We start from the raw sequence: 70,039 nt of genomic DNA, 5'->3' as shown, positions 1-70,039 counted from the left end.
CCCGGCGCTGTCGGCCTCGCGGGAGAGCACTTCCCAGGGGGCCCGCCGTGGCCGCCGCCGGCCACGACCCGGCCCCCTCCCGCGGCCGCCGCCGGCCGTCGGCCCCGGCTCGGCCCCCTCCCGCGGCCGCGGCGGCCTGGCCCCCTTCCGGTGCCGCCGGCCGCGCGGGAGGAGAAGAAAGGAGAACGGGGGAGAGGAAGGAAGGAGAAGAAGAGAAGAAAAAAAAAAGAAAAGGAAAAGAAAAGGAAAAAGAAAAAAAAGAAAAGAAAATTTAAAAAATAAAATAAATAAATAAATAAATATTTATATAAATGAATGAATGAATAAATAAGATAATAAATAAATATATTTCAACATTATTAATTATTTACACTAATAATTATAATATTTTATACCTTTATTATTGTATTATACTATAAATATTATATTATATTATATTACATTATAATACATTAATATGTTATTTTAAATAATTTAATATTATATTATATTATGAGAAATTAATTTATACTAATAATTATAATATTTTATGTCTTTATTATTGTATTATACTATAAATATAATATATATTACATTATATCATAATACATTAATATGTTATGTTAAATAATTTAATATTATGTTATATTACTAAATATTAATTTATTCTAATAATTATATTACTATTATGCTATATTATAATAATATTATTTTATATTACAAAAATATTATACTATATCGTATATTTATGTATTAATATATGTTATGTTTTATTATATTCTGTTGTACAATACTATGCAATGTCCTTTATGGTAATTTTGTCATACAAAAGTACTTTCCTAGTTTGTTTACCAAACACAAAACAAAGTACCACAGCACTTTACGAATGTAGTTACCAAACAGCAAACAGCTTTTTATAACAGCTCTACTTCAGACAGCTCTACTTCCAACAGCTCTACTGCCAACAGCTCCCCCAAACAGGGCCTAAGGCCCTGCTTGGGGGAGCTTTTGGAGGGCCAAAAAGCACTTTCTGGCTCTCCAAAAGTACTTTTAGCTAAAAAATGGTGTTTGGTAAATTTTCTGAAAAGCTGTTTCAGCTTTTGCGGGAAGCTGAAAACAGCTTTTGGGGGGAAGCTCCAATTTGGAGCTTTCCGAAAATGCTGTTTTTAGCTTTTTCGGAAAGCTGTATTTTTGACCAAAATACCCCCATTTAAAAAAAAAATTTCCTCCCAAAAACCTCTCTCTCACATTCTCACGGTCTCTTCCTCTCCCACCCAACCCCATTCCCTCTCCCCCGCCGCCGCACCCTCTCCCTCTGTCCCGTCGTCGCACCCCCTCCCTCTCCCCCGCCCCCATGGTGGGGAGGTGCCGAAGAAGAGGAAGACAGGTGGTCTTCCCCTTCCCGCGGCCGCCGCCGGCGATGATATCCCCGTCACGGAAAGGGACGGTGCCGAAGAAGAAGGAGGTCCCACGGCCCCCCTCCCGCGTCTGCGAGGCCCCGCCGTCGCACCCCCTCCCTCTCCCCCGCCCCCATGGTGGGGAGGTGCCGAAGAAGAGAAAGACAGGTGGTCTTTCCCTTCCCGCGGCCGCCGCCGGCGATGATGTCCCCGTCACGGAAAGGGACGGTTCCGAAGAAGAAGGAGGTCCCACGGCCCCCCTCCCGCGTCTGCGAGGCCCCGCCGTCGCACCCCCTCCCTCTCCCCCTTCCTGCGGCCGCCGGTGGTCACGACCCGCCCTCCTCTCGCGTCCGCCACGGCCCGGCCCGGCGCTGTCGGCCTCGCGGGAGAGCACTTCCCAGGGGGCCCGCCGTGGCCGCCGCCGGCCACGACCCGGCCCCCTCCCGAGGAAGGAGAAGAAGAGAAGAAAAAAAAAGAAAAGGAAAAGAAAAGGAAAAAGAAAAGAAAAGAAAATTTAAAAAATAAAATAAATAAATAAATAAATATTTATATAAATGAATGAATGAATAAATAAGATAATAAATAAATATATTTCAACATTATTAATTATTTACACTAATAATTATAATATTTTATACCTTTATTATTGTATTATACTATAAATATTATATTATATTACATTACATTATAATACATTAATATGTTATTTAAATAATTTAATATTATATTATATTATGAGAAATTAATTTATACTAATAATTATAATATTTTATGTCTTTATTATTGTATTATACTATAAATATAATATATATTACATTATATCATAATACATTAATATGTTATGTTAAATAATTTAATATTATGTTATATTACCAAATATTAATTTACTCTAATAATTATATTACTATTATGCTATATTATAATAATATTATTTTATATTACAAAAATATTATACTATATCGTATATTTATGTATTAATATATGTTATGTTTTATTATATTCTGTTGTATAATACTATGCAATGTCCTTTATGGTAATTTTGTCATACAAAAGTACTTTCCTAGTTTGTTTACCAAACACAAAACAAAGTACCACAGCACTTTACGAATGTAGTTACCAAACAGCAAACAGCTTTTTACAACAGCTCTACTTCAGACAGCTCTACTTCCAACAGCTCTACTGCCAACAGCTCCCCCAAACAGGGCCTAAATAACTTCTGCTGAGTGTCTGATTATGGGGAGGGGAGTGGGAGAAAGAAACGCAGACCAGACGTTGGTCTTCCCTCCGGCCACCTGCTTCACCAGCTCTCCATTTTTTTTTTTGGATTGGACCGAGTTATACAGGGATCCAACTCGACCAAATGACCCATCAGGTTTGCTGTGGACCCGATCCGAATTTTTATTGGATCAATCGGTCGGGGTTACTCAAGATTCGGTCTGATCCGGCCTATTTGCACTTCTAATAAAAAGGATTTGGACCAAACATGTCACTTAGGTCACGCGAGGTCTAATAGAGTCAGGGTCGAAAATGACCTGGACCCAACTAAAACGTTTGAGATCAGGCCAAAATTGTATCTAGTATTTTATAGACACAATTATTAAAAATTTAAATAAAGGCTAAAAAAAAATATGTCTAGTATTTTGCATGAAATTGCAAATATTCTCGCACATTTCAAATTGCTGTAATGTTATCCCATTATTTGGCACATCGGTCAAATGTTCCAAAATTCATCCAATTCTAATCATGAATAGTTTTGCACTTAGATTTAATCAGCTCTATATTGGGTGATAGAAGTCTTATATTATTAATTTGAGCTATTGAATGTAATTTACTGCTTCTAAACTACTTATATTTCAAAAATTATATGGTTTGAAGATTTATAGTTTATACATCATGTTAAAAAATTGAACAATCCAAATAACATGAAATTATATATTTTTGATTACTTCATGCATAAGTTAGAGATCAAATTATATAATTTTTGGTATATCAATTTAGAGATAGTAGATGACATCTAACACCTTAAATCATCAATATAGAACTCTAATTATGTAATGTAGACAACTAGAATTGAGTAGAGATCTACTAGGGTCTAGCCAAATTCAATTCTCTTTCTCTCTGTATGTATGACTATATTGCCTTCAAGTTGTACCCGGTGTAATCTTTATAGAGTTACACCTTTTTCGAATTAGATGATAGGGGTTCAACATCGATGATCCCAAGTCATAGAAGTAGCCTCTAAACTAGTTACATACCCAAGATCATATGATTTGGTGTTCCTTAGCCATGTATCAAGTGGTTAAAAATTGGTTCAAGTTATACATGGTATAACTTTTATAGAGTTCCACCTTTTTTTGAATTGGACAATTCTTTTGTCGATGATCCACATTGTTGGATGTGATTTACTACCTCTAAACTGATTACACGCCAAAAATATATGATAATGATCTTTAACTTATACATCAAGTGGTCAAAAATTGAACGGTTTAAGTAACATGAAAAAAAAATTAGCCACTTGATGTATAGGTTGAAGATTTCTACATTTTTGATATGTAAGTAGTATAGAGATAATAGATCACATCTATTGACTCGGATCATAGATGCAAGAGCGCCATCATTCAATTCAAAATAAAGTGCAACTATAAAAAGTTACACCAATTGTAACTTGAACTTGACCTTATATACATTCATACATGCATGCATCCATCTATCCATCCATTTATCCATACGTACATAAAATTACTAATTACACAACATTTTTTAATAAAATAATAATTTTAAATGAAAAATTGCTATCGTCATTGTTGTGGTTCAAATTTGGCCTGAGGGTAACCACACCAGAGGAGTCGAGGGAGCCGTTGGTTGTTGGAAGAAGAAGACGGGGGTCACCTCCTACGTGACTGCCGTGGACCTGCACAAAGCCTCACGGTGTTTCCGGTGAGGGCCCTCCGACGATCAAGTTAGAGTAGGATAAATTTAGCCCAGCCAAAAGTCCCTTAGAAGTTACCTGACCGGGCTATTTATAGTCTCAGTAGAGAGGCCCAGGTGGCAGAGGCACTGTCAGCCCTCATCATGAGGGAGCATGGCTCTGAGCCGAATGGTGCACAACTTAGGCTGGTTGGTGGCGTGTGGTGCTGTCCGTTCTTGAGAACGGTAAGGTATTGACAGTCGCAGCAGGGTATGGCTGGAGTAGTCATAGTGTCGTCCTCGGATAGGCTAGCGGAGACGGCAATTCTCTTTTGCAACTGGGATGGAGGCCGCAACTGAAGCCAATATGGAAGTCGTCCACGTCGATTGATTTTTTTTTTTTTTTGGGTGAAGTTGGCCGTTTGGGCCCTTTGTAGCTAACTCGACCTCAAGGTCAGGCACCCTTGTATTTGGCCTTCGGGCTTCATTATCAATTAAGTTCATTTTTTTTTCAATATGTTTTGTCTTAGATCAAGTATTTGAGCTCATCCCGCTTCATGCTCGGATATCGAGATCCGAACTGCGTAACTTAGGATCGTACCTATCTCATATAGCAGGAGCCGCATTTGGCATTTGCAAAAGTCTTCAGGCTTGGTATATACCTCCGATTCGAAGATACACCTCATATAGGGTGAGCTCGTAGCTCTTTATCTAGTAGTGCGGGCCGCTTTAATGCCTGCCCAGGAGGGCGAAATCGGAGGAGGAAGAAACTGACTGCAGATTAGCATAAGAAAAGAAGCCCGCTCGAGGGCCAACGCCGACTCGGGAACACAGATGAGCTCGAGGATAAGCACCTACCCGAGGGTAAAAATCCGCTCGAGGGCTAATGCCAACTCGAGGTTAGAAACCCGCCCAAGGGACAACGCCAAGTCGGACATAATAATAGCTCGGGGATAAGCATCTACCAGAGAGTAGAAATTTGCTCGAGGGCTAATGCCAACTCGAGATTAGAAATCCGTCCGATGGACAACGCCAGCTCGGGAATAATAATAAACTCGGGGATAAGCATATATCCGAGAGTAGAAATTCGCTCGAAGGCTAATGCCAACTTGAGATTAGAAATCCACCCGAGGGACAACACCAGCTCGAAAATAATAATAAGCTCGGGGATAAGCATCTACCTGAGAGTAGAAATCCTTCGAGGGCTAATGCCAACTCGAGATTAGAAATCCGCCCGAGGGACAACGTCAGCTCGGGAATAATAATGAGCTCGGGGATAAGCATCTACCCGAGAGTAAAATCCGCTCGAGGGCTAATGCCAACTCGAGAATAGAAATCTGCCCGAGGGACAATGCCAGCTCGGGAATAATAATAAGCTCGGGGATAAGTATCTACCCGAGAGTAGAAATCCTCTCGAGGGATAATGCCAACTCGAAATTAGAAATTTGCCCGTGGGATAACGCCAGCTCGGGAATAATAATGAGTTCGGGGATAAGCATCTACCCAAGATTTAAATGAACCCTATAGTTGCCCCCTTACTCAGATCAGGAGCGTACTTGTAGAATCCTGCGGACATGGGTGCTCTTCCTCGGCTCCCCGTTGACGCCGCAGGGCATCCCGAGCCGAGCTCGAGAGATGATTTTGTAGATGCCCCCCACTCAGATAGTGGCGTACTAGTAGAATCCTGCGGATGGGGGTGCTCTTCCTCGGCTCCCCGCTGACGTCGCAGGACATCCCGAGCCGAACTCGAGGGATGACTTTGTGAATGCTTCCCACTCAGATCAGGGGCGTACTTGTTGAATCCTGCGGACGGGGGTGTTCTTCCTCGGCTCTCCGTTGACGTTGCAAGGCATTCCGAGTCGAGCTCGAGGGATGACTTTATAGATGGAATCTCTAGTTGCGAGGCCCTTGGGCTCTCGCTAAATCCTGCAGGGTGCTCTGAGGCGAACTCCAGGGACGACTTTATAGATAGAACCTGCAATTGCGAGGCCCTCGGGCTCTCGCTAAGTCCGGCAGGGCGCCCCGAGGTGAGCTCTAGGGGTGACTTTATAGATAGAACCTGCAGTTATGAGGCCCTCGAGCTCTCGCTAAGTCCTGCAGGGCGCCCCGAGGCGAGCTTCAGGGGCGACTTTAGATAGAACCTGCAGTTGCGAGGCTCTCGGGCTCTTACTAAATCTTGTAGGGCACCCCGAGGCGAGCTCCAAGGGCAACTTTATAGATAGAACTTGCAGTTGCGAGGCCATCAGGCTCTCGCTAAGTCCTACAGAGCGCCCCGAGGTGAGCTTCAGGGGCGACTTTATAGATAGAACTTGCAGTTGCGAGGCCCTCAGGCTCTCGCTAAGTCGTGCAGGGCACCCCGAGGCGAGCTCCAGGGGTAACTTTATAGATAGAACCTGCAGTTGCGAGGCCCTCAAGCTCTCGCTAAGTCCTGCAGGGCACCCCGAGGCGAGCTCCAGGGGCGACTTTATAGATAGAACCTGTAGTTGCCAGGCCTTCGGGCTCTCGCTAAGTCCTGCAGGGCACCCCGAGGTGAGCTCCAGGGGCAACTTTATAGATAGAAGCTGCAGTTGCGAGACCCTCGGGCTCTCGCTAAGTCTTGCAGGGCGCCCCGAGATGAGCTCCAGGGGCGACTTTATAGATTTATCGGCATATAACTCGTGTCACCAGGGCATCCAGAGTGCACCGAGCCCACTAGGGCACTTCAGAGATGCCTTGGAAAAATTCCTGAGGATAACTTCATTAAATTACATAGTCTGGAGGAAGAAAGCCCGGACCTAAAGGGGGCTAAGGTCCTTTCTTGCAGGAGTAATTTACATCTTGGGTCGCCAGCCCTGGGTCGATGAATGTGGCCTCTTCTCGGCCCCTTGGGGCCAAGGTGGTGCTAACGCATAAGACGCGTAGATGGGACGTTGATAATACCCACGCCGAGGCATCCATCGTCGGGCCAGTCAGATGGTCCCGAAGTCTGTCCATCGAGCTCCACTCTGTCGGTCGATCCATCGACGAACCGGCTCAGGAGGCCTTAGCTGATGATCACTTCGATCTTATCACGGAGCTGGTAATAATCCTCTATGTCATGACCGTGATCCCTATGAAAGCGGCAGTATTTGCCCAAACGCTTCCGTGACTTGGATGGTCGCATCTTCGGAGGAGATTGGAGGTAGCTGCAACCCTCAATTTCTGTAAGGATCTCGGTCCGGAAGGACGTGAGAGGAGTGTACTCCTCAAAACTTCGGTGGGAGACATGTCTTCCGAACCTTCGAGGGGACCTGCTCTTTGATCGATAGCGCTCCTCGCGGAGTTCCGCAACCTGATCCCAAAGCATCTGAATTTGTCACCCCGCTTCCTCGACTTTCCTGTCGAGTTCAACGATTGATGAAGCTCCGGCCGGATGAAGAGTTTGAATAACCACAATCAGAGTTTGGACTTATTGGGCGAGCAAATAAAACTGTTCCGGCTGGATTTGAGAAGTTTGGTCTACCAGCACATAGGTGTAGGGGGTGGACTTTGGAGAGAGCAGTCGGGCGCTGATTCCCGGCTACTCGACACGTTTGGGGCTCCCTGGCTCATTATCCTCGTGGTCACGGCTCAGTCCCTTCCTCTAGCACCAGAAATGTTGCGGTTCAAATTTGGCCCGAGGGTAACCACGCCGGAGGAGTCAAGGGAGCTGCTGGTTATTCGAAGAAGAAGATGGAGGCCACCTCCTGCGCAATAGCGACGGACCTGCATAAAGCCTCATCGGTGTTTCCGGTGAGGGCCCTCCGACGATCAAGTTACAGTGGGGTAAATTTGGTCCAGCCAAAAGTCCCTTAGAAGTTACCTAACCGGGCTATTTATAGTTCCGGTTGGGAGGCCCAGTGGCAAAGGCACAGTCAGCCCTCATCATAAAGGGGCGTGGCTCTGAGCCGAATGGCGCGCAACTTAGGCTGGTTGGTGGCATGTGGAGCTGTTCGTTCTTGAGAACGGTAAGGTGTTGACAGTCGCAGCAGAGTATGGTTGGAGTAGTCATGGTGTCGTCTTTTGATTGTTGAGGGCCGGCTATGGAGGCGTGGCACAATGGTGTTGTAACGTACGGCCACGTAGGAGGGCGTAGGCATGCACATGGATGCAGTTGTTGGCGAGGCCGAGCTTGTTGAGAGGTTGAATTGTGCGTTTGGCGAGGTCGACTAGACGGGTGCTAAGGGTAACTCGGCTTTCCGGGTTCTGAGGTGTGCTCGGTAGAGCGCTCTGAGCTAGAGGGTCGGGGCGTGCTATTGAAGTAGGTGCCTGAGCAAGCTCGGGGCAGGTCGGCGAGTATTGGAGGTGCCCCGAACTTGGTCGGAGGAGTCGGCGAATATCCGAGGCCGATGGAGCTTTTGGCGAAGTCCGAGGTCGAGCTGATTCTACGCCGAAGTAAGGATTCAAACAGTTGGTGTTAGCATTTACTGGGCCGAAACTGGACGGCCTTTTAGCTATAGGCTGGACGATCCATTTTGCCCCCCAATCAGTCATCATATTGCGATAAAGAATGTTATAAACCAACAATCGTGATGTAATTATTAAAAACCATCCTCAATAGTTCTGATTCATGTTCATTACTTATGAAATCAAAAAATACAGAAATCTCATCTATTGTTTCATAAAAACATTAAAAAAAATATTATACACTATTTTGCTGAATGATTAACAAGATGGGAAGCAAGAGATCCCTATATGGAAAGTATGGAAAGCTTTAGTGTTCATAGGTTACAAATAAATTAGATGACTGTGGTTTAGACGTTATGAGTTATCTAAATAAATGATCCATACCATTCACCATGATCTACAATATAATAAATGTTTAAAACAAAATTTCAAGCACCTAATCCATTTTCAAAAACTGTTAAAATCTCTTGATTTTTAGCGTACACATATCTGGTTACACTTATAAGGGGGGGAAAGTGGATCATGGCCTTGGATGACCGAGTTATGCTCTATGAATTCAATCCATGGAAAAAGAGCAGCAGGGCAGTACCGCTTGGGTTCCTAAATATGTGATTGCATCAAGGGTTGAAAGCAAGAATTGCTCTTTGAAGGAAACTCTAGTAATAATCACTTAAGCAAACAAAAACAGCAATATCTCAGCAGCATCCAACTAGTCAAGGTCCGCATGAAAATGCACGAAGCATAGCCAAGCAAGAAACATATTGCCAGCCATCACAGTGGAATACTGTTCTCCAAATATTTGATGAGAACCAATGCTTGAAAATGGAAGAATTGTGGAGTCTACAGTGTTCACCTTTTGCTTCTCATGGACCACTTTGATCAAAATAACCACCATGATGCCGTATAATTTATGTTGTACAACAGTGAAATCCTGGTAACTATAATTAAATACACAGCAATACAGAACTCAAGAATCTTTCAACTTTCATCTTGTAAAATCTGTAGAAACAGGAAATGCAATATTCTGTGGATAACGTTCCACATTTGGCTGCTTGGTTAAAATGCCAATTTGTTTTGACTTTTGAGCATGGTCAAAGCATCACATTTTTCTTTTGGTGCCATAGAGACAGGTCCAGCCTTCCATCTCGGATACTGATATATTATCTAGGTACAAGGAGTAGATCTCTTTGATTTGCTGTACCTGCATCAGGATACAAGAGAAATAAGATATTTATTTCTGAAGGCATGTGAAAGCATAATATAGCAACTGCCAGGACAAATGTCTTCTCCATTTTCAAGAACAAGAAGGGACTGGAAATGAATGAGAAGTGGCATGTCTTGTTGACAGCAAGAAGGAAATTACTAGATAATTTTAGAGCATTCTATTGTCATGTGAGATAAGCTTCTTGTTCATCGATGTCAGTTAGATTCTTGGCAAATTTCTCTCGTTGGTCTCCAAGATTATGCTGATCATTTTAAACTACTGAACCATGCAAATATACAAGATAAGGCAAAAGCTAAATCTCAAGCTAGATCACAATTACAGCGGGACTGCATGAGGACGCAAGTTCAAGATAATTCAGATCTGCCATGAAAGAATGAACAAACACATGGACACTATAAAACGCCATTCGTACATCTACAAACATTACCGGCACAAGCAAATAGAGGATGTATGAGAATATAGATAACAAAGTTTTTGCCGCGAGGTGATTTAACGGGGAAACCTGCTCAGATAGAACTCCTGAGAGACCAATTATTGCATCAGGTTTCCCGTAAGCAACAATATCTTCTGCCAGTTCCATTAAAGGATTCAGAAGTATGTTTGCTATGACAATGTCAAATTTTTCCTTTGCAGCTCCCAATTCATGGTCATACAAGGCTTTCTCTTCTGGATTCTCCTGGGTTCGAGAATTGGAGTATAGCGAGCTGGCCTTGCTACGAACCAAGTAGACCAACATTCTTTTGGAATCTATATTATTCAAGGCAATATTTTGACGAGCAGAAGCCACTGCCTGGGGGTCTATATCTATGCCAACAGATAAGGTAGCTCCCATCTGCATTTAAAACCATAGTTTTTAGCTGATATTGCACCTAAGATAAAAAATGCTAGCTGGTACGAATGCAAAACCTTGCAATATCAGGAGAAAAGTTGCTGAGACAGTAAGAAAAAGCTAGATCAGTGGAGGTGCTTGCATATAGAAGTACTGAGACTTGTTTCAAATTTGGTATTGCAGTGACAATGTGAATACAGATGTCAAAAAAGTTACAACTATAATGTGCACTTTACTATTATTGTTAGAGCTAAGTAGCATGGAGGCCATGCTAAGTACATAAACAAAGTATGCTATCAATGATGCATTCATTGCATTCATTTATCCATGCAAGTCTGTGCATGTGCATTTGTATGTTTACCTTTCGTTTAAGCCCATATAAGTTATAGACAGCTAAATTTATGCCCTTTTGGATAATGTTTTTTTCCCCCAAGGCATGCTCCTCTAGTTTTATGGTATTAGAACTTGCATTTAAATCTTAGAACTTTGCAAAAGGGGTATGGGTTGCATCTTTCGTGCGAAAGAATAATTGATCTTCTTTCGTGACATCAATGGTTGGATCGCGTGTTGCACAGATCTCAAAACACTCCAACCTCTTTCTTCCATCAGCTTGAACAGATCTCAAAGAAGGCGAATCATTCTTTTGCGCGAAAGATACAACTGGAACCCTTGTAAAAAAACATGTATGATAAAAAAAATAGATAAACATTAAGAATTCCCCATTAGATTGGAACCTGACAAGGTGACTTGATCTCTTTTAGCCACCAAAATTTTTTTTAAAAATGGCAGAATGTTATAAACACAAGGGTCTTAAGGCTCATGCTGTTCTGGTTCAAAAAATGTAGTTAAATCATTGAATAATTACTATAAAAAGTTAATTCAATTCATTTTACCAGAATGTTATAAACATAGGGTGCCCTTGCCAGCAAGTTAAGGTGGATTTTTTTTAGAACAACATCACTTAATCTCTTTTAGCCACCAAAAAACAAAAAAAAAATGCCAGAATGTAATAAACACAAGGGTTTTAAGGCTCATGCTGTTCTGGTTCAAAAAATGTAGTTAAATCATTGAATAATTACGATAAAAAATTAATTCAATTCTTTTTCCTGCAGTGAATAATTAAGCAGGCGACTATATTTGGTTGTCCTTTCTTGACCTCAATTCACCAACTTCTACTACCACAAAAGGTCTATCTAGACCTTCCCCACAATCCCCCAGCTGTTCTCAAGGCTTTTCAGGTTCCTTTTCTTGCAGTGTGTGCTATTTTTTTCCAGGAGACCTGTTTTTGACATGATAATTCTGGATCAACATTCAAGTACTCGTAGCATGGTTAGGCATCTCTGAAGCTTTCCCTTTCCTATATCCGATTTGAGACATGTTTAAGCTCCAAGCCATTATGGCTGATTTTACTGTTAAACAAGAGGCACTTATCATGGACAGGAAAAACCTCTTGAAACCATATATTCCCTCTGTAAGCTCTAATTGACCTTCTTTGGACTTAATTTCCATACCCCAAATTCAATCCCTTTTTTGCTGCATGGCTTAAAACTTTTTCAGTGATTGGGAGCTTAACTCAGGACCTGCTATCTTCCAACTTTTGCCATGGTTTTTTTCCTAATTATCACCAAAGTCTGGCCAATTCGTGAACCACTTTTTGTGGCTTCTAACATTGACCTACATGTTAGGATCAACGTGCAGGAGGCTACCTTGCTAATACCTAGGTCACAATTCAATGCCCATTGCTGGCTCATATTGCCACTAGAAACCTCTTGCTTTATTGGTTTCCCAAATGTGACCTCTGATTTGCTAGAGTTATATATTCTCATGGATCTCAGGGATATCTCAACTCTCAAGGACCAACTATCGTTTCACTAATCCTGATACCATTCTTGTGAGCTTGCATCATCCAACTTGCCAGCAATTTGCCTTGCTCCAGTAACCACTCACCACATCTTGATCGTCAATTTGAACCCCCCACAGTTATCTACCTTGCTTGTAGCTTATGAATAGGAAGTAAGTATGTTATTTCATGTTGTTTTCCTTATCTTGGTTTACTTCTTGGCAGCGAAGCTGGTACAAGTAGTAGTGTTCTGCTCTGTATTGGTACAACTCCATGGAAATGTTCAGTCCTCCACACCATTACTGATGCATGCATATTTTTAAAGATAATGCTTTGTCTTGATTAAAAAAAGCATTAAGCCTGTCAAATTAAAAAGAAATTTACAACATCCTCTCTATGAATTAAAAATTGATGATGAATCTTCTCTCCAATTCATCATGCTTGGTCTTTTATTATCACAAATGTGTAGCTAGAAAGAGATTGATATGTTTTAATCTTAGTAGCTTCTACCTAGGGTAGCGCATCTTCTTTGGAATCTTCCTAGAATCCCAAACCTATATGTGCTTTCTAAGCGCTTCCTCACTTAAAATGTTTATAAAATACTTGCTTCCTTGCACCTGTTCCCGCACCTACTCCAAATTTGGAAACTAAGGTTTTAATCCCTTCATATAGAAGTATCATGAACCATAACCATCAAGTTTTGTTCCAACTATTTAGGTTTGGCTCAATGAATCATTCTTTACCAAGCATTCATACTATTTATTTATTGGGAGTGCAAGGAGCATGGATGACTAATCCTAGTTGCTTAAACAACAGATATTTGATTCAGTCTACTAAAACCAACTCCAAACAATTCAACAAGCCTAAGATGAAGAAGAATTCTAATTTTCTTGATTTTCTAGCCTAGCTTTCATAATTTAGCCCCAAATCTGATCAACTATTGTCTTTCTTAGTTATTGATAGCAAAAATTTGGTGGAACAAAACGTGATAAAGGAGCCTCCTCCATGTTGCCTTCTATTGAATTACCAAGATTTGCAAGAAAACTTTTATCCAATCTCATAAACTACTTAGTCATGCAAATTTTTTTATTCTATCATCGTCCTCAACCACCAGATTACAAATATCCACCATGTTCCTTGAAGAAACCAAAAAATGGGAAGCGAAATCACCATTGATTTGAACTAGATTTGACCCTTACCCTTTACCATTTAGCACACGATCGACACTCGAAATAAGAAAGAATTTTCTCATGTTCTTGTGAAAACATATTCTCACTGTTATCTACCATGTAGAGTATCCTTGGATTGTTACAAGTCATTGTGGATAAATGTAAGATGTTCTTTCTGATTTTGCAAAGAAATGAACGCAGTACCATCCCAAACTGCCCGATTAAGGGCGTACCAAACTGTACGGGGGGTAGACCAGGACGGTTCCTCCCCTCGGTTCAAGAAATCCGGCAAGGGAGGGCGAGAGGGAGAAGGAGAGAGAGGAAGAGAGAGAGGAAGGGAGGGGGAGGCCGAGAGAGGCAGAGGGAGGGCCTGAAGCCCTTGGCTCCCCTGTTTCGAATGAAATAGGGGCCTAGGGCCTTTTTTTATTTTAGTGTTTTCAAATGAAGTTGGCAAGTTTCGAAACAGGGGAGCGAGGGCTTTTGGTCCTCCCTCCGCCTCTCTCGGACTCCCCTTCCCTCTCCCTCCCTCCCTTCCTCCCTCTTCCTCTCTCTTTTGTCCTCTCTCCCTGTTTTCTTCTCTCTTCTTCTCCCTCTCCCCCTCCTCTAGTTCCATCTTGTCAATATGCTGTGGAACGGCACGGTACCATACCGTCAGGCAACCGGTATGGGTCCTAGTATCGGTACAACCATCCTTGTTCCAAAGCTTTCCCTTCTAATAGCACATCATCTACTTTCAGCGCACGAAGTAGAAGAACAAGCATGCATTGAAACTTGATGAGGGTGCTCTCGAACAATCTTTATCCATTCCACGAAGCCAATGGCCACTCTGATTAGAATCCTTCAACTTTGGGAAATTGTTGTCCAACCCCTTTAGATTTGTCTTATAGTGGATTTCTCCATCTCACCACCAACCACTGGCCTCCAAATACCTTATCCCCCTTCTCCTTAGCAGCATCTTCACATCCACCAACTCAAGATTGGACTGCTTTATTGGGAGTACCAGCACCTTTTCCGCTTTCATCACCACCCACTATCAAAACAATATTCGCAGCATCAAATCTACAACCCTCCATCCTCCTTTTCCTTATTCACCAACTTCTACCCCAAGTTTCATAGGCTTAAAAAGACCCAATTCGACACAAAAAAGTAAAAGAACACCTACTGGCTACTGCTATAGTGATATCTTCATGGCCAAGGGTCTCCCAATATATGTTGCCACCTCGAGCAAGATGTATCTCTTCTTGAACACTAAAGAAAAAAAATTACCAAAACAAAAACAGCGTTAAATATACTTTAGTTTGAAGTCTAAAATTATTCATCATCTTTTCACGGAAAGCATGTGGTACTACCATTTTGGTTCCCATGATAAAAATGCTTGCATGTTTATTTCTAGTCTTTATCACAAAAGGCTCTTAAAACCTCCAGTATCCTCACATAGCATCTCTTCTTTTGAATTTATAGAGTTTGGGAAAACAAAAAATGAAGCTTTTCAAGATAAAAGTTTGAACTTCATACATGTCACTTACCTTTGCTATCTTGGTACTAGATTTCATACTGTTACCATATTGGTTCAATGTCAGTATGCTTAATACAGGAGTCAGTTTGATGTACTAACACTTGGAACATCTCCTATATCATGTATCGATTCAGCATCAGCATGGTATGATGCCTGATATGGGGCGATATTCACTAGTACTATGAACCTTACATGTTAGCTGGGTCTTTTGCGCCATGCTTGACCCTCTGGTAAAACAAGAGCAGCTCTCCTCCTCACCTTTGAGGTTCTCTTCAGCCACATTGCACATGCCCAATAGCTCAATCTCCTCACTCCTCAGTGGAGCAACTCCTATAATTCCTTTAATGTATTGATTCCGTACCCTATCCTCCCCTCTACAATACATCCATCTCAACGTTTATCTGTACCACATTATCAACTTATCTAGGTGCAGGGTATTGATTTGTCAATTTCACAAGATAGTATCTTCAGCATAAAGGAAATAACAGATACAATGCCAATGCACCCATGTATAAGCAAAGTTAAACCATGCATAAACATCAAACAAGTCTATCAAAGTATTTATCCAGATTCAAAAGAAAGACATTTTCAGTAAACCTCTTTAGGGGATAGCATGCAGTAAGCCATATTCTTAAATTAATAATGACATTCATAGCATGTTTCAAGTGCCAGGCTAGCCAAATACTAGCCCCCGAGATGGGTCAACACCTATTAACCTTTTTTAAATATTTTAATTTTAATGATTCTTTATAACCTTTTTTTGGGTGCAATCTAACACATTTGCTAGCATCGCATGGCACAACACATACATTGCCAACAGGTGGACCAGCAAGCCCACCAGTTACAAAATGAAAGGAGACAATCCACTGAAAAACAAATGCTTGTTTTATAAGAAATATAAATCAAACAAGAGTAAGCAAGATTAGTGAATAAAACCTCCACTTGCAAAATATAGAGATACTGAAAACAAAACCTTCACTGCTGCAATTCCTAGTACTCCAGAACCCGTTCCATAGTCCAAGAAGTGTTCTCCTCCTTTTATCAGCCTACGCAGCAATAATAAACACAACTTAGTTGTTGGGTGCTCGCCTGTCCCAAAAGCCAGACCTGGATCGAGGATTATATTTGTTGCTTGTAAATCCTGGTAGGTGTCATACAGAACCTTTAGTCAAATTTTTTAATTCATGAATCTCAAAGTTTCAGATTTATATCCTTAAATCCTCATTCATCATCAGGATCTAAATCAGCTAAACTGACCTGGTATGTCTAAAATCGTAATAGGATAACGGTGCAACAAAAAGTAGGCATTACGTGATGCAGGAAAAGAAGTGAGACACTCTCCAAACTAAAAGCTCAGAAAAAGCCCAGCACTATAATGATTGATGTACCAAGGAAACAATATCCAGACTGCATCAACAGTCAATGTGACCTCCCCAAATGTGTATGACATGCCAGGACTGCAAAATCTTAAACATTCAGCTATTTCTACAAAACAACATCACAAAACTGAAACAACTAATATGAAATTAGCTCGAATAGTTGACCTGTAAAAGTCATGCAGCACAGCCATTCATAATCCAGGTTAACTATAAAAATGTTACTGAATATCATAAATAATTAAATACCTAATCTAGAGCTGCATAGAGTTATCCAGCATTGAGCAAAATACTATGACAGAATTAGAAATTTGTTAGAGACTATATATGTTAATAGTGAGGCCAATCAAGCCAACACATATTTGAACTGCTGATGCCGCACAGCACATCTCAAAGCCTTTGAGAAGTAGAGACATTTAATGGTACAAGATGGGAATGCTTTCCTTGAAAATGTATCCAGGAAATAGAGCAACTGAAATAGAAGTTGGAAAAAGAAATTGCATGTCCTTCATGCACGAGAACTGTCAAAGATATATGGCAACTTTCCATGTATACACAAGCCTACCTTAAAAAAAAAACTGTCTTTAGGTTTTGTATTGCTATCTTTCCCAAAAAAGTCAGGATCTTTTTTTTTTCCCTTAATATATTTTTGGATGTATAAAGATTTATAAACTCCATGGTGACCAGTGTTGTCAAAAGCACTGCCTAGTTTCCTAGGCAATCTGCCTAGAATTGCTCTCACTCCCAAAAAAAGTGCTGATCTTCTTTCTAGCATAGTTTAGATGTATAAAGACTTAGAAAATCCATTGTGACAAGTGTTGTCAAAGAGTGTTGCCAAGGTGCCCAGGTAGTCCGCCTAGGCGCTCGGAGAACCTAGATTGCCTCGGCAATTGCCAAGTAGGGGCACCTGTATTAGAGGATATATATATATATATATATATATATATATATATATATATATATATATATATATATATTCTTTTTTTCTGTTTCGTTTTTTCATGCTTCACTTTAAGGGCACTATTACAATGGAAATAAATTTAAGTAAATTATAAGTGAAAAAAACATAACTTATGAGATGTTTTAAATATGCTCATTCCTTCCCTCATTTATTCCAGCCCAGTTCCTCCCTCATCTATTGACACCAGGGCAAAGCCATTTGTTGCCTACCATTTGCGTATGCACCACCAACTCTCATAGGGCCCTTCATTAGTTGTTCTACCACCAACAACCTTTGAGCAAGCTGTCAATAGTCGTTCAACTAACAAGCGGCTCCCCAAAATTTGTTAAAACATTTTAACAAGGTACACCGAACCGGTACCGGTCAGCATACCAGTGGCGACCCAGACCAAGTCGGTACCGGTTCAGGCCGTACCAAACTAGTATTAACCCGGTCCGCCGCGGGAACGCACCCGCATGGTTCCCAGCTCGCACGGGCGCGCTGCCCCATGCGCGCAGGACGATTTTTCACGCATTTTCCCATGATTCCATAGGCGAGGCCGGCCACATAGGATGTGTTTCCCCGCACGAGACGCATGCTACTGCATTCCTTTTTTTTCTTTTCTTCTTTTCTTTTTCTTTTTCTTTTCCTTCTCTTCTTCCCGAATCTTCTCCTCTCTCCTCCTTTCTTCTCCTCTCTCCTCTCTTCTCCTCTCTTCCCCCCTTCTCCTGCGGGCAAGGAAGGGCATTTCCCTGCACAAGGCCCGGTACCGGTACGTTGTGTTCTCTTCTTCTTCTTCTTCTCCTCTTTCTCTTCTTTTTCCTCCTCTTTCTTCCTCTTTTTTCCTCTTCCTCTTCCTCCCGCATGCGATCGCGCTGCCCCGGTGCGAACCAGTACACATCGGAAACCGTTTTCCACGGCTGAACCGTACCGGTTGGCCCAGTACCGGTAAGGTACGTGCTGAACCGAACGGTACAGGCCGGTTCAGCATACCATGCTTTTTAATGCTTATTACTTTCATTTTTATTCCCCCTCTCTTCTCATGTTACTCCTTTTCTAAAGGTCCTTTTGGTTCACATTTTTTTCCTTTTTCTTTCTCCTTTTCATCCCTATTTTCACCTATTTTCTATTTCTTCTCACCACTCTGTTTTCCTCCCTGATGTAAGTTTTTCTTCTTGGGAATACAAATATTGGATTTTAATTACGACTCATGATCTTTTGATTCTGTTATACAATAGACAGTGTCTATTTATATTTTCAGATTTAACTTTTAACATTTTGCTTTTGTTATGACTTAACATTCTTATGTTTGACTTTGTCAATTAGTATGTTACAGAATCACACCATGGTTTTGTTTAATCTTTAAACCTATTACGTTATGATTGTGTATTTGGTTATTTATATGTATGATTTTGAAAGAAATGAGATTAATTATAAAACTTTTACACTTTTTATATATCTGTGTGCACATTTTAAAGATGGACTGCCTATGTCACTAGGTGGTCTGCCTAGGCGGTTAAGTTCCCTACCAACTAGGGACTGCCCGGCCACCTTGACAACCTTGTCAAGAGTGACATGTATAGGAAGCTCTATTTTGGAGGGGGACCTAATTAATGGTTTTCTATGTAAGAGGAAGACATCATTCCTGAAGCTTGCTCATGAGACACCTTTCCTCTCTTTGATCTGAGTTGCTATTTTGTATGTTAATAGAGACATCATTTTAACAGACATTGTGCTTTGCACTCTTACAGCTCTTGTCCTAAGACGATTGTGCCACATGCTTCCATACATACACTGTTGTTACAATTAACTTGCGAATGCTACCATGCCAAAATGGTCAGCACGAAATCAAGCCTCTGTGTAGGTAAAGAGGAGGCAGCGTATTGAAAAGCGGAGTAGTAGGCATGTAGAGAGCAGGCGCTATAGTGGGCACTAAGTACTCAAAATGGGTTGCTAAAATATATAAATATTTGTCTTACTAAGTATCAAAAATCAATACATTATATAATTTTATGCAAAAAACAAAAAGCTATAGAACATTAATATCATGTCAACATCCATAGAATGTAAAGGCCCACAATATACTGAGAAATATCATTATCTACCAAACACAGTAAACTCACTTACATGATAAAAAAGTCCATAATTACATAGCATCAACCACAAAATAAAAGTGTCCGCAATCACATAATATCAACCGTAGAAGAAAAATGTCCATAATCATACAACATAATTCACTTCTCTTTCTCCTCTTCTATCTCACACTCTATTAGATTAGGGTTAAACAAGCTGCTGGACCAGCTGATTGCTGGACTGGTCCTATTATAGAAACTAGTCTGCTCGCTATGGAATAAATGACATACTTTGAATTTGTAGCATAGCGGCCGCTATAGCAGGTTTTCTCCCGACATATCGGCCACTTCATACCCCAGCACCATATAGAACCGTAATGATAATTAGCTTAGCATTTTCAGACCGAAGCCCCTATGGCGGCTGTAGCATCCACCTTTTAAAACAATGAGAAGAGGTTACACAAAGCCTGGGCCCTGGAATATGTTGAAACTCAACCATTCAAGGACCCAATAATGAAAAGCAGATTTCATATGATACGATCCAGCTTTTACTACTACATATTATCAGTTTTTACTACTACTTCAGATTATATGTACGCATGAATGTGTTTATATATGTATGTATGTATGTATGGTCATTTTAAGGTGATCATATATCCCATCATCAAAATGGCACATTTGTATGAATGTAGGTATGGTCACTTTAAGGTGATAATATATCCCTTCCTCAAAATGGCATGCAGGGGAAAGGTTACAAATAAAAGAGCAAAATGCCAGTACTTAAATTAGGCTGACGGAATACACCTTTTGTACAAAATAAAGTAGAATAATATATGTTCTTATAGAGGATATCTGTTTTAAACCATTCTCCAAATTGAATTACCGATCAAATTTGTCCTTTTTTTTTCTTAACTTTTCGTTATATATTGTATAACTTTACAATAATTTATAATTGTATTACATTCATGGATTCAAAAAAAAGGCAGAATGGGATTGTCAGTATCAAGGTCCGTCGTACCGGTACCGGTCGGTATACCAGTGGCGGCCCGGACCAGTACGTACCGGTTCCGTATCGGTCCGTACTGGTCCCATACCACTACGGCAGTTGTATCGGCCGGTTTTTCAATAAAAAGCTTCTGGTACCGGATCCCACGCTGATCCGGTACCGGTCCCTGCTTGAACCGGTTCGTACCGGTCCGTACCGACTGGTACGGCATACCCTGGTCAGTATAGTACCATTCTGACGTGAAATTGGCACGGGTACAAGTGTTGGGACATTGAAATATTCTCTATTGCTACATACTTGCCCATTACTGATGGTTCCAAAGTCTAGTGTACTGCTTTGAACCACTTGGTTTGGGATGTACCGAACTATACCATCCCTAAACCGAGACGACGTATGGCCTTGGCTCAGAACAAAACAAGTAGTTTAACCCTAAACCAAGGTGAACCAACTGGTTTATTTCGGTTTAGGATTGTTCAGCCCTATTCCACTTTTAACAATTGAGGAGGCTGAGAAAGCCTCCCGCGCCTTCTCAATCTTTCTTCCTCTATTTTTTCGAACTACAAGAAAATCGAAAAAAGGGGCCACATTGTACAAATTTCAGCCAAAATCTACGTCGACAACAGGTAATGGCCTTCTCCCCTTCCATCTTCTCAAGATTTATTTTTCTTTTTGAATCCAAAAATCAGCATAAAATGGAGAATGTAAGAGGATCTCCCAATAGGTTGTAGCACCAATAAAAAGTAAAATACAAATCAGAGTTATGGCATTCAATCTCATATTGCAAAAAATTCATGAATTTCTGGGGGCACTAGCACGAGCAAAAATGGTTGAAAAGTCTACTGTTTGAGAGAGAGTAATATAGCCAAAATTATAATATTCCATTAATTAAAACGACCCAAAATCCCAGGAGCTAATATAGCCAAAATTATAATATTCCATTAAGTCTATAATTTTTTAATTAAAAAATATATTTTCAGATTAAAAAATAATAAAAGAGTAAAATAATGATCAAAAAACATTTTGTATCAAAATTTGGTACCAATTTATTTAATTTTGAGCATAATGATATGTGTAGAGACCTAGACCCAAATTTAAATAAATTTGAAAAATAAGTGGTCTTTCATACATATTGATTAGTTGGAAAAATATATGTAGCATCCCTAACTACACACATCTGTATGAAATTAATTTTCTAAATATTTTATATAAAAATATTATTTTTTTAATAAATAATTTAAAAATTTATGATGAAGTATTTTTTGAAGTAGAAAACTGAATTTTGCATTACAGTAAAAATTCACTATTTTTAAATAATTAATTAAATAACAATTAATTGACATAAAAATATATGTAGAATTTTATGTAGAGTTCTACATTATTATGAATTAAAATAAATTTTCTAGATATTTTAATTAAACATCAATTTATTATATAAAAATTAATTTAAAATATTTAATGAAGTCTAAAAATTATTAAAAATTTGTAATATATAGCTAATGTAGAAGTATTTATTGGGCTAATTTGGTGACTTTTTAAATTACAATATAATTTACTATTTTTTAAATAATTAGTTAGGTAATTATCAATTGATGTAAAAATATTTGAAATGTGTTCGATAAGCTTGTAGGACTGGATTGGAAGGAGCCAGAGCAAGATATAGGTTGGGATCATCGGGTCATGCTCTCGGGCCAACACCACTAGACGTGCAAGTTGGGCGACAATTCAAGAGAGGAGTGATAAGATTGAAGCAACATCCGGCCCGTGGTTACCCAACGTGTCTCCCTGCTGAAAAGCACCTTGTTGATTTTAAAACAACCAAGCAAACAACTATTACGAACAGGGCAAAGGTCAAAAAGATGGGCAGCATAGCCATTGTCATACCACTCCAGGGTATTGGATGGCTATGAAGTGTATGTTCTGGATTACAACGAGGTATATACTCAGGCTACAATCTGGGAGAGCCTGAATGACTAATGATAGAGGGAGAAGACTATCATGCACAAGGTTCAGTTTGGGCCCTTACAAATAGGCTCTGGTTCTAGGTCTACCAAGCATACTAGGATACAAGAGGACCTCCTCAGTCAGAAAGATTCTCGATCACATAATCTCTACAAGATTTGTTGAGCCATACCAAACAGACCCGTTTGGGGCGTACCAAAACGGACCAGCACAATTCATTCCCTTGGTTCGAAATGGAAGCCCTACAAGAGAGGGAAGGGGAAAGAGAGGAGAGAGGAAAAAAGAGAGGGAGGGGGGGAAAAAGAGGGAGAAAGAGAGGTCGAAAGACCTCGAGGATCCCCCAAAAAAGGGAGAAGAGGGAGAGAGACCTCGAGGATCCCTCCCTCCCTCTCCCTCTCTCTTTTCCTCTCTCTCCCTCTTTGGCTCTCCCTATGTTGGTGCGCCCTAGAACGGCATAGTACGATCCATATTGTGTTGAATCGATTGCTCGCTGGTACCCCCTCCAGTGCTAGTTTGGTGAACCTTACTCTCTATGTTAGGAGCTTTTGGTAGCAAGAAAGGGAAGAAGTCTAGAGAGATACCAACAAGGGCCATCATTCATGATATAGATCCATATGTCTTTCCTAGCAAAAATTTCAAGCAGCAGAGGATTAACACCATGTTGGTCAAGGATAGGAAAAAGGACATGCGGTGAGCTATTGCATCTTGGCTCTACTTCAGCCATATTCTTGTAAATACGGTAGACAACATATACTATCGATCTGCCATCGCCTCCATGTAGAGAGCCGATTGGGGTGTAGATCCTTCTGTCAACTTTACAATCTTTAGGATAGCTATGGTAAATCATTGACAATGTCAAATTGATATCATATTCCATGTATTTTTCCACAGACAAAAATGTTTAGAGAGGGCTCCCATAGATTTGGCACCAGGCTAGCTATGGTAAGCAATTGAAGCATGAATCCAGGTATTTTGAGACAACAACTATAACTAGTTCTTGGATGTTTTATAATTACAAGTGTCTTATATGTAATTTTTTTGAATACATTTGCAGCTGAATAGTGGTTCCACTTCAGCCAGTCATTCATGAACCTTAAGTGGCTAGTGATCTGGATCCTCCTGCAGACAGTCTCTCCTCCAATAGCTACGAGCATAGCTAGTTTACCTTTTGCCCTCATCCACAGCAAATGGAGGAACAATCTCATGCAGAAGTGCTTGAATGATCTTGTATACGTCCATTATAGTCTAAGTCTGAGATTGAAGTGCATTGAAGAGGAAGTGGAGCTGAAGTCCAATAATCCACTTAATAAGGACTTTGTGTATGATGAAGAGGATTCGATAACAGGTTGGCTTGAGAGCCACCGGCTGCACCCAGAGCAAGATGAGCCGGGATCGCCTCCTCGATTGCTCGAGTTTGTAGTCAAGGAGGCTGGGATGGATGTAGAACAATGGGCAGAACGAGACATATCATGCTCACACCCAACCGAGTAGCTACAGAGGTCAAGGGAAAGCCAATCGTAGGAGGACTCCCTATCCAAGATATCCTCCCGCAGATTTAATTGAGAGATGTTGAGAAAAGACCACCACAGAATCCGGTCTACTAGGGGTAGAGGGTACAATCAATCCCAACAGATCCAAGCAGAGAGGTAAAATAAGCAACTACTCAGGCCAATAAAAAAAGAAAAGAAAAGAAAAGGCAGTTGTAGATCCATTTGAGAGAGTCGAGGAGTTTGTTCAGTCATATTCGGAGAACAATGAGCATTCAGATAACCGATTGCTCAGATCATCTCACGATACCAATGATGATGACAGTTCGAGTAATGATGCAACTGGTAACTAGAGAGGTAGTGGTTGATATGACGCCATAGTTTGACCCATGGCCCCAAAGTGGTCTTCAGTTCACCAGTGAGTCCTAGTTCACTTATGCCATACATGATAGGGACCACGGTGCACGACCATGAGGATACCATTGCATATAGGAAACGAACCTCTCAAGGTCTTTCGGGAAATGATACTGCTATTGCAAATGATCTCACATATGGAGTAGGATCCTTAGACGTATCTGGATTTGAGCCATACACTAGATCCTGTTCCACATAACTAGGCTACAATATGGATACATGGATATCCTTCCTCTAAAGCATGATATACCGTACCGGCCTGAACCAAACAGTACAGAACGTACCGTACCGATTTGGTATCTGTACCCAGTATGGATGGCATACCACCCTGTACCATACCAGTTCGATGCCGGAACCCGGTATAGGTGGTGTACCGATATTCGATACGTCAAAAAAATCCCATATCATACCTTACCGACACTGTGCTAGTGTGGCATACGGGGTCCAATATCGAGACGGCGAACCTTGCTCTAAAGTATTATATTCGAGTGGATACTATCATCTACAACCTCAAACAGCTTATGACTTCGATTTTACTGCAGCAATCTTTGAATATCTAGTCCAATATCAATCAGAGGATCAATGTCAAGGAAGCTATCCAGCCGGCGTGCATTATAGGATGCAGGAATATGCAGTAGTCCTTTTGGAATCTTGGAGCACTATCCTAGGCCTATATCACGATTGCAATCCTGACGTCTATGAGGGACATCGACACTCCACAAAATTTTAGATGTTGGTATATATTTTGTACTTTAAATACATAAAATCGACTTCATTTGTTCTATTATATGTATATTCACTTATAAATACTTTAATTGTTCTTCTTCAATTCCATTTCATGATCAAGAAACATCAAAACAACATCCAAATTACAAATTCAATAACTAAAATCATCAAAATCATAGGTGGAAACAAAAAGATGAGAAAATAAAAAAATTGGAAAAAAAATAAAGAAAACAACATATTGGTTAAATGATTGGTATGCCAACCAATTCCATGCGTCGTTATGATGCCGAACTAGTACCATACAGTACTAGAAGCCGATCGGTACAAGTCATGGTATCGATTCAATGAACTTTGGACATACCATATCGACCGTATAGGTTCGTACCAATATTTTTTGTTTTGTTTCGATATGTACATCAGCAACAAAACCATATCGATACCATACCATTCTAATAGAAAAAAAGTACATTATCCGGTTCCAGTATTTAAAATCTCAATTATAATGTTTGTTTATAATTATATTAAACTTTTATTATTTATCGTAAGGAATATAGCATAGATAATTTTATTCAAAGAGAGTGTCTATAGGACCATTATGTCGGTAGTGTTCAAGTCGATCACTAAATTCCAAAACCATAATAATAGCTGGTATCAATTTGGCTTTAGAGGATGAAATCAAGCTAAGAGATGAGAAATTTTTAACATTGTTGGATCTCACATGACCCATGAATAAAACATTCTCATGATCGTTGACATTGATTTAAATGCAAAATTGGTTTAGGAAGAAGTTGTTGTTTCCTATTCACGTTTCAACCATATAGCATTAAAAATATGTCTAAAGGATATTTCATTTAACTAATGATAAGGTATCATTTTTCACATAAGGATAATCATGAAAATAAGACATTTATTTCATGTTCAATTAGTGGAAAACCAAGAATATGGCATGTTGCCATTAGGTTAAGGGCCATTTATAAAATGCTTGCAAACTTTAGTGGATCATATTGCTTTAACCCACAAGACCTATACATGGGAAAAAATTAGTTTGCTGCTTCATTGGTCTAGAAAATGGACAAATTGTGTAATACTAAGAACAAAATTCATCCAATATTTCCTAATTAAGTTAGCAACCTAGAGTTCTTAGAGACGCAACTCCTACAAATCAAAAATTATATTCAAACAAGATAATAATGATAGCTTAATGATAGCCTAACAAACTTATGGTCAAGGTCCGCCGTACCGGTACCAGTCGGCATACCGGTAGCAGCTTGGACCGGTACGTACCGATCCCATACCGGTCCCGTACCGATTCCATACCGGTTCCATACTAATTCTCCAATGATAAGCTATCGGTATCGGATTCCATGCTGATCTGGTATCGGTTTCAGGCCGGATCGGTACGTACCGGCCCATACCGATGCCGGTAAGGGCCGGTACGGCAGACCATGCTTATGGTAGATAATATTTTTTATACGAAAATACTATTGTTTCTATAACATGCTATTATTTCTAGGTAGGAATGGCCACGGGCATCAGGAAGGCCATTACCCATACCTGCCCTGCTATTGAGAACCACTTACCCATACTATCCCCATAGTCGCCTCGGAGCAGGGTAGGATGGGTCAAGTTAGACGGAGCTAGTTGGAACGGATCGATGAGGGTAAAGCTACAAAATTTTATTTATTTTTGTAGACAAATTAAATAAATATAAAATAAGAGTTGAAGACATAGAATATACTAAACCAAATTTTTAACAATAATGAAAACAAAAAACTATTATATTGTTCTTTAAGAAGTCCAATATCTTTTAAAGTAAGAAAAGCAACCAACTGAAAAAAATGAACAACTAAGCATGTATCATGTAGCCTTTCACATGACTAATCTTTCTCACAATCAATCACAATTTTTTTTCCACATTATTATCATAATCATTAAGGATAGTTTGAATTTTGCTACCTTATGGTGGTGTAGGTGAACCTAAAAAAATACAAAGAAAAATAAACTCTATGAGTCAATAATGTATAGAATATAATCTGGATTTGAAGCGAATGGTGGAGAAGGTCCAATTGGTGAAGGTATATATATATAGGTCGGGTTCAAGATGGGTATCGCCATTAACCGCACCCGCCCCAGATCTGCTGCGGGCTTTAAAATGAAGACCCGTCCCCATCACCGACTCTAAATAGGTCGAGTAAAACCCTAGTTCTAGGGTGGCAAAAATTGACCCAATCCAAAACCCAAACCAAGCTTGACCTTAAATTAGGTTGGATTTGGGAGGGGATTTCGGTCCTAGTCAAGTTCATTGTTTATGTCAGATATTTTGTTCTAGAAATGGGTTAGACGCATGTCAAAGCTTTGGTCTAAATCAAGTCATGATAGTAAGAGTTTTATCAAAGTCATAGGCATAGTATGCTGTACCGGCCGGTAGAAACCGGCCCGTACCGGTTCAAACCGGTCCGTACCGGCTCTCGTACCGGCGAGGTAAAATTTTTTTGGCTTTTAGAGGCCGAACCAATGGTACCGGTTGGGTACCAATTCGAACCGGTACCGAACCGGTCCGATGGCCGATTGGTACGCCTACCGGTCCTTGGTCATAGGTTGGTTATAACATTGGATAAAGTTCTTAGAAATGAGTAGCCTCTTTTAATCATAATAGAGATATCATTTTCCCCCTATTCCAGAAAGATTTTTCCTCCTTTGTCATATAGTAATTTACCGTAGATTGGGTAGGAATGGATCACCTTGGTCTAGGTCAAGTAGGTTGGGTAAGCATTGGACCATTGTGCAGATTATGGTATGTTATGGATCAATAACGTTGGGCCTTGCTAGGTAATGGGAATCAATACACGGACAAGTACAATAGTCCTGATCTGATGTCAGGTCAGGTACTAGTCAAGGTTGGACATGTTAGTTGCTGGAAGCAAGAGAGAATGTAGGAGTTGACTCAGGTGCGAGTATGGGGAAGCATACACCAACAATTATTTCATGATCACTAACTTAAACAAGAAGTGTTAAACGGCTAGAAATATAGATTATAAATTATCAACATAACAAAGCACACAACCTATTGAAAACTGATTAATAAATTTTGATTGTAGAATTCATAACTGTAAAGCAAATATTATTGGAGGGTGAGGCCATGAAAAGTGGACCAATCTTTATTATAACAGATAGAATCAACATTATCTTTTCTTTTCAGTATGTTTGCATAATGGTCTACTGCTGGTTTTCAGACTAAGCCATAGTTCAGTTGGATGCGACATGCAAATTATACGAATTCCAGGATTACTCCCAATCCACACAATAGGGAACAATTCTAGCATTAAATAACACCAAGAGAATGGTTTGCATCAAGTCATACCAGGGGATTTCTCCATCTTGGGACAATCCAAAGACCATCAGTAATTTCAGTAGGATGAAAAACTTCCTGTGAGACATATAACAGTAGATGATAAGTTAATTCAAAGCTTTAAGACTAAAATCAATCAAGAAAGCAAAAACTATAACCAACAAGAATCGCCTCATTAAGTAGGATTAGAATTCAATAAGATCATTGTTACATTCAAGAATTCCAAGTCATTAGGACTCTAAATAATTTCTGTTATTTCCTGTTTAAATCTTTCTGATTTCTAGATATTCATGTTAACTATTTTCTGATTTGTAGTTGAGTTGAATTAGTCAACTAGCTGTTAAGATTATTCCTATTTTGTTGGGAACTTCAGTTGTATTGTGGCCTATTTGAAAGGGAAGAGAATAACAACAAGGACGCTTATCTTTTCCCAGCACTTTGGTGTTTTCATTGGAGGTTCTGGTTCCCTCGAAGTAATCAGAGTATTTTATCTTGTTTTCATCTTTTGGGGTTTTCTTTACAATCCTTCAAAATAGGTAAAGGAAATCCCTCCTCAACCAGCCAGTACGTACCAAAGTGGTATCAGAATATCAAAGAGATGAGGGGTTATCACTTGGGAACAGTTCAAAGAGGGACTTCATTCTAGGTATGGTCCTAATCAGTTCTTTGATTTCTTTGGAGAGCTCACTAAATTAAGGCAAATTGGTACGATAGCAGAATATCAAACTAGCTTTGAGAAGTTGCTTGCTAAAGCTGGGCCTATGCCACAAAATAGACAGGTGAGCTGCTTTGTTAGTGGCCTATGTGATGCGATTCGCACTGATGTGCAGGCTAACAGACCCACCACCTTGTCTCCAGCCATTGGGTTGGCTCGTTTATATGAAGCAAGAGATCTCTCCCGCCGAAAGGCCACTTCACTTGTTCCGAAGGGTGGTTCTCTTTGTCGCAATATAGTTGCGGCACCTTCATCCTCAATTCCCATGAAGAAGATGACTACTGAAGAGTTAAATGAGCGAAGGAGAAAAGGGCTTTGTTTCAGATGCAATGAAAAGTTTGGCCCCGGGCATCGCTGCAAGAAGTTGTTCCTGATTCAAGCATGTTTGGAAGATAGTGATGAAGATGTAGAAATGGAAACTGATAGCTGTGATGAGCACCCAGTTGAAACACCAGAAATTTCCTTGCATGCCATTGCTGGAACACGGGCACATGAGACAATGCGAGTTAAAGGCAGCCTCAGACATAGGGCAGTTATTATGCTTGTGGATTCAGGAAGCACTCATAATTTTGTGAGTGAAAGGGTTGCAAAGGCAGTGGGTTTGCAGCCTAATTCCAGCGGCCAACTTGCAGTAATGGTAGCTTCTGGAGAAAGGATAGCTAGTCCAGGTAAATGTGCTCATGTCCCGATAAAATTACAAGGAGTTACAATATTCATTGATTTCTATTTATTACCACTTGAAGGCTATGATGTTGTTTTAGGGGCTCAGTGGTTGAGCACACTGGGACCCATTGTGTGGGATTTCTCTAAGTTGCAGATGAAATTTGATATGGGAGGGAAAGAAGTGGTCTTACATGGCTTGTCAATCCCAGAAAATAAGGTGGTCAACAACTTCCAATTGGAACGTGTAGCTAGAAAAAGAAAAGAAGGAGTCCTGTTGCAACTATATGCCATGAGGGGCCCACAGGCACAATACTTTCAACTTCTACTTCCCACTAACGTGCAGCAACTCTTGGATAAATATAAGGAAGTACTATCAAAACCAAAGGGTCTTCCTCCCAGGAGAGCACAAGATCATAGGATCCCTCTACAAGTTGGTCAAGGGCCTGTTTCAGTCAAACCATATCGATATCCTCATTATCAGAAAGCTGAGATAGAGAAGTTGGTAGCTGACATGCTTTCTACTGGATTTATTCGGCCAAGGAACAGTCCTTATTCTTCTCCAATCATCTTAGTGAAAAAACAAGACGGTTCGTGGCGAATGTGTGTAGACTACAGAGCCTTGAATCGAATAACAATTAGAGATGAATATCCAATTCCGGTGATTGATGAGCTTTTAGATGAATTATATGGTGCACAGTACTTCTTCAAATTGGATCTACGTTCTGGTTATCATCAAATACGAGTACATCCAGATGATATAGAGAAAACTGCTTTCCGGACTCATCAAGGCCATTATGAATTTTTGGTGATGCCTTTTGGCCTCACCAATGCACCTTCCTCCTTTCAGGCTCTCATGAATGAGGTATTCAAAGATTATTTGAGAAATTTTATTTTAGTTTTCTTTGATGATATTTTAATTTATAGCAAATCATGGGATGAACATTTGAGGCATTTAGAGATTGTATTTTCCATTTTAAAGTCTAATCAGTTGTATGTGAAGCTAGAAAAATGTCAGTTTGGCCAAAGGGAAGTGAAGTACCTAGGCCATGTAATTTCAAGTGCAGGGGTGGGTGTGGATCCATACAAAATTGAAGTAATGTTGACTTGGCCAAAACCCCAATCTCCTAAAGCTCTACGTGGGTTCCTTGGGTTAACTGGCTATTACCGTAAATTCATTCAAAATTATGGAAAGATTGCCAGTCCCCTGACGAAGATGTTGAAGAAGGATTCTTTCAAGTGGAGTCCACAAGCAGAGGAGGCATTTGAAAAACTCAAGGCAGCAATGGTCCGAGCACCGGTTTTAGCTCTACCAGATTTTTCAAAAAAATTTATTGTAGAGTGCGACGCTTCTGGATCTGGAGTTGGTGCAATTTTGATGCAAGATCGGCCTATAGCTTTTTATAGCCACGCACTTCAAGGGAGGCATCTCTTTTTGTCAACATATGAGAAGGAAATCTTGGCCCTTATTTTGGCAGTACAAAAGTGGAGACCATATTTACTGGGTAGACAATTTATTGTGCGGACTGATCACCAAAGTCTAAAGCATTTATGGGGGCAAAGGATTACAACAGAGGCTCAACAAAGGTGGCTCTACAAGTTAATGGGTTATGATTTTATTATTGAGTACAAGAGAGGAAAGGAAAATATTGCTGCTGATGCTTTATCAAGGAGAGAAGAAAAAGAAAGTAATTGTGGGGACTTGCATGCAATTTCTCAGCCATTACCCAATTGGATTGAGGCAATCAAAGAAGAAACCCAATCAAATCCTGCTCTCAAGAAGCTCGTGCAACTTGTTAAGGAAGGTGAAGCTATGGGAACTTGGAGGTTCCAAGATGGAATCTTATTTTTCAAAGGAAAAATTTGTCTTGCAGAGGACTCTTATCTTATTGCAGACATAGTTGGGCAATTCCATGGAAGTACACATGAGGGGTTCATTAAAACTCTTCATCGAATTCGGTCCAACTTCTATTGGAAAGGAATGAGGAAGAGCATCAGGGAGTTCATTAAAAGTTGTGATGTGTGTCAGCAACACAAGGTGGAGCATCTCGCACCAGCCGGCCTCCTACAGCCCCTTCCAGTACCAAACCAAGTATGGGAAGATATAGCTATGGATTTTATTGATGGTTTGCCTCTCTCTAATGGTAAATCTACCATATTGGTTGTTGTTGACAGATTATCAAAATATGCTCACTTCATCCCTATTGTTCATCCATACACTGCTGTTGGGATAGCTCGAATTTTCTTTGATCACATTTTCCGTTTACATGGAATGCCTTGTTCAATTGTGTGTGACAGGGATCCAGCTTTCACAAGTGCATTTTGGAAAGAGTTATTCCAACTAAATGGTACATCTTTCAACTTTAGCTCTTCCTACCACCCCCAAACAGATGGCCAAAGTGAGGTGGTTAATCGCACATTGGAGATGTACTTGAGATGTTTTACGAGTTCTCAGCCTAAGAATTGGACCAAGTGGTTAACCTGGGCAGAGTTCTGTTATAATACAAGTTGGCACTCAACAATTGGCAGAACACCTTTTGAAGTGGTTTATGGACGACCCTCTCCCTCTCTTTTAAGTTATGTTCCAAGAACAGCCAAGGTTTCAGCTGTAGATAAAGAGTTGAAAGACAGAGATGTCGTCATCAAGGAACTTAGAGAGAAAATAAAAAAGGCACAATCTAGAATGAAGCAAATCTATGACTCTAAACATAGAGAAAAAGAATTTTCAGTTGGAGATATGGTGTATTTGAAATTACAACCATATAGGCAGCTCTCTGTATCCATGAGAAGGAACTTCAAGTTGTCTGCTAAGTATTATGGGCCATTTAAGATTTTACAAAGAATAGGAGCAGTGGCTTATAAACTGGATTTGCCAGCAGGTTCACATATCCACCCAGTATTCCATGTCTCTCTTCTCAAGAAGAAAATTGGAGAAAAAGTTTCTATGCAATCTCAATTACCTTTGGTAAACATGGAGGAAGAAAAGATTATTCCAAAACCGCAAGCAGTTCTTGATCGACGAGTCTCAAACAAGAAGCATGAAGTTCTGATTCATTGGAAAGGTTTATCTCCTGCTGATGCAACCTGGGAAGATCGGGATTTCATCAAAAAACAATTTCCAAACATTACCCTTGAGGACAAGGGCGAAATTTAAGGAGGGAGGAGCTGTTACATTCAAGAATTCCTAGTCATTAGGACTCTAAATAATTTCTGTTATTTCCTGTTTAAATCTTTCTGATTTCTAGATATTCATGTTAACTATTTTCTGATTTGTAGTTGAGTTGAATTAGTCAACTAGCTGTTAAGATTATTCCTATTTTGTTGGGAACTTCAGTTGTATTGTGGCCTATTTGAAAGGGAAGAGAATAACAACAAGGACGCTTATCTTTTTCCAGCACTTTGGTGTTTTCATTGGAGGTTCTGGTTCCCTCGAAGTAATCAGAGTATTTTATCTTGTTTTCATCTTTTGGGGTTTTCTTTACAATCCTTCAAAATAGGTAAAGGAAATCCCTCCTCAACCAGCCAGTACGTACCAATCATATAGGCCTTGTAATAATTATTTCTGCGAAAAGAAACACGTTTATTAAAATGATAGATTGCATAGGTTGCCGAAACTTAAATAGTATAGCTCTCAAATTATGATCAGGCATAAAATCAAACAGGTATGTGACAAACGAATAGACCTAATCTTAGTGAACTTCAAAGAAACGTAATCTTATTACACGAGATATTTTTGGTGTTTAAATAATACATCTGAGATTGATGTCAGCTGAAAAACAAAGCAAAATATATATGAAACTGACAAGATGAAGGTCTTCAAAGATGTTGAAAGCATTAAATTTCTCTATACTACTTGGAAAAAAAAATGTCAAAGTCTGAAATCCTATCACATGTAGAAGCATGAAGCTTTGATTTGGGCATTGAGATTTGATTCAGTCTCTTATGGAGGGGATATGAAGTCTTTCAATCCATCATGCCAGTTGTTTGTTTTAAGGAAAAGAGAACAAACAGATAACCTGGCGAGAAGAAAATATGTGTAGAGCCCATATAGTATAAGTTGTGGATGGGCATTCCCCTTATTTCTGTCAGAAGGTCAGCATATAGTTTAGTGTGGACTACACAATTGAGGGGCATGGGGAGACCTCCCCAAGTAATGGGCTACATGAGTCAAATACAATATGGAAAAGAGAAAACCTGCTTTGCACAATATCAACCTAAAAGAGAGGCATAGCTAAATCAGATTGCACTAAGTCATAACTTCTGTTTCATGCAGCAGCAATATAACATCAAAATCATTATTTCAGATTCACTAAGGCAAAGAAACAATAATTTTATATATAATCAAATTCATAATATTTTCTAATAGCAATATATTAAATAAATTATTACGTTGATCGTAAAACAAAATCTGATATGTTAAACCAGAAAATAGAATATATTGAACCAATACACCCAATACACAAGAACAACACCCTTCTTGAGATATAAGAATCTAGATAAGAATAAAAGCATATGACTGCCAACAGATAAAACATGTACTTATTACTCACTAGTTACTCATATAATAATCTAATGTTCAAAGTCACTATCACCAGATAAAATAGAATTGTCTATTGTGAAAAAGAAAGACAGGAATAAATAATAATTGAGTGAAAAGGAAATTAAATTCCAAGATGGAGATATTAACCTGGACATTCGTAACCCAGTCTCGTTGCTCACCTGCTGAGATCTCATAATTTGGTTCATAGTTTAAACCAATGGAACCTGCAGCACCCGAGACACATGCATCCACATCCTGGCCAACTGGAAATATGGATGTAATCCAGATCTGCAGACAAATTATACATATAAAATAAATCTAAGAAAATGAATACCAACTCAGAAACTTCACAAGATAGCATTGTGAAAATATAGAAGTGTACAAACAACTGGGGATGTAAATGAATCTGGGGATATCCAATCTGATTCAATATAACATTGATTTCACCTGTGTTCACAAACTGTGTTCAGGTATGGCTCACATATCTGATTTAAAATCAGATAAAGAAACAAGTGTATGGCTTTTTTTTAACTAGATCTGAAAGTGGATTAGTTATCCATAATGCACAATAAAAACAAATTCTCTTACTTGAATTAGATGAAAAATTGAAATTTCGTGCATACTGGCCACATACCAGAGAATGTGCTGTACTGGCCATAAGCCAGTACGATAGGGGCTAGTGTGCACAGGTATTGAGCAAACCAGGCCCATATCATGCTGCATCAAGGTGTGTAGACTCCACAATAACCTGTAAGAGGGCCTTGCTTTGGTATATAACCAGCCCAGCTTAGTTCATCTTTCGTCAACATGGTCGACCTTCATTTCTTTTTTTAATTAGTTCAATAGCATAACCCCCCAAACATGGAGTTGGACACTATCTTTGTCATTACATATGATAACATTGCTTCCATTGGCCCTGTTTCACTACGGTACCAGTAAAGTTAAAACTTGGGCCGGTGCTCTTGACCCTCCACCCAAATTGTTGACCTCCATTATTAACTCTAATGTTCATTCCCTAAGTAAATTGGAGGTTCAAGGCCAACTAACTTCACAGATATAGTCATTAAAGAATGAAAAATACATCAGCTCATTGCATGCTAAATATGAAAATGCTGAAAAGTCAAAACAATGCAAGTAGTGATATTATAATATCAAATCAGAGAGAGAGAGAGAGAGAGAGAGAGAGAGAGAGAGGGGGGGGGGGGGGGGGGGTGGAGGGGGGAGTTTCAAAAGCTCACTTCATCAAAATCTTCACAATTGCTTAATTCATCGATACTAGCAGAACTAGCACCAAAGCACAGAAGAGCTTCAGAAAGTGTATCCTACACCATGAGATAGTATCAGTCAATACATGATATGATATTGAAGAGAAAATGAATCATTATATATTCATATTGTTCTTTAAATTTCATATAAAAATGTGCAAGTCATAAATAAATGACAATGATTTTTCTGATAAAGGAAGAAATATAACTATTTGGCATCACTGAAAAATTAACAAACCGAATAGACAAGTGAAACTCCATAAATAGAGTATGTAAATGGAATGTATGCAGCTACCTAATATTGGTGAAAATAGTGCAAGATGCACGCTGATGAACTCATAATGTTTTGAAAAGTCACATGCTAAAAAAAAGGAACCAAAATATTATATCATTTAAGGACGTTAAGGTAAACAATCACTAATTCATTTTGACAATTTCACCTAGGTGGGAATGCAGTTTTCCACATGTGTTCACTATGGGTTATTTAGAATCATATTTTACGAGCATCTCATATGTAGTATAGTCAAAACATGTGCTGATGCCAATGTCTTCATGGATTTTACAAGAACATTCAGTGCCAAAATATTAAAGATCATATGTACAATGTGAGTCACATGGCGCCAAACCTGCTGTGCATTAAGAATCATGAACCCTAACAAAGCGGCCCCTTTCACTAACATCACTAAAGAAAGCTACTACCTGACCATTGGAGGCTAACGAATCCTATCATCAAAGGTATTTTGCTTCTTTTCTTATCCAAGATTTAGTATTAGGGCAACTCAACAGAGTAAAAACTAAGATAGATTCTTCGGGCCGAAGATCTTCACTAGAATCTATTCTAGAAAACAGCTAATAAAGCTGAAAAGACAATAAACCATGACTGGAACCTTGTCACTTCCGCAATGGATGACATTGGTTCGTATTCCGCCTCAAGATAGTGATAGAAAGTAATTTCTTGGCTTTAAGTTTATTAAATCCTCCTACTGGAAACAAATCGTTAAAACTTTAGCAACCAACTAATGCGACTACAAAAGGGCTGGACTGGATCCACCCAACATGAGAGCTATTAGAGCAAGAAGGGAAGAAGATTCTGCTCACAGCGTCGCGTTTGTTGCAGCGGATGCGGGCGGATAGGTAGGGGGAGAAGAGGGAGGCATCGGAACTGGTGGGGTCGTCCGTTTCCATGGTCCGAGCGCAGAAGAAGCGCTCCTCCCTCCGCCTCTTCGGGTGGCGGTGGAGGGGAGAGAGCCTGCTTCCTTTGGAAAAGCTTCTTGGTGGGGGTGGAGGGAAGAGAGACGAAAGATTTTTGACAGAGGTAAAACTGGTAGTCATGGCGAGAGGCATAGCAGGGCGAGGGATTTGGAGGGAGAGGGAGCGTTTGAGGAGACGGAGGCGGCACAGCAGCATCCTGTGCGGCTTGGTTAGAACGTTGGACGGCAGGTTATTCCTGGTTACATATACGAGAAAAATGGTCGGTCGCGGACTGGGGATCAATATTTGCATTTCTTTTCATTTATCGTTCTTTTAGAAAAAAAGTTATTAATTAGACCAGATCCAACACGTCATCCGTAGACCATGCCAACCAGATCCCAACAGATATATAGACTTTGACTTTTCCTTTCTCCTTTTGTCTCTAGCGAGAAACCTTTGCACCGAGGGGGCGGGAGGACCACCCGAGCCCGTGCTGTCGGCAAATAGGAGCCCTTCTCCGGCTTGCATTTCTCCTTTATCCCTAAGGGCTCGTTTGGTTCCTGCAAAAAAAAGGGAGAAAAGTGAAAAGTAATGAAATGCCTCGCATTTAGTTAGAGTTTTCAAAGAAGATAAATGGAAAAGTTATATTCCCATAGAAATATAATTCCCACATTTCATGGAAAAATCTTTTCCATGAGAAACATGGAAAAGTTACTTTCCCATGAGACGGAAATCACTCCATTTTTATTTTTTCCCAAAAAAATCCTTCAGCATTAAAGAAGCATTCAAGACCTAATTTTTATTAAGGGCATAATAGGAATTATACATAACTTTTTCAGGAAAGTGGATTGCCAACCAAATATAAGCACTTTGGAAATTTGTCACTTTTTCTTGGTCAACCAAACATGCCAAAAGTACTTTCCTAAGCATCATCTTCGTAGGAATTTATTTCCCACGAATCATATTCCTAGAAAGGAAAATGCTTTCCGCGAACCAAATGAGCCCTAAACGACAGCCCCAAGGACATAGGAGAGAAGGAGGCAGACAATAAGTTTTTTTTAAAATTGATTATTTATTTTTCTGTTAGAACTATTATAGAAATATCTGCGGTCGAATGAATAGCTTTATGAACGAGGTCAACGAATAATTCTGAAAAAACGTCAATAGCTCCTGACTTATTTGTCAAAAAATAATAGAGTCCGAACGTAGTAGCAATTATCTTTGATATGTTTTGCCTAAAATTATACTTTTGCATAAACACGGAATTTGACGCAATCTAAGGGCTCGTTTGGTTCGCAAGAAAAGGAGGGGAGAAAGTGTGGTCAATGGGAAAGTAATGAAATGCCTCTTGTTTGGTTGGAATTTTCAAAGGAGAGAGATGGGAAAGTTGTATTCCCATGGGAATATGATTCCCACATTTCATGGAAAAGTCTTTCCCATGAGAAACATGGGAAAGTTACTTTCCCATGAGGTGGGAATCACTCCTTTTTTATTTTTTTTCCAAAAAGACCCTTTAGCATTAAAGAAGCATTAAAGACCTAATTTTTATTAAGGGCATAGTAGGAATTATACATAACTTTCCTAGGAAAGTGGATGGTCAACCAAACATAAGCACTTTGGAAATTTGTCACTTTCTCATGATTAACCAAACATGCCAAAAGTACTTTCCTAGGTATCCTCTTCCTAGAATCTGATTTCCAGGAATCATATTCTTAGGAGGAAAAATACTTCCCGCGAACCATAAATGGAGAAAGAAGAATTTTTTAAATCACTTCGGGTCAGCAGGCCTTCCAGCATCCGAAGTATGCCGGGGTTGTAAATGACACAGCGTTTCCTAAGGAGAAGAATTTTTTTGAACCATGGACTGAAAGATTCTCGTTCCGAGCTTTGCTGTCCTACTAACTATTAGAAGTAGAAGTTTGTGCGCCAAAAATTCTCCATCCTCGGGCTCTGTGTGCTGTGACATTATTCGTATTATTTGTGCGCCATCGTGCTCCTCTCCGGGTCTCCCCGCCCGAGCGCTCCGGATGGACACGAGGAGCTAGAGACCGGTGGCACTAGGGAAAGCTCGAGCGGAGACCAGCAACGCTAAGGGGTTTTTTATCTCTCAATACGACAGGAGAGGCGAACTCCGTTCCTTTCTCTTTAGCTGCTTAACAGGAGCGCATCCCTCGGAGTGAACGGAATGAACCGAGTGAATGGAACAAACGGAGCACGAGTGGGATCTGGTTGGCGTGGTCTATAGATGACGTGTCGGACTTAGTCCAACCAATAATTCTGCCTCTTTTAAGCTGTGCGCTTGATGATTGCATTTAGCAGAGAGAATATTCTCTCAGGTGGAGGGGTATCTTGCCAAGCACCCCCAAAAAATATTGAAAAGAACAGAGGTAAAAGATAATTCTATTCCGCCTTCTCGGTAGGATAGAATTATCCTACGGAATAAGAGATGCTTATTCCCTTTTATTATTGTTTTGCCCTTATCTACTTTTAAATACACCAAAAAGTAAGAGGTAATTTAGTTATCATGATAATATCCAAATCATTGCGAAAGCCAATTGCACTCATTTATTCTCCACACCAATCTGTCCAATGCTAAAAGGAAATTTATCCCGTAGAATAGCTTATGCATTCTATAATGTAAGGGATATCCCGCCAAAACTTATTCCATTTACCAAACATAGACTAAATAAGTGTTTTACTCAGCCAAACATCAAAATTTTATTCAACTCTAACCAGCATAACATTATTTTGTTTAAGGGATACCATAACAATGTTAACTCGTATAAATCTATTTCTCCAAGGATGATCCAATACTTTTATTTAACTTTTTAGATTGATCTAAGAGGATCACCAGACTCAATATGGATTGTTTTGGCCACTATAAGTAGGGCCGTACAGGGTCTAAAAGCAAAATCCACCACATCGGAAAGTTGTATAGTGTGCTAAATTTTTGAAGTCTATAACTTAGTCATACAACACCTAATTGAGATGAACTTTTTTTTAGATCAAATAACTTTTTAAGATCTATGATATTGTATCAATCTTCTAGGGCGTTAAAATGGATCAAAATGTCGTCATTTGGGCTCCAAAATAGGTCGGTCAAACTAATTTTTTTTCGAAAAAGATTTTGATGTGGCATATCTTTCAATCTGAAAAAAAATTATGCAGAACAATAAAAGACAAAGTTGATATAAAAGTTAAGACCTATCCTTTTTAAGATTTTAGCTTTTTGTTTTTATTTTATTAGTCATGGCTATTTTTGGAAAGCTAATCATAGTCGAATTAGGAGAGAAATCGGATCCAAATTGTACAACAACAGACCTTACTATTATAAATAGAAGCTATATATCTCATTTTCTTTTAGGAGTCAATGAAAGAAAAGATGATCTAAACGCTACTTTCACTAAGTTTTTTTTTATATATTTTTTTTTGAGAGATTCGAGTTGACTGAACTAAGAAATTTTTTCTTCTCCTTGATTCGAGTGAAGGTCTATCGGTGCTCCAAGTATATCAAAGAACAAAGGTGAGTATGGTTGTTAGTTTTACGTCGATGGACAATGAGATGAAGGAATCTCTCACACAACTAGAAAAGAAGATCATTTAACCCACTGAGGTCATATCTTGATTGCTAATGCCTTTAGCACAAGCACCAGCAACTCCTATAACAAAACTATCTCTCACGTCTAGAGATAAAGATCTACCATCTCGTGAGTAGGATGAGCAACCTATGCGTACTCAAAATTCTCCTCTTCAATCTTTCAAAGTTGAAGCTTAAATGGAGATCCTTATATATGATCGATAGAGCTATCAATACGGAGAAGTTTGATAACTAACTAAACTAGTTTGAGATCTATTTCACTATCTATTGTACTATGTTGTTTAGAAGGTAGTTTTCACCTACCTCAAGCTTTTCAGCATACTCTTACTTAGTAGAATTCATATATGAGGGATAAAAATGCCTCTAGCCTGACGTTGAGCAAATTTAAGGGCCTAATTAAGAAATGATTCTACTCAATTGGCCATAAAAAAGATCAGTGGATCAAGTACCAGCACATGCGGCAAAAGTATGATCAATCAGTCCAGGACTACATTACCGAGCTCCACAAGCAAGCTATCTCACTCGAGATCTCCATCAACGATCATGCAGTCTTCATAAAGTATATTGGAGGTCTCCATAAAAACATCCGGAAGGAGCTAGAACTCTTCAAAGTTGAAGATATTAGTAAAGTCAGCATAAAGGCCGTGGAGATCAAGGAGAAGAATCGGCTAGAAAAGTCAAGAAGGGTGATAAATTCAAGAAAGGCAATGGAAAACTATGCAAGAAGGGAGAGCGAAGCAAGAAGCAAACCAAAACAACTCAAAAAAAATTATTGCGACCATTATAACATTAGGGGGCACAAAAAAAAATGTTGAAAACTTCATACTGAGTTACATCCAAGAAAAAAGTTGAAGGATGAGGATCCTAAGGAGAAAGGCAAGACGATCCTCAATATAATAGAGGTTGAGAAGTTGATCCAAAATTGAGTCTGATAGGGAGAAAACCTGAGATGGAAACTAAGGCTAACCCATACATGTGAAAGAAACTTTTCTGCTTGAAATTTAGATGAAAAAGAGCATTATTAGGGCTACTATAGATCCTAGAATCCAGAAAAACTTCATATCTAAAATCTGATTTAGAAGCTAGGGTCGCAGACAAAGCCTCATCTGCGTCCCTCCCCTCTTGGGTGGATTTAGAAAGATGTCAAGCTGAAAATCACCGAACGGTGCATGTTTAAGTTCATGATAACAGAGAGGTACATCAACGATAATGACACGCAAAGTAGTTCCTTTAGATGTATGCCATATCATCTTTGGGAGCCTGTACCTATGAGATCGAGATGCTGTCTTTTATAGGCAGCAAACAAAGTATCCACTCGTAAAGGATGGGAAGGAGTTCATGACCAACGCTTCCAAAACACAAGAAAAGGTGGACCTTGCAACCATAGCCCAGATGAAGCAACTTGTTAATGCCCGCAATAAGTTCGTATTGATATGATAAGTCAATACCACTCATGAGAAGTCAAGCCTTCGCTTCTTCGTTCTATTGACTGATTGATTGAGATTGAGATCGAGGAGTCAGCATCATCATTGTCGATGAAAAGAAGAGTAATGCTGGAAACCATCTTCAAGCAAAGCTAAGTGGTTCAATCATAAGGTAAGGAAGAAAGCATTTTTCCATCTTCAGTTCTATTTAACAAGAGCTCAATCCCCTAAATAGAAAGAGCCTTAATCTAGAAGGTTCATCATACCCGATGTGGATCACCTTGTCTACTACGAGTAGGGCTTGATAGGATCCAGGAGGAAGATCCACCGTATCAAAAAACTGAATTATATGCTAAACTTCTAGAGGCCATAATTTGGTTATATGACCTCGATTGGAAAGAACTATTTTTTATCAAATCAGATAATTTTTTGAAATCTATGATATAGCGCCAACCTCTGAGAGATTTAAAATGCGTTGAAATTTTACCATTTGAACCTCAAGATGGGTTGATCAAACCAAAAATTTCTATTTTGAAAAAGACTTTGACTGGACCTACCTTCCAATCAAAAAATAATTAGATAGAGCAGTAGAAGACAAAGTTGATGTAGGAAGCTAGATCTATCTCTTGTAGGATTTTAGCTTTCTTGTGTTTATTTTTACTTATCATGTTTATTTTTGGAAAACTAATTCTATTCGAAGTAGGAGAGGAATGATACCCGAATCGTGCAAGGGCGGACCTCATTATCATAAATAAAGACTATGTATCTCTTCTTTTTTTTGGAGAATCAATGAAAGAAAAAAAGGACCTAAACCTTACTTTACCAATCTTTTTATCTTTTTTTAAAAATTTTTTGAGATCTTTGAGTTAAACATGTTGAAAGAATTCTTTCTTCTCCTCGATTAGATCAGAAATAGCTCTAACAATTATTTATTTATTTTATGTTATCCAACTAAAGAGCATTTGCAATTATGTTATTTATTTATTCTGGTTTATTTGAAGTTTCCATATGGATTTATTTATATAGAAATAGTATAAACCTAGAGAGAAAAATAACTTATTTAGAGTTTTCCTTTTTGTGCAAATCAAACATAGTTTTAGGATGTATTTAGTTGTGGAATAGGAGGGGATATCTCTAGACTTGGGGACATCTTATCATACCTAAAAAAGAGGGGCGAGAATACGTTTATACATATGGAGGTATAAGTGGGCGTCAAACAATATAATTCCATTATGTTATTTTGGTTTAATAGATTTATTCCACAAAATAAAAAAAAAAAATCTTTTGGTCCAATTATTTTTTGCCCCTATTCCCTCTCTAACTATACAAAAACATGGAATGGCAATTTCATCATGATGATTATCATCAAAAAAGCTTTTCTTTGCACTAATCCCTCCAACTAAACGTGCATAAACCTCTATCTCATGGAATCAATCTCATCCTTCTACCGATACCCAAATTTGTTCGCTTATTCCTTTAAAAAAATTTTCTCAACCAAATACACCTTAAACCTTTCTACGTTCAATATAAACCAAGTGAAATAAAATTGAGAATTCGTGTCTTACTAATTATTAATCATATTTAAGCCAACCTAGAATAGTTCTGTGGTTACCATATAGAATATGTGAAACAAAATTTAGGGATTGTCTCATACTATTTATATAATTATTGAAATTCAAACTTCAAATTTGTATATATTGACCACAAAATGGATCTGAAATTGTATTTACATAGGTAGAGTCAGCAGATTTTGTTGATGACTTTATATGAAATATGTTGTGAAAATTATGTACAAGCCTCTCACTAAACCATAGATTTCTTGTTACTTGTGGCAGCGACAATTTCTTCTTCTTCTTCTTCTTCTTAATTTTTGGTAGATGGCATTGACTGTTTTCATTGGACCTCTTTGATGAAGAAAAAGACAAAATATAGGGAAAAAAGAGCCAAATAAACACGTGTTATTTTCTCTCATTCAAAGGAATGTTTTCCCCTTTTAATGTTGGAATATCTAACTCGGCTTGATTGGACCTATGATATTGTTACACAAAGGTTAACTTTGCCTGACCTAGAAGGAAACTTTAGACCATCTCTATCTGTTTTGCATGACAAGCTTGTCTACTATAGGGTGGTATTTGGTGACCTAAATAGGATCACCAAGATGTTCTTAGATCACTGGTGAACTTTTCCCAAGGTAATATGATCTATGATAATCTAAGACTACTGTTATGCTATGCTCTAGTGATTAAAGATTTTCAGGTGTCCACGAGTAACCTATTTGGTATTTAATAGAAATCCAAGATCATTGACTATACAATACTAAAAATTGCCACTATATATTCCATAAAATATATTTATTAGTTCTACAAATTATTAATCTATAAAAAAATATACTAGTTGTTATTATAGAATTAATATTTTTATATATAATTATAATATACTACTTTTTAATGCTAATATTTATTTTGATTAGGGAAATAAGGCAAACAGAAGCAATATATTAAATAATTTCATTTTATAAATATAAAGTACAATAATATATTTCTACTATAATTTAAAATTATCATTCAATAATAATATGACAATAACATGGTTAATAATATACTATACTATAATATAAATCATAAATATAATATATAATATTATTATAATATTATTATATATAATATTGATATAATATATTAATAGTATATTGATAGACTATTTTTTTAATGAACTGAGGAGTATTTTTATTCTCAAATTTCAGTCCAAGTTTACTACCTTGGGGGGATCTTGGATTTTTAACCTCAAGGATAGATATCCTATCGCTTCGTTGGGCGGTGATTTGAGATGTGGAGGTGATTTACGATTATTGCCACATAGCATCACTATAGTGTAACCAAATACAATAATTTCATCACCTCCATCCACATCATTCTTAATCTTAGGATGATCACCACATACCAGACTCTCCCTAAAGATGATGAAAGGTTGCTTGCCTTTGGACACATTATTTTAGATCGATATAACAATTATGTGAAATCAAAAAAAAATATTTATTGGAGTACATATATTGTAGTTATGGTTATTATGCTAACATACCTATGTTGACATCATGACCTAACTCATATCCAATTGGTAGATGATACCTAATATTATCCAATGTTTTTTTTTTGCCAAAGAAAATATTGAATTTTTTGTTGATGTTAGTGATTAACAGGAAAAAATATAGTAAAGAAATTTATATACTTATTAGCAAGTTTTATTTTCATGTTAATGTCCATATATCCTTTTCTTTCGATGAAAACTTCAATAGCAAGAGGAGCGTAAGCATGAGACAAAACCGTTATGGGGCTCATTCCGTTGTTGGGGCCAATGAAAGCCCACAACTAATGATGCCATTGGTAATCTTTGATCCAACAAATTTAATAATCTTCCCTGCTCCAAATGTCTCTACCTCATCATGGAGCTTTTTTGACATGAGTTTATTTTCATAATTAACTTGATATCCTAAGCCCCCATCTATAAATGTAAGGAATGAAGGATTAAGGGTCACAAGAACTAGCTACCTTTTTTTCTATTGTAGTGATTTTCGTTACATGAGCAAAGAAGAAGACTTTTTGATCATCCATAGTTGTCTTGGACAGTAGTCGTTTGCAAAGACTACACCATTTAAGACTCTGGGAAGGAAGAACACGTGGGAAATAAAAATATTGTAGAAAAGTTTTCTACCTACTCTGATGAGGTAGTCATTATATATATTTATACTTGCGAATGTATAAGAAATTATAACTAGGATGCTACAAAGATCGAAAGAAATAACAACTGGATCTCTAAGATTAATCCTAAATTTATGTTATTCAAAATTTAAAATTCAAAATTTCTAAAATCATGAATCCTTGATATGCAGCCTAATATGGGGCTGAGACGAAAATACTACTAATATCTCCCTGTAAGCTAAGGTGGGTACCATCGAAAGCTTGGAACGTAATTATTAAAAGTATTGGGGGGCAAGTCCTTTGGTAAATATATCAACGAGTTGGTTATTGGAGGAGATGAGTTGGACATGAATTTAATGACAAGCCACTCACTCTCGAACAAAATAAAAATCAATTTCAATATGCTTGACCCAAGCATGAAACATGGGATTAGCAGTGAGATAAATAGTAGATAAATTATTACACTAAAGTATAGGAGCTCGAGAAAGTGAGATACTCAATTCCTATAATAAAGATTGAATCCAAATATATTCAGCAGTAGTATTTGGCAAGCCCTTTGTATTCAGATTTGATACTTAAACATAACACAATGCATTGCTTTTTAGTACTCTAGGATATGAGATTAGGGCCAAAAAAAATATTGAAGCCACTTACAGAATATCGATTATCAGGATCACCGGCCCAATTAGCATCGAAATAGGCATAAAGAGAAGAGGATGAGCCTTTGCTTAAATAAATATCATAATCGATAGTATGAGACCCCGGAACTGGGCCCGGTCCATTTGACCGGCCCAGTCCCAGGTTTCGGCCTCACGTGCGCACCGAGATGGAAGGATCCATCCCGAAGAAGGAGGAAGCCCTGTTTTTAGGGCTTCTTCTCCTTCTCTTTGAGGCCACCCGAGTCCTCTCTTCTTCCTCATGCAGCCGCCCAAGAGGGAGAGAGAGGGAGAGAGAGAGGGAGGGAACCGTCGGAGCCGGATTTCTTTTTCGGGTGACCTTCTTCCTCTGTTTGCCGCCGGAAGGGAGCCGCCGGATCTTCGCCGGGGCTGAGGTAAGGATTCTAGCTTCACCGCTTTGTTATACCATTTGATAAAAGAAGAAGAAGAAGAAGAAGAAGAAGAAGAAGAAGAGAGAAGGAAAAGGAGGGGGAGGCACCTGTGGCAGTCGGCATGCCTTCGTCCATAGGCGTCGCCGGCCCTCAGTGGCGGCCACCTTGAGGACCGGAGAGCACCACCTTCCCTTGTTCCTCTTCTGTGTTCAGTGAAAACAGAGAAGGAATAGTGGAAGGAGAAAGAGAGAAAGAAAGAAAGAAAGAAAGGACAAGAGAGGGAAGAAGGAGAAGGCCGACTGCTGTGGGCTTTTCCTCTTCTCCCGTGCGCATACCTCCTCCATGGGAAGGAGAGAGCCGGCCGCCGCGGGCGCCGCCGGCCTCGTCTTGACGTCTCTCGAGCTCGCCGACCTCCCTTTGCGGGAGAAGAAAGAAGAAGAAAGAAAGGGGGGAGGAGAAGAAGTCGGGAGAAGAGGAGGAGGAGGAGGAAGAAAAAAAAAGAAAGAGGGGAAGGAAGAAAGAAGTCGGGAGAAGGTTCTGGAGAAGAGAAGAAAAGAAAAAAAAAAGAAAAAAAAAGGGAAGGGAAGGAAAAGAAAAGAAAAGAAAAGAAAAGAAAAGAAAAGCAAGAAAAAGAAAAGAAAAAAATAAATAAATAAATAAAGGGAGAGGATGGTTTACGGGTATGAACCCGAATCCGAACCCGAACCCGGGGGGGCTATACACTTCTGCAGGGTCGGCCCTGGGAGAATGTTAAAATTTAAGTTTTATATATATTGTGATGAATTTTAAAAAAAAAATATAATTTTTGGATATTAGGTTCTCCGAGGGATTTGTGAGATTAATTGGATTTGTTGTGGATCGCATTCGATGTAAGTAATGAACTGCCTTCTCTAGACTCTTCATTTATATAATATTATTTGTGCATCGAATAAATTGTTAATGAATTTATATGGGATTTATGAATTTTACGAGATGATGCTTTGAATGAAAAATGGATATGTGAATTAGAATATTATTTTTTTCGGACTATTGTTACATTACTGTTTTTGCATCGTATATGCATATTTAGATCGGATTATGATATATCTATTATGTTACAAAAGAATCTTGATGTGTATCAGATTTAGAACTCTCAGCCTGGCTATGTTCTGGACCCTGCCAATAAGGGGTTATGCATTGGCAATTCTGGCCCCACCACAGGGTATAAGTGTGGTATTCTGGCCCACTCCGCAGGGTATAAGTGCGGTATTCTGGCCCACTCCGCAGGGTATAAGTGCGGTTCTGTTTCTGGCCTAGCCACAGGGTATAAGTGTGGTCGTAGCTAAAGGCTGATGAGATGAATATGATTTGTTTCGAATCAGATTTATGATTATGTATATAGATATTTGAAAAAATATGAACTTTAATGAATTTGTGCTTGAAAAGAAATTGATTATGTTATTATGTTGATTCATCGTAATTTGTATTTATATTTTATGTTATTATATGAATTGACTAGTTAAGGTGTTTATTACTTACTGGGCTGTCTAGCTCATTATACAATTTCTTGTTGTTTTATAGATTTCGAGAACTAACCTATCGGGGATTTAAAATGGGAGAGCGACTAGAAGAACTGAAGCACAAGTTATCCTAGATTAGGCTTTATCTAAATTGATGTTTTATATTTATTGTTCCGCTGCGTATTTAGAACTGTGAGACTATATAATTTGTGTCAGTCAATGGAATAAGATTGCATTTATTTCAGCTGAATTATTTTATCTATATAACTGAGATGTTTGGTTAAGATGCCTTGCATGCTCGTGGGGAGAGTTTCCTACGGGTGTGCGGCAGTTGGCGCGGACCCCCGGCCCGCGATCTCGGGCCGGGGGCGTGACAACTTTTATGGTATCAGAGCATAATTGGATAAATTCTAAGATAAGAAAATCTGACATGACATGAGTGTAGGTGGGTAGACACTAGGGACATTGGGACGTTAGTTTATGATGATTGTAACAACCATTCTATGTACTTGTAATGAACTGGTAAGCTTATTATTTGTATGCTGCTATCTGATAGACATAGATCAGGATGCCTCCATGTCGGACGAGAAAGACTACTCGCAGAGCTACTAATAAGGTACCCAACCCGCAAAATGACAGCACACCCCAACAAGTTGGTAACACCCCTCAGCAGGAGAGAGTCGTCAATCCTGCCAGTGATACTCAGATAGGACAACAAGAGCCGGGCCTAGGTCAGGTTATGCAGACCATAGTGGGCCTTATGCAGATGCAACAGCAGGTACAACAGCAGTTGCTCCAACAACAAGCGCAGTTGCCCCAGACACAGCCACAGCAAGGACGAGGGGAACAGTGTGAACAACGTAGCAATATAGCTGAATTTAAGAGGCTGGCTCCTCCAGCTTTCAAGGGGACTACAGAACCGTTGGAAGCAGACAATTGGCTTACAGAGATGGAAAAAGCATTTGCTGTCTTGAGATGCCAGGATGATGAAAAAATTTTGTTTGCATCATACATGATGCAAGGTGAGGCATTCAACTGGTGGCGGATGTTGGAACATAAATATGAGCAGGATAGGGAGCCACTCACTTGGGCAAAATTTCGAGGAGCATTTTATGATAAGTATTTTCCTCGGAGTGTAAGGACACAGAAAGAGCAGGAGTTTATTCATCTAAAGCAAAGAAATATGACTGTTGCAGAATATGAAGCTAAATTTACCGAGCTAGCCAAATTTGTTCCAAAGTTAGTCGAAGATGAACTAGATCGAACGCATAAATTTGAGATGGGACTAAAGACTAAAATTAGAAAACAAGTGGTACCTTATGAATTGACTACCTATGCAGCTGTGGTAAATAAAGCTTTAATAATTGAAAGGGAAGTTAATGATGAACGGTTGGAAAGAGAAAAAAATCAAAAGAAGAGGAACAGATCAAATGAATTTCAGGGGTAGAGCAATGAAAACGCCGAAAGTTCAAACAAGAAATCAACGAGTGACAACACTAAGCAGGTGCATATCAATGAATGTTCTAGATGTGGTAAGGCTCATGCTGACAAGGATTGCCATTGGAACACCGATGCCTGTTTTAGATGTGGTAAGATAGGTCATAAAATTGCAGACTGCCCACAAAGAAACGAGAATAGATCTACTCAGGCAATGGAAGGAAGCCAGGGGCTAAAGACTCAAGGAAGAGTATTTGCACTTACACAGCAAGATGCACAGGCTTCTGATGTATTGACGACAGGTATTAATCTAGTCCCAATATTTATTTCTATTTATTGTCTAACCATACCCACTGCTCTTTGTTAGATAACTCATTATACTGCTAGAAAAGATTAAATAGTTACAAAACATTTTTGATTAGTTGTCAAAAGAAGAATATAAACTTTTAAATTTCGAAAGTGTTCACATGGATTAAGACATAATAATGAATGTACCAATAAGCAAGTAATTCTAGAAAAAAAAAATCTAGACTTGACATGGGTATGTTGAGGTTTAAACTTGCAGAGGAAGTGTGGTGGATGGAATTATTTGACATTGGTCAGACAAGACGACTTTGATTTGAAGAGTGTTATGACTTGATTTGAAAGAAGTATTTTCTACTCTTGAATTGCATATACGAAAATTTCGTGGACGAAATTTCTTTTAAGGGAGGAAGGATGTGAGACCCCGAAACTGGGCCCGGTCCATTTGACCGGCCCAGTCCCAGGTTTCGGCCTCACGTGCGTTGCACGTGAGGCACCGGGAGGGAAGGATCCATCCCGAAGAAGGAGGAAGCCCTGTTTTTAGGGCTTCTTCTCCTTCTCTTTGAGGCCACCCGAGTCCTCTCTTCTTCCTCGTGCAGCCGCCCAAGAGGGAGAGAGAGGGAGAGAGAGAGGGAGGGAGCCGTCGGAGCCGGATTTCTTTTTCGGGTGATCTTCTTCCTCTATTTGCCGCCGGAAGGGAGCCGTCGGATCTTCGCCGGGGCTGAGGTAAGTATTCTAGCTTCACCGCTTTGTTATACCATTTGATAAAAGAAGAAGAAGAAGAAGAAGAAGAGAGAAGAAAAAGGAGGGGGAGGCACCTGTGGCAGTCGGCATGCCTTCGGCCACAGGCGTCGCCGGCCCTCAGTGGCGGCCACCTTGAGGACCGGAGAGCACCACCTTCCCTTGTTCCTCTTCTCTGTTCAGTGAAAACAAAGAAGGAATAGTGGAAGGAGAAAGAGAGAAAGAAAGAAAGAAAGAAAGGAGAAGAGAGGGAAGAAGGAGAAGGCCGACTGCTGCGGGCTTTTCCTCTTCTCCCGTGCGCATACCTCCTCCGTGGGAAGGAGAGAGCCGGCCGCCGCGGGCGCCGCCGGCCTCGTCTTGACGTCTCTCGAGCTCGCCGACCTCCCTTTGCGGGAGAAGAAAGAAGAAGAAAGAAAGGGGGGGAGGAGAAGAAGTCGGGAGAAGAGGAGGAGGAGGAAGAAAAAAAAAAGAAAGAAGAAAGAAAGAGGGGAAGGAAGAAAGAAGTCGGGAGAAGGTTCTGGAGAAGAGAAGAAAAGAAAAAAAAAAGAAAAAAAAAAGGGAAGGGAAGGAAAAGAAAAGAAAAGAAAAGAAAAGAAAAGCAAGAAAAAGAAAAAATAAATAAATAAATAAATAAAGGGAGAGGATGGTTTACGGGTATGAACCCGAATCCGAACCCGAACCCGGGGGGGGCTAGACACTTCTGCAGGGTCGGCCCTGGGAGAATGTTAAAATTTAAGTTTTATATATATTGTGAAGAATTTTAAAAAGAAAAATATGATTTTTGTATATTAGGTTCTGCGAGGGATTTGTGAGATTAATTGGATTTGTTGTGGATCGCGTTCGATATAAGTAATGAACTGCCTTCTCTAGACTCTTCATTTATATAATATTATTTTTGCATCGAATAAATTGTTAATGAATTTATATGGGATTTATGAATTTTACGAGATGATGCTTTGAATGAAAAATGGATATGTGAATTAGAATATTATTTTTTTCAGACTATTGTTACATTACTGTTTTTGCATCGTATATGCATATTTAGATCGGATTATGATATATCTATTATGTTACAAAAGAATCTTGATGTGTATTAGATTTAGAACTCTCAGCCTGGCTATGTTCTGGACCCTGCCAATAAGGGGTTATGGATTGGCAATTCTGGCCCCACCACAGGGTATAAGTGTGGTATTCTGGCCCACTCCGCAGGGTATAAGTGCGGTTCTGTTTCTGGCCTAGCCACAGGGTATAAGTGTAGTCGTAGCTAAAGGCTGATGAGATGAATATGATTTGTTTCGAATCAGATTTATGATTATGTATATAGATATTTGAAAAAATATGAACTTTAATGAATTTGTGCTTGAAAAGAAATTGATTATGTTATTATGTTGATTCATCATAATTTATATTTATATTTTATGTTATTATATGAATTGACTAGTTAAGGTGTTTATTACTTACTGGGCTGTCTAGCTCATTATACAATTTCTTGTTGTTTTACAGATTTCGAGAACTAACCTATCGGGGATTTAAAATGGGAGAGCGACTAGAAGAACTGAAGCACAAGTTATCCTAGATTAGGCTTTATCTAAATTGATGTTTTATATTTATTGTTCCGCTGCGTATTTAGAACTGTGAGACTATATAATTTGTATCAGTCAATGGAATAAGATTGCATTTATTTCAGCTGAATTATTTTATCTATATAACTGAGATGTTTGGTTAAGATGCCTTGCATGCTCGTGGGGAGAGTTTCCTACGGGTGTGCGGCGGTTGGCGCGGACCCCCGGCCCGCGATCTCGGGCCGGGGGCGTGACAACTTTTATGGTATCAGAGCATAATTGGATAAATTCTAAGATAAGAAAATCTGACATGACATGAGTGTAGGTGGGTAGACACTAGGGACATTGGGACGTTAGTTTATGATGATTGTAACAGCCATTCTATGTACTTGTAATAAACTAGTAAGGTTATTATTTGTATGCTGCTATCTGATAGACATAGATCAGGATGCCTCCACGTCGGACGAGAAAGACTACTCGCAGAGCTACTAATAAGGTACCCAACCCGCAAAATGCAGCATACCCCAACAAGTTGGTAACACCCCTCAGCAGGAGAGAGTCATCAATCCTGCCAGTGATACTCAGACAGGACAACAAGAGCCGGGCCTAGGCCAGGTTATGCAGACCATAGTGGGCCTTATGCAGATGCAACAGCAGGTACAACAGCAGTTGCTCCAACAACAAGCGCAGTTGCCCCAGACACAGCCACAGCAAGGACGAGGGGAACAGTGTGAACAACGTAGCAATATAGCTGAATTTAAGAGGCTGGCTCCTCCAGCTTTCAAGGGGACTACAGAACCGTTGGAAGCAGACAATTGGCTTACAGAGATGGAAAAAGCATTTGCTGTCTTGAGATGCCAGGATGATGAAAAAATTTTGTTTGCATCATACATGATGCAAGGTGAGGCATTCAACTGGTGGCGGATGTTGGAACATAAATATGAGCAGGATAGGGAGCCACTCACTTGGGCAAAATTTCGAGGAGCATTTTATGATAAGTATTTTCCTCGGAGTGTAAGGACACAGAAAGAGCAGGAGTTTATTCATCTAAAGCAAAGAAATATGACTGTTGCAGAATATGAAGCTAAATTTACCGAGCTAGCCAAATTTGTTCCAAAGTTAGTCGAAGATGAACTAGATCGAACGCATAAATTTGAGATGGGACTAAAGACTGAAATTAGAAAACAAGTGGTACCTTATGAATTGACTACCTATGCAGCTGTGGTAAATAAAGCTTTAATAATTGAAAGGGAAGTTAATGATGAACGGTTGGAAAGGGAAAAAATCAAAAGAAGAGGAACAGATCAAATGAATTTCAGGGGCAGAGCAATGAAAACGCCGAAAGTTCAAACAAGAAATCAACGAGTGACAACACTAAGCAGGTGCATATCAATGAATGTTCTAGATGTGGTAAGGCTCATGCTGACAAGGATTGCCATTGGAACACCGGTGCCTGTTTTAGATGTGGTAAGATAGGTCATAAAATTGCAGACTGCCCACAAAGAAACGAGAATAGATCTACTCAGGCAATGGAAGGAAGCCAGGGGCCAAAGACTCAAGGAAGAGTATTTGCACTTACACAGCAAGATGCACAGGCTTCTGATGTGTTGACGACAGGTATTAATCTAGTTCCAATATTTATTTCTATTTATTGTCTAACCATACCCACTGCTCTTTGTTAGATAACTCATTATACTGCTAGAAAAGATTAAATAGTTACAAAACATTTTTGATTCGTTGTCAAAAGAAGAATATAAACTTTTAAATTTCGAAAGTGTTCACATGGATTAAGACATAATAATGAATGTACCAATAAGCAAGTAATTCTAGGGAAAAAAAAATCTAGACTTGACATGGGTATGTTGAGGTTTAAACTTGCAGAGGAAGTGTGGTGGATGGAATTATTTGACATTGGTCAGACAAGACGACTTTGATTGAAGAGTGTTATGACTTGATTTGAAAGAAGTATTTTCTACCCTTGAATTGCATATACGAAAACTTCGTGGACGAAATTTCTTTTAAGGGAGGAAGGATGTGAGACCCCGGAACTGGGCCCGATCCATTTGACTGGCCCAGTCCCAGGTTTCGGCCTCACGTGCGTTGCACGTGAGGCACCGGGATGGAAGGATCCATCCCGAAGAAGGAGGAAGCCCTGTTTTTAGGGCTTCTTCTCCTTCTCTTTGAGGCCACCCGAGTCCTCTCTTCTTCCTCGTGCAGCCGCCCAAGAGGGAGAGAGAGGGAGAGAGAGAGGGAGGGAGCCGTCGGAGCCGGATTTCTTTTTCGGGCGATCTTCTTCCTCTGTTTGCCGCCGGAAGGGAGCCGTCGGATCTTCGCCGGGGCTGAGGTAAGGATTCTAGCTTCACCGCTTTGTTATACCATTTGATAAAAGAAGAAGAAGAAGAAGAAGAAAGAAGAAAAAGGAGGGGGAGGCACCTGTGGCAGTCGGCATGCCTTCGGCCACAGGCGTCGCCGGCCCTCAGTGGCAGCCACCTTGAGGACCGGAGAGCACCACCTTCCCTTGTTCCTCTTCTCTGTTCAGTGAAAACAGAGAAGGAATAGTGGAAGGAGAAAGAGAGAAAGAAAGAAAGAAAGAAAGGAGAAGAGAGGGAAGAAGGAGAAGGCCAACTGCTGCGGGCTTTTCCTCTTCTCCCGTGCGCATACCTCCTCCGTGGGAAGGAGAGAGCCGGCCGCCGCGGGCGCCACCGGCCTCGTCTTGACGTCTCTCGAGCTCGCCGACCTCCCTTTGCGGGAGAAGAAAGAAGAAGAAAGAAAGGGGGGAGGAGAAGAAGTCGGGAGAAGAGGAGGAGGAGGAGGAAGAAAAAAAAAAGAAAGAAGAAAGAAAGAGGGGAAGGAAGAAAGAAGTCGGGAGAAGGTTCTGGAGAAGAGAAGAAAAGAAAAAAAAAAGGGAAAGAAAAGAAAAGAAAAGAAAAGAAAAGAAAAGAAAAGAAAAGCAAGAAAAAGAAAAGAAAAAAATAAATAAATAAATAAAGGGAGAGGATGGTTTACGGGTATGAACCCGAATCCGAACCCAAACCCGGGGGGGCTAGACACTTCTGCAGGGTCGGCCCTGGGAGAATGTTAAAATTTAAGTTTTATATATATTGTGATGAATTTTAAAAAGAAAAATATGATTTTTGGATATTAGGTTCTGCGAGGGATTTGTGAGATTAATTGGATTTGTTGTGGATCGCGTTCGATGTAAGTAATGAACTGCCTTCTCTAGACTCTTCATTTATATAATATTATTTTTGCATCGAATAAATTGTTAATGAATTTATATGGGATTTATGAATTTTACGAGATGATACTTTGAATGAAAAATGGATATGTGAATTAGAATATTATTTTTTTGGACTATTGTTACATTACTGTTTTTGCATCGTATATGCATATTTAGATCGGATTATGATATATCTATTATGTTACAAAAGAATCTTGATGTGTATCAGATTTAGAACTCTCAGCCTGGCTATATTCTGGACCTTGCCAATAAGGGGTTATGCATTGGCAATTCTGGCCCCACCACAGGGTATAAGTGCGGTATTCTGGCCCACTCCGCAGGGTATAAGTGCGGTATTCTGGCCCACTCCGCAGGGTATAAGTGCGGTTCTGTTTCTGGCCTAGCCACAGGGTATAAGTGTGGTCGTAGCTAAAGGCTGATGAGATGAATATGATTTGTTTCGAATCAGATTTATGATTATGTATATAGATATTTGAAAAAATTTGAACTTTAATGAATTTGTGCTTGAAAAGAAATTGATTATGTTATTATGTTGATTCATCGTAATTTGTATTTATATTTTATGTTATTATATGAATTGACTAGTTAAGGTGTTTATTACTTACTGGGCTGTCTAGCTCATTATACAATTTCTTGTTGTTTTACATATTTCGAGAACTAACCTATCGGGGATTTAAAATGGGAGAGCGACTAGATGAACTGAAGCACAAGTTATCCAAGATTAGGCTTTATCTAAATTGATGTTTTATATTCATTGTTCCGCTGCGTATTTAGAACTGTGAGACTATATAATTTGTGTCAGTCAATGGAATAAGATTGCATTTATTTCAGCTGAATTATTTTATCTATATAACTGAGATGTTTGGTTAAGATGCCTTGCATGCTCGTGGGGAGAGTTTCCTACGGGTGTGCGGCGGTTGGCGCGGACCTCCGGCCCGCGATCTCGGGCCGGGGGCGTGACAACTTTTATGGTATCAGAGCATAATTGGATAAATTCTAAGATAAGAAAATCTGACATGACATGAGTGTAGGTGGGTAGACACTAGGAACATTGGGACGTTAGTTTATGATGATTGTAACAACCATTCTATATACTTGTAATGAACTGGTAAGCTTATTATTTGTATGCTGCTATCTGATAGACATAGATCAGGATGCCTCCACGTCGGACGAGAAAGACTACTCGCAGAGCTACTAATAAGGTACCCAACCCGCAAAATGACAGCACACCCCAACAAGTTGGTAACACCCCTCAGCAGGAGAGAGTCGTCAATCCTGCCAGTGATACTCAGACAGGACAACAAGAGCCGGGCCTAGGCCAGGTTATGCAGACCACAGTGGGCCTTATGAATTGACTACCTATGCAGCTGTGGTAAATAAAGCTTTAATAATTGAAAGGGAAGTTAATGATGAACGGTTGGAAAGAGAAAAAAATCAAAAGAAGAGGAACAGATCAAATGAATTTCAGGGGTAGAGCAATGAAAACGCCGAAAGTTCAAACAAGAAATCAACGAGTGACAACACTAAGCAGGTGCATATCAATGAATGTTCTAGATGTGGTAAGGCTCATGCTGACAAGGATTGCCATTGGAACACCGGTGCCTGTTTTAGATGTGGTAAGATAGGTCATAAAATTGCAGACTGCCCACAAAGAAACGAGAATAGATCTACTCAGGCAATGGAAGGAATCCAGGGGCCAAAGACTCAAGGAAGAGTATTTGCACTTACACAGCAAGATGCACAGGCTTCTGATGTGTTGACGACAGGTATTAATCTAGTCCCAATATTTAGTTCTATTTATTGTCTAACCATACCCACTGCTCTTTGTTAGATAACTCATTATACTGCTAAAAAAGATTAAATAGTTACAAAACATTTTCGATTAGTTGTCAAAAGAAGAATATAAACTTTTAAATTTCGAAAGTGTTCACATGGATTAAGACATAATAATGAATGTACCAATAAGCAAGTAATTCTAGGAAAAAAAAATCTAGACTTGACATGGGTATGTTGAGGTTTAAACTTGTAGAGGAAGTGTGGTGGATGGAATTATTTGACATTGGTCAGACAAGACGACTTTGATTTGAAGAGTGTTATGACTTGATTTGAAAGAAGTATTTTCTACTCTTGAATTGCATATACGAAAATTTCGTGGACGAAATTTCTTTTAAGGGAGGAAGGATGTGAGACCCCGAAACTGGGCCCGGTCCATTTGACCGGCCCAGTCCCAGGTAACGCACGTGAGGCACCGGGAGGGAAGGATCCATCCCGAAGAAGGAGGAAGCCCTGTTTTTAGGGCTTCTTCTCCTTCTCTTTGAGGCCACCCGAGTCCTCTCTTCTTCCTCGTGCAGCCGCCCAAGAGGGAGAGAGAGGGAGAGAGAGAGGGAGGGAGCCGTCGGAGCCGGATTTCTTTTTCGGGTGATCTTCTTCCTCTATTTGCCGCCGGAAGGGAGCCGTCGGATCTTCGCCGGGGCTGAGGTAAGTATTCTAGCTTCACCGCTTTGTTATACCATTTGATAAAAGAAGAAGAAGAAGAAGAAGAAGAGAGAAGAAAAAGGAGGGGGAGGCACCTGTGGCAGTCGGCATGCCTTCGGCCACAGGCGTCGCCGGCCCTCAGTGGCGGCCACCTTGAGGACCGGAGAGCACCACCTTCCCTTGTTCCTCTTCTCTGTTCAGTGAAAACAAAGAAGGAATAGTGGAAGGAGAAAGAGAGAAAGAAAGAAAGAAAGAAAGGAGAAGAGAGGGAAGAAGGAGAAGGCCGACTGCTGCGGGCTTTTCCTCTTCTCCCGTGCGCATACCTCCTCCGTGGGAAGGAGAGAGCCGGCCGCCGCGGGCGCCGCCGGCCTCGTCTTGACGTCTCTCGAGCTCGCCGACCTCCCTTTGCGGGAGAAGAAAGAAGAAGAAAGAAAGGGGGGGAGGAGAAGAAGTCGGGAGAAGAGGAGGAGGAGGAAGAAAAAAAAAAGAAAGAAGAAAGAAAGAGGGGAAGGAAGAAAGAAGTCGGGAGAAGGTTCTGGAGAAGAGAAGAAAAGAAAAAAAAAGAAAAAAAAAGGGAAGGGAAGGAAAAGAAAAGAAAAGAAAAGAAAAGAAAAGCAAGAAAAAGAAAAAAAAAATAAATAAATAAATAAAGGGAGAGGATGGTTTACGGGTATGAACCCGAATCCGAACCCGAACCCGGGGGGGGCTAGACACTTCTGCAGGGTCGGCCCTGGGAGAATGTTAAAATTTAAGTTTTATATATATTGTGAAGAATTTTAAAAAGAAAAATATGATTTTTGTATATTAGGTTCTGCGAGGGATTTGTGAGATTAATTGGATTTGTTGTGGATCGCGTTCGATATAAGTAATGAACTGCCTTCTCTAGACTCTTCATTTATATAATATTATTTTTGCATCGAATAAATTGTTAATGAATTTATATGGGATTTATGAATTTTACGAGATGATGCTTTGAATGAAAAATGGATATGTGAAATAGAATATTATTTTTTTCGGACTATTGTTACATTACTGTTTTTGCATCGTATATGCATATTTAGATCGGATTATGATATATCTATTATGTTACAAAAGAATCTTGATGTGCATCAGATTTAGAACTCTCAGCCTGGCTATATTCTGGACCTTGCCAATAAGGGGTTATGCATTGGCAATTCTGGCCCCACCACAGGGTATAAGTGCGGTATTCTGGCCCACTCCGCAGGGTATAAGTGCGGTATTCTGGCCCACTCCGCAGGGTATAAGTGCGGTTCTGTTTCTGGCCTAGCCACAGGGTATAAGTGTGGTCATAGCTAAAGGCTGATGAGATGAATATGATTTGTTTCGAATCAGATTTATGATTATGTATATAGATATTTAAAAAAATATGAATTTTAATGAATTTGTGCTTGAAAAAAAATTGATTATGTTATTATGTTGATTCATCATAATTTGTATTTATATTTTATATTATTATATGAATTGACTAGTTAAGGTGTTTATTACTTACTGGGCTGTCTAGCTCATTATACAATTTCTTGTTGTTTTACAGATTCCGAGAACTAACCTATCAGGGATTTAAAATGGGAGAGCGACTAGAAGAACTGAAGCACAAGTTATCCTAGATTAGGCTTTATCTAAATTGATGTTTTATATTTATTGTTCCGCTGCGTATTTAGAACTGTGAGACTATATAATTTGTGTCAGTCAATGGATTAAGATTGCATTTATTTCAGCTGAATTATTTTATCTATATAACTGAGATGTTTGGTTAAGATGTCTTGCATGCTCGTGGGGAGAGTTTCCTACGGGTGTGCGGCGGTTGGCGCGGACCCCCGGCCCGAGATCACAACTTTTATGGTATCAGAGCATAATTGGATAAATTCTAAGATAAGAAAATCTGACATGACATGAGTGTAGGTGGGTAGACACTAGGGACATTGGGACGTTAGTTTATGATGATTGTAACAACCATTCTATGTACTTGTAATGAACTGGTAAGCTTATTATTTGTATGCTGCTATCTGATAGACATAGATCAGGATGCCTCCACGTCGGACGAGAAAGACTACTCGCAGAGCTACTAATAAGGTACCCAACCCGCAAAATGACAGCACACCCCAACAAGTTGGTAACACCCCTCAGCAGGAGAGAGTCGTCAATCCTGCCAGTGATACTCAGACAGGACAACAAGAGCCGGGCCTAGGCCAGGTTATGCAGACCATAGTGGGCCTTATGCAGATGCAACAGCAGGTACAACAGCAGTTGCTCCAACAACAAGTGCAGTTGCCCCAGACACAGCCACAGCAAGGACGAGGGGAACAGTGTGAACAACGTAGCAATATAGCTGAATTTAAGAGGCTGGCTCCTCCAGCTTTCAAGGGGACTACAGAACCGTTGGAAGCAGACAATTGGCTTACAGAGATGGAAAAAGCATTTGCTGTCTTGAGATGCCAGGATGATGAAAAAATTTTGTTTGCATCATACATGATGCAAGGTGAGGCATTCAACTGGTGGCGGATGTTGGAACATAAATATGAGCAGGATAGGGAGCCACTCACTTGGGCAAAATTTCGAGGAGCATTTTATGATAAGTATTTTCCTCGGAGTGTAAGGACACAGAAAGAGCAGGAGTTTATTCATCTAAAGCAAAGAAATATGACTGTTGCAGAATATGAAGCTAAATTTACCGAGCTAGCCAAATTTGTTCCAAAGTTAGTCGAAGATGAACTAGATCGAACGCATAAATTTGAGATGGGACTAAAGACTGAAATTAGAAAACAAGTGGTACCTTATGAATTGACTACCTATGCAGCTGTGGTAAATAAAGCTTTAATAATTGAAAGGGAAGTTAATGATGAACGGTTGGAAAGGAAAAAAAATCAAAAGAAGAGGAACAGATCAAATGAATTTCAGGGGCAGAGCAATGAAAACGCCGAAAGTTCAAACAAGAAATCAACGAGTGACAACACTAAGCAGGTGCATATCAATGAATGTTCTAGATGTGGTAAGGCTCATGCTGACAAGGATTGCCATTGGAACACCGGTGCCTGTTTTAGATGTGGTAAGATAGGTCATAAAATTGCAGACTGCCCACAAAGAAACGAGAATAGATCTACTCAGGCACTGGAAGGAAGCCAGGGGCCAAAGACTCAAGGAAGAGTATTTGCACTTACACAGCAAGATGCACAGGCTTCTGATGCTTAACTGCAAGCTAGTGCTAGGGCTGCAAATGGGTTGGGTTGATGCGTGACCTGACTCGACCCGATCCGATCCGCTTAGACTCGACTCGACCCATTTTGGAGGATATGTGGGATCGGGTCTTAAAATTTGATCCATTTTATTTTTTTGGGTCGGGTCTGGATTCACTGAAGTCCGACCTAACCTGACCCATTTGAAATTTAGATAATTTTAGGTTTTCAATCATACGACTTGACCCGACCCGATTCGACCCAAATTTGTAAAATTCTTTGGATCTGCGAGCTACAGCCTGTGGAGGTACAAACATAAGTTCTGAAGCCATTGAGAGGTTGACCTGAACCGAATCTGATCCGGATCCGAATTTTTTTGGTTGGGTCCGGGTTATACATGGACTCGACCCGACCTAAATGACCCATTGGGTCAAAAATTGTAGTGATGGACCCGACGGACCCCACGGTTCGGATCGGGTCTGGGTCCAAAATTAGGATCCGAACAAGAAACCAAATTGGGTCAGAGTTACTCATAACCCGACCGACCCAACCTATTTGCACCCCTAGCGAGTGTGTGAAAGTGAACATATTTATGAACTAACATATTTGATTGATTGCAAAGACAATGCCTCGACGTTTTAGAGTAAGGTGCTCAAACATAACCCCCACACTCCGATATTAAGTCAGATTAGAAAGCTCCACTTAATTCAACAAACCTTCTACTAATATGATTCAACCATTTAAGTGGTTCGTTTATATCTATTATGATTTAACACACATCTAAAATGTGATCATATCAATGTTGATAGGTGCTACGAGATCCAAAGCTAAATCCGTTCCCAGCATCAAGCGTCATCTGATTGGTTCTAGCCGAAGAGCAAAACGGATGGGAGTTGGATGCCGCTGGCACGTGCGCGAGAGAAAATGGAAACGGGCCCCACACGAATATAGCCGTTAACCGCTCCTTCCACCCTTCGATCTCCCCTGCAGCCCTCTTCATACCATGGCCTCCTCCCACAATTTCAAAATTTCCCGACCGTTGGGAATTATAACGTTATCTATCTGCGGTCCACCTTCGAAATACCAGCACCCACGAAAGAAAACCGAGAAAGCGCTTCGATTCCTCTTCCGCACTCTGGACCAAAACCCTAACTAAATCTTCTCACGTTAACCACCCTACAAGCCCCTTCTTGTTCCACTGGGATATAGGAGAAAGAAGGAAATATCCCATGGCAAGCTATCCGAACGGAGGAGCAGGAGACGGCGCAGATGTCATCCAGATAGACGAGGCCTATGAGTTCTGTGCCCCACGGTTCTTTGATTTTATAAACGAGGAGACGGAGGAGGAGATCCGAAGGGCCGAGCGATGGTTTGAGACCTCCATCAGCTACGCCCCATCTCGTACGTTTCTTGGCTAATTTCTCCTCTTTTTTCTTTGGTTTGTGTCTCTAATGGTGAGAAAAAGAGGATCTTTATTATTCCCAACACCCCCCATTCCTTCGGGAAGAATCCCCAATTCTTGATCGGGGACATGGTGGTTTTAGGGCTTTGTGGTTTTGATCAGTGAGGAAGGTGTCTTCTTTATGGTATGATATCTTGAGGGGGCATTCAGATTTCTTTTGTTTAACAGGTTATGTTTATTTTAGATTCAGGAAGAGGGAAGCCATTCTTCAGATTCTTGTCGTCTTGTTTTTCTAGTTTCTGCTTTGAATTGGAATCTATGTTTTAGTTATGTTTCTTTGTATTGGTTTAGCCTTCATGCCAAAAATCAAAGAGGGAAGATCCATTAAAATCGCGACGCTCTGCAACTTTGGAAATGTTGATGAAGTCCAGAAGGTGATTTTGATCTAGTCCATCATTTTCCCTCTTCTTAATTAAGTGAATTAAGTCGAATTTTTTATTTAAGATTCTACTCAGAATCATGTTCCTTGTTTTACTTGATGGTAGGAACAAGAACCAGCCGAAGTTAGTAATCAAAGAGAAGATCCAATGTTACCAGCAGATAACACAATCAGGTGGGCTAGTTTATCCTTAGTCTTTAGGGTGTCGTTATTCCATGTTAATAGACAAGCTCTCTCTTTCTCTCTCTGTTTCTATTGATATGTTTCTATCTTAAACTGCAATTGCTCTTCTTTTCAACCGTCCAGACATGAGCAGGAGCGAGATATTGCTCCAGAAGTTAAATCAAGGCAACAACAAGAAGAAAAGAATGGGAAGAAGAACTCCTTTGAGTTTGTAAGTTGGAAGTTTGTTTTTAAAGCGGTTAATTTTGTAACTAGGATTATTTACTCTCTTGTTTCGAATTCTAATGACTATCATGGTTTTCAGTTTTCTGAGGTTAAGCCTTCTGAAGATAGCAGTCTCCCTCAACAAGAGAAAAGGTTCTTATTACTAGGTTTTCCAATCTAATTACTAGGTTTCAACTCCAAATCCCAAACCAGTCTGACGTAATTTGACTATTTTATTTATTGGTTACAGTTTACCTTCTGAAGATAGCAGTCTCCCTCAACAAGAGAAAAGGTTTTTATTTCTTTGGGTTTTCCAATCTAATTAGTAGGTTCCAACTCCAAATCCCAAACCAGTCTCACGTAATTTGATTATTTTATTTATTGGTTACAGTTTACCTGTTGGTGATAATCGTAGTGACTCCTTAGCTCCTGTGGAAAATTTGAGCAAGGAAGACATCCCTTCTTTTGAGCTCCCTGTTCCTCCTTCATCAAATGGGGCCAGAGTTGGAGGTTGAAATAACTATACTTTTAATCAATCTTTTGTTTCCCCCTCTTTCTCCACATATGCTTGTGTTATTGTCATACTAATTATTCTTTTGTCCTTAATTTTGCATGCAGCTATTGAAGATTCTGCACCAAAATCACAGAAGGTTCCCATGAAAATAATAGCACCGGCTAGGGTAAAGAACCAAGTAACTATAGAAGCTTGCACTCCCAAAGTACAGAGGGTTTCTGTGAAGGGAGGAGCACCCACCAGCACAAAGAATTTGACAACTGAAAATATAGCAAGTCTGGTTAAAAAGCCATCTGCTGGAAAGCCTAAAACCAAGTCTTCAAAATGCACCAAACCAAGGAGTGTAACAAAGTGAGTGTTTAGTTAGTACACATATCATACAAAAGAATTTTGGTTGAGGCTCTATAACTTGGCTTCCTTTTTTTTTTTGAGTAGGTGTCCTGGTAGTGTTAACATGAAGAATGCCATGGCTACTGATATTGCTCAAGAAAATCAAGCCATAAAGAGGCAAAAGCTGGATGATGAAAGATGTAGACAGGTTATTTGAGACCACCTTTTCTATTCAACTTTGGAACTTTTGGTTTTTAATTTTACTGTTGATGAAAAATTTGCTCCGACACTATTATCCTCAGATACTCAATGTCAAAACCAGAGTGTTGCCCCACAAATCAAGACCAGGTTTAACAGGTGGCACTGACATATTTTCATCTGGTGCTCGAGGTTGTCATGATGACTCATCACTGCGGAAGGTATGTTGATGTAACTTATTTTTGCAACATTTAATACCAGTCAATAGACATAGCCTGATATTTCGTTACTGCTTTGAACTTTAAACTCACAAATATGTGTGTTATGAAATAGGAAGTAACACCATTCATATCTACAGCAGAGTTGGTTAAAAAGTTCCAGTCAAGGACAAGAGACTTAGATCTCTCTAAGAATGGATCACTTTCACATGTTAGTTACAGGCTTTGCCCTATCATTTTTAATTGAAGTTATTTTATGTGAAATGAGCTTTGAAGGTATCTTCATTGCCTGCAACCTAACTTGATTAATTTTGCTATCTCCTTGCTATCTATTTTTATTAGCTTTTAACAATTTGATTGCATATTTCGAAGTGCATAGTTTATTTCTCTCAACATTTTCAACATTGCAGACCTCAGTTGATTTGTTTTTTCTTTTTCTTTCTGTCTTTTTGTGGGCCATATTATTCTAGCATTTTTTTTTGTCATTTGAAATAAATACAATCTATGCACACAAGAGAGAACTGCATAGTTCATTTCTATTTTTTATTTAATAACTACTTCTATCTTACAGCTTTTTTTTAATCGAAAAATGATTTATTTACTCTAATATGTTCTCTTCTTGCTTCATATCTTCAAAATGTGTTGGATATATTTTGGAAGTAGTTATAATCAAAAAAGTAATAGCAAGGTCGGTTTACTATCATTTAGGCATTACTCTAGTTCCAACGACTGAACCATTTGTCAAACACATAGATTGTTGACATCTCTTTTGAATCTTTAGATTTTCTCTACTCATTTATGATTCTCTAAGAGTCAGTAATTGTCGATGAAAATGAATAGCCTTTTTACTACTGCCATTTGAATATAATATTTACTGTTGAGAAATCATAGTGTCTCTGGCTGATGATGGACCTTAGAAGATCTTGCAGGCACCATCCCTTGGTGCTTCATTTATTCTTTGTCATTAACAACTTTCATGACCCTCATTATTTTCCTATTGGTTGTAATTTTAACTTTCTGAGCGGTTTGGCATGATCAATATTGGCAGTGGACCTCAGAGAAAACATACCTCTTATCCTTCAAATCTGAAACTAAAAGCTAGCTCCATTTAGAATATCAAGTTAAATACCATTTGTTTGTACTTTGTACTTCCAGCTGAATATTTAAATAGTTCTGACCGTTATCTAATTTACTAGCTACTATCGCAGTGGAAGCTTAACAATTGATATGATGCTTGGACTGTTCAGGACGATACAGCTTCAATGGCACAGAGGAGGCTTAGACTTACCTTGACAAGGCCAAAGGAGCCAGCACTTGAGACAGCTTACCGAGTTCGTGCGGTGAGGGTGAAAAGCTCTGCAGAGCTAGAGGAAGAGATGCTGGCAAAGATTCCTAAGTTCAAAGCTCGACCTGTAAACAAGAAGGTTGGCTTTTTCATTAGTTTCATTCATTCATTTATTCTATTAGAGCTCCAAAGATTAATCTTATGATTTTCTTATTCCAGATTCTCGAAGCACCTTCACTCCCTGCCTTGCCCAGAACTGTTCCACAACCACCTGAGTTTCAGGTGACTATTTTGCTTGATGGCCCATTGGTTGCTAAAAAGCCAGCTCTTAGCATGCTAATTGTTTATCGTTTTGTTTTGCATAGGAGTTCCATTTGAAGACAATGGAGAGGGCGAATCAACATGCTGAAACATCATCAACAATCTCCTCAATCGATGCTTCCTCCCTGGTAGAACTACTGCTTTTCACTTTCTGATTTCTGGTGATTGTTTAGCCATTAATTTTTTAATCATGGAAAACTATCATTTTTATGTGACAGAGTCAGAGCAAACCCTTGAAACTTACTGCACCTAGGCCACCCCTTCTTGAAACATCACTAAGAGCACGACCTCCGAAGTATGCATTATATGTTCCTTTTGACACAATTTGTTATTGAATTTAGATTTTCCATTAACTGGAAACTTTAGTCATGTCATATCTCATGCATGTGTTCTCGAAACATTAGCAGAGTCAAAAGTTCTCAGGAATTGGAACTAGAGGAACTTCAAAAGATTCCAAAGTTCAAGGCCCGGCCACTTAATAAAAAGGTTTTTAATTGCTGTCCTATATTCATTCATGAGTTTATCAATAAGCTGCTACTAATTATCATCTGAAAAAATTCATGCAGATACTCGAGAGCAAAGGAGATATCGGTTTGTTTTCTAATCCAAAGCCCCAAATAACAACCCCTCAGGAATTCCATTTTGCAACAAATGATAGGTTGGGTCCTCCCGCAACTGTTATGGAGCTCTTTGACAAGGTAGACATCAGAGTTTTTCCTAGTTACAATTGCTACAGTTTGAAGTATTTTTTTGTCAATGAATTTAATTACAACTCTTTCTTCCAGCTCTCACTGCACTCCGAACCTTCTCAACATGACAAGCAAGTTCCCAGAATCACAGCACCAAATCCTTTTCGTCTAAAAACAGAGGTTCGCAGAGCTTGTAGTATTTTCAGTGTTTGTATTCTCATTTTGAATTCAACAAACAACTGACGTTGTTGCTGTTTTAATTTCTTAAAGGAGCGAGGTTTTGAAAAAGAGAGGCAGTTTGCACTGCAGATATTACAGAGACAGTGGGAGGAGGAGACGGCTAAAGTTCCAAAGGCTAATCCATATCCATACACTACAGATTATCCAGTGGTAAATAAAATTATTATGCTGATGACTTGCAAGCAATTCTTAGAGAGCGCCTCTTCCTTTCTTCATATATTTATTTATCTTCATTTTATATTTAGATACCTCCAAAACCAGAGCCTAAGCAGTGTACAAAGCCCGAGGCTTTTCAATTAGAGAGCTTAGTAAGGCATGAAGTGGAGTTGCAGAGGAAGCTGGAAGAGAAGGAATATATGGAAAGAGAAGAGGCACAAAGGCGAAGATTTAAAGCACAACCTATCATGAGAGAGTAAATATCAGTAATTCTTTCCTTAGTGTTCATACATACATCGCAAAGAAATACTGAAATTTTGTTTGTAATGTTGTGCCAGCGACCCTGTTCCACTACCAGAAAGAGAGAGGAAGCCTCTTACTGAAGTCCAGGAGTTTGTCTACCATGCAGATCATAGGGCCGTGCAGAGATCAGAGTTTGATAAGAAGGTACGCAAGATACTGGAAGGGCTAGTATAATTTGTTTACGCAGTTCTAACTCCTCTCTTTCTCTCTATCTAAGTCTCATCTTACAAACATAATGTACCAGCTACATTTTGAATGTATTGTCCCAATGAAGTCTACATGTATTGTAAATGCTTTCATTTAGATTGATTATTTTATCCATTTATTTGAATACCTAGGATAAATGCTTTCATCTATTGGAAATGCTTTCATTTCTTTTTATGTTCGATAATCAACATATATGCTAATTCTAATCTCAACATTTCTCTCACTTTTGATGTAGATAAAAGAGAAAGAAATCATGTGTAAGAGAATGAGGGAGGAGTATGAAACTGCAAAAATGGTAAGGATTTTTGAAATTATATAACTTCCTGAAGTTTTTGGTTGGTGGTGCTTGGTTTATGACGGTAATGTTTTCTTGTCGAAAAATGGTCATAACTCATGAAGATTGAAGAAGAGAAAGCAGTGAAACAGTTGAGGAGGACAATGGTGCCCCATGCAAGGTCACTTCCAAAGTTCGACGATCCATTCCTTCCACAAAAGTGAGCAATCTTATCCATGCAGTCATCTTAATTTACTTATATGGCAGGTATTTTGTCTTTCTTTTTCTCCGACTATGATGATCATGCAATGGTGTAATGTTTTTTTTTTTTTTCTTCCTTTTTCTAGGTCCACAAAGGAAACAACAAAGCCAAAGTCACCGGAGTTGCGTGTGAATCAAAGAGGAGACAGGCGGCATGCCTTTCATATGAGATGATTGTTATCCATGCAGTCATCTTAATTTACTTATATGGCAGGTATTTTGTCTTTCTTTTTCTCCGACTATGATGATCATGCAATGGTGTAATGTTTTTTTTTTTTTCTTCCTTTTTCTAGGTCCACAAAGGAAACAACAAAGCCAAAGTCACCGGAGTTGCGTGTGAATCAAAGAGGAGACAGGCGGCATGCCTTTCATATGAGATGATTGCTTGTAATATTACTGTTCAAGACCGCTTGAACCACTACTACTCTAATTTGTTGTGCACGATGTTTAACTGGCTTGTATTTTTTTTTTTGTAAAATAGAAAGGGTAAATTTGGCATGCTGTTTTTTTTATTTTAATCCATTTTCTATTTGTTGGTTTTTCTAATAGCAAAAAAAGAGGAAAACTTTGGGAGGTAATCAAGTGAAATAAAATAGAATTTTAAAACACCAATTCACTGGTGGATCACTCACTAGGCGCTCTGAGATTTGTGCTGGCAGATGGATGGAGTTGGAGCACCTTGATGATATGTGTGATCCAACAGCAGATTTGTGCGAAGGAAGGTGAATACTTTTTTCGTGCGAAAGATACAACTCCGATCCTCTTAGGAGTTTAGTGACACCGAGTAGGCTTTTTACTTCACAATACTTCACAATAAACCAAAATGGTTTGATGTGCGCTTAGCTTTTCCTTTGTCGACTTTTGTGCTGCCTTCCTAGAATTCAGGGTACCTCCTCTCCTTTCTTTTGATGTAGAACAGTTGAGCATTGTTCCAACTGAGTGCAGTTGTAGTCGTTGGAGAGGAAGAGCTCCATTTGGTCTCAAGAGATGTGTCGAAGAATCAGTTTCTGGTGCTATTTGGTGCAGGCTGGTCCATATGGATGCTCATCCTCACCTTCAACCCTTTGCCTGCCAAAAGATAGCTCATCTAAGGATGGGAGACCTAGTTTCTAATGTTGGAACCAAAAGTTGCACAGCGACAGGGCCTTGAGTCTGTTCTTCTCCAGTCTCACCTTCAGCATGGAGCCAGAGAAGCGAAATATTTCAGTTTCATGGTGGACCCCATTGTGATTGAGCGAGAGCACCTTCTCATGCACCAACAAGACAGCCATGGGTGTTTCACTCTCCATAGCCAATCTCTTTGTTACAAGATACTTAGGTATGGATGATATGGAACAACAGGAAAACAATGAAGTCGTCATATCTAATCCCTTTGGTTTCCTCATTTTTTTTCTCTCTTAATACACTAATTTCAGTATACCTTCCGAATCTGCCAAAGAAAGTGCAAATCAAAAAAATGCTCCTAGAATGTAGAAGGCGTTGGATGGGTATTGGGTGCACAGCAAGTTAGAACCTGTGATCAGACACCATGGTATCATTGGTCAACAAATGTGAGTTAAAAGAAAGATGATTGCTAACCTGAAAAAAAAAAGGATTGGAGGAGACGGGGGTAGCAGAGAAGAGAGTTTGCATTCA

The 70,039-nt window shown here is 39.5% G+C and overlaps 2 protein-coding genes across 8 annotated transcripts; one reads left to right on the top strand and one right to left on the bottom strand.

The window, feature by feature from the left end:
* Positions 1-9,485: 9,485 nt before the first annotated feature.
* On the bottom strand, positions 9,486-37,221 carry LOC103721936 (ribosomal protein L11 methyltransferase-like protein). 3 transcript variants are annotated; one of them, XM_039131839.3, is made up of 7 exons: positions 36,874-37,221; positions 35,749-35,832; positions 34,658-34,798; positions 28,608-28,673; positions 16,240-16,407; positions 10,415-10,744; positions 9,486-9,888 (listed from the first exon to the last, which is right to left on the bottom strand). In XM_039131839.3, exons 1-7 carry the CDS (start codon positions 37,180-37,182, stop codon positions 9,787-9,789), a joined length of 1,200 nt encoding a protein of 399 aa, XP_038987767.3. In that variant the 5' UTR covers positions 37,183-37,221; the 3' UTR covers positions 9,486-9,786. The 3 variants fall into 3 exon arrangements, with proteins under 3 accessions (XP_038987767.3, XP_038987766.3, XP_089781487.1); XM_039131838.3 differs by having other exon boundaries at positions 9,567-9,888; positions 10,340-10,744; XM_089925361.1 differs by lacking the exon at positions 9,486-9,888 and having other exon boundaries at positions 10,090-10,744.
* Positions 37,222-62,246: 25,025 nt separating this feature from the next.
* Positions 62,247-68,902, top strand: LOC103721945 (protein TPX2-like). Of its 5 annotated transcripts, none has more exons than XM_089925360.1 (25): positions 62,247-62,581; positions 62,934-63,016; positions 63,128-63,195; positions 63,328-63,415; positions 63,509-63,561; positions 63,659-63,700; positions 63,800-63,918; positions 64,027-64,273; positions 64,358-64,460; positions 64,555-64,671; positions 64,784-64,879; positions 65,916-66,092; positions 66,173-66,235; positions 66,319-66,402; positions 66,493-66,569; positions 66,679-66,760; positions 66,841-66,972; positions 67,060-67,143; positions 67,234-67,353; positions 67,449-67,615; positions 67,698-67,806; positions 68,105-68,164; positions 68,269-68,363; positions 68,491-68,618; positions 68,698-68,786. In XM_089925360.1, the coding sequence occupies exons 1-24, from the start codon at positions 62,410-62,412 to the stop codon at positions 68,576-68,578; spliced, it is 2,526 nt and encodes an 841-aa protein (XP_089781486.1). In that variant the 5' UTR covers positions 62,247-62,409; the 3' UTR covers positions 68,579-68,618; positions 68,698-68,786. The 5 variants fall into 5 exon arrangements, with proteins under 5 accessions (XP_089781486.1, XP_089781483.1, XP_089781482.1 ...); XM_089925357.1 differs by having other exon boundaries at positions 62,269-62,581; positions 64,036-64,273; XM_089925356.1 differs by having other exon boundaries at positions 62,269-62,581; positions 66,682-66,760.
* Positions 68,903-70,039: the final 1,137 nt, after the last annotated feature.

This window comes from Phoenix dactylifera, chromosome 9 (genome assembly GCF_051530095.1).
Source record: "Phoenix dactylifera cultivar Ajwa chromosome 9, Ajwa_hap1_PhDact_Kaust_v1.1, whole genome shotgun sequence".
In the NCBI taxonomy this organism is placed as follows: Eukaryota; Viridiplantae; Streptophyta; class Magnoliopsida; order Arecales; family Arecaceae; genus Phoenix; species Phoenix dactylifera.
The sequence above is the reverse complement of the archived record's forward strand: the minus strand, read 5'-3'. Positions and strand labels throughout refer to the sequence as shown.

What these genes read in the sequence shown, in the direction of transcription:
- LOC103721936 (XM_089925361.1), bottom strand. Translation starts at nt 37,182, where the DNA reads ATGCTGCTGTGCCGCCTCCGTCTCCTCAAACGCTCCCTCTCCCTCCAA. An exon ending in CAAGATGGAGAAATCCCCTG is followed by an intron (nt 16,408 to 28,607) that starts GTATGACTTGAT and finishes GACACCTACCAG; the next exon opens with GATTTACAAGCAACAAATAT. An exon ending in TAGGAATTGCAGCAGTGAAG is followed by an intron (nt 10,745 to 16,239) that starts GTTTTGTTTTCA and finishes TTTTAAATGCAG; the next exon opens with ATGGGAGCTACCTTATCTGT.
- LOC103721945 (XM_089925360.1), top strand. Translation starts at nt 62,410, where the DNA reads ATGGCAAGCTATCCGAACGGAGGAGCAGGAGACGGCGCAGATGTCATC. An exon ending in CACAACCACCTGAGTTTCAG is followed by an intron (nt 66,236 to 66,318) that starts GTGACTATTTTG and finishes TGTTTTGCATAG; the next exon opens with GAGTTCCATTTGAAGACAAT. An exon ending in GATCCATTCCTTCCACAAAA is followed by an intron (nt 68,364 to 68,490) that starts GTGAGCAATCTT and finishes TCCTTTTTCTAG; the next exon opens with GTCCACAAAGGAAACAACAA.